This window comes from Myzus persicae, unplaced genomic scaffold, assembly GCF_001856785.1.
Source record: "Myzus persicae strain clone G006 unplaced genomic scaffold, MPER_G0061.0, whole genome shotgun sequence".
Taxonomy (NCBI): Eukaryota; Metazoa; Arthropoda; class Insecta; order Hemiptera; family Aphididae; genus Myzus; species Myzus persicae.
This window is the reverse complement of record NW_019103784.1, coordinates 840,175-912,263: the sequence shown is the minus strand read 5'-3', so window position 1 is coordinate 912,263 and position 72,089 is coordinate 840,175. Positions and strand designations below refer to the sequence as shown.

General features: G+C 28.6%; 4 protein-coding genes and 1 pseudogene across 6 annotated transcripts; 3 read left to right on the top strand and 2 right to left on the bottom strand.

Annotated features, from left to right (window-relative positions):
- Positions 1–17,772: 17,772 nt before the first annotated feature.
- Positions 17,773–28,264, top strand: LOC111035276. Its single transcript, XM_022316821.1, has 3 exons — positions 17,773–18,830; positions 24,583–24,940; positions 27,650–28,264. Exons 1-3 carry the CDS (start codon positions 18,644–18,646, stop codon positions 28,083–28,085), a joined length of 981 nt encoding a protein of 326 aa, XP_022172513.1. The 5' UTR covers positions 17,773–18,643; the 3' UTR covers positions 28,086–28,264.
- On the top strand, positions 27,979–61,465 carry LOC111035275 (adenylosuccinate lyase). Of its 3 annotated transcripts, none has more exons than XM_022316819.1 (12): positions 27,979–28,092; positions 38,685–38,928; positions 38,999–39,093; positions 39,164–39,251; positions 57,121–57,324; positions 58,270–58,394; positions 58,519–58,676; positions 58,979–59,130; positions 59,246–59,463; positions 59,535–59,715; positions 60,994–61,170; positions 61,236–61,465. In XM_022316819.1, the coding sequence occupies exons 2-12, from the start codon at positions 38,758–38,760 to the stop codon at positions 61,323–61,325; spliced, it is 1,659 nt and encodes a 552-aa protein (XP_022172511.1). In that variant the 5' UTR covers positions 27,979–28,092; positions 38,685–38,757; the 3' UTR covers positions 61,326–61,465. The 3 variants fall into 3 exon arrangements, with proteins under 3 accessions (XP_022172511.1, XP_022172510.1, XP_022172512.1); XM_022316818.1 differs by lacking the exon at positions 27,979–28,092 and adding an exon at positions 33,420–33,630; XM_022316820.1 differs by lacking the exons at positions 27,979–28,092; positions 38,685–38,928; positions 38,999–39,093; positions 39,164–39,251 and adding an exon at positions 41,937–42,250.
- LOC111035279 lies at positions 44,887–49,284 on the bottom strand (annotated as a pseudogene).
- LOC111035278 (protein snakeskin) lies at positions 52,123–54,359 on the bottom strand. Its single transcript, XM_022316822.1, has 3 exons — positions 54,076–54,359; positions 53,352–53,558; positions 52,123–52,897 (listed from the first exon to the last, which is right to left on the bottom strand). The coding sequence occupies exons 1-3, from the start codon at positions 54,124–54,126 to the stop codon at positions 52,673–52,675; spliced, it is 483 nt and encodes a 160-aa protein (XP_022172514.1). The 5' UTR covers positions 54,127–54,359; the 3' UTR covers positions 52,123–52,672.
- Positions 61,466–63,585: 2,120 nt separating the features above from the next.
- LOC111035290 (DNA polymerase epsilon subunit 2) lies at positions 63,586–71,684 on the top strand. The gene is made up of 10 exons (XM_022316843.1): positions 63,586–63,845; positions 65,284–65,437; positions 65,531–65,700; positions 65,780–66,032; positions 66,219–66,346; positions 66,823–66,964; positions 68,038–68,291; positions 68,405–68,627; positions 68,737–68,961; positions 71,427–71,684. The coding sequence occupies exons 1-10, from the start codon at positions 63,775–63,777 to the stop codon at positions 71,586–71,588; spliced, it is 1,782 nt and encodes a 593-aa protein (XP_022172535.1). The 5' UTR covers positions 63,586–63,774; the 3' UTR covers positions 71,589–71,684.
- Positions 71,685–72,089: the final 405 nt, after the last annotated feature.

The window sequence follows — 72,089 nt, the reverse complement described above, 5'->3', positions numbered from 1 at the left end:
AAGGGTGTTTTCTGGGAGTTGATTTGAATCTATTTTAGTTATTGAGGGAGGTCAAAATATTTGGGGAAAACTAAAAACAATTTACCGTAAACAACACCAATTTTTAACAAAATTGAATTAATTTTTTAATAACACGAGCGTTTGAAGTACACGTTTTGAAAAAATTGGATGTTTAAACAAATATTAACGAATTAAATATCTTCAAACGATTTTAGTTATCTGATAATTATTCTAAAAATATATACATAAAACATTCTACTATGACTTACATTATATTTTGTATGAATGAAATGTTCGATTTAGACTTATTTGAAGCTTTTTATTAGACGTTTTAATTTTTCAAATGCTTAGTTTATTCTCTACAAATTCTATAAATTTTTTATATTTGACAAAAAACGTTAAGCTTGGTCACAAAGCTTAAAATTTAATGTAATGCTCCTTATAAGTTTTACTTATATTGGTTTAAAAATATCAAAAATACAAATAGTTTTTATAAGCGTCTGAAGTTCAATTATTGACAACATTGGCAAACTGACAAAAATGAGCAAAATATTAAAGTGAAAATTCATTAAATCTTAAATTTTAATAGTTTGAAAATGTAATATAAAGTTTTTCGTTAGTTTGTTTTGCAGCAAACTTCAAAAATCGAAAACATTTTATACACACAATTCATAGATTTACATAGGCATTTCAAGTTCAGAAGTTCACCAAATTAGTTATTATTAATGACGACTTAATAAGCAAACAATTTAACGATTTTAGTTTTTTTGTTGTAACTCAAAAAATATTATTCGTAGACACTTGAAACTTATCACTACCATGTGTATTTATTCATTATTATTTACAAAGCCAAATAATATGTTCATTACATTCAGATAAGTTATAACTTATAAGCTGTGTATATTAACAATTACCTAGGTAGTAATATTATAATTACCATACCAAATACCTTAAAAATAAATTATTAATAGTAATACAAACACATAATAAAATATTTTCAGTAATAGAAACAACACAACGTTTCTGCTCGGTGCGGGTATTGTTAGGTGTTTGATTCGTGTACTTACGTAGGTTAGGTTAAGTTTTTACCTATATGGTAAAAATAATCATTCAAATGGGGTCAATATTTATGCAAAAGAATCATGTATTGTATTAACTCCAAAAGCCAAAGAAGAGTAATGCCATTAAAATTTTAATGTGAACAATTTGATAATATTAAAACAACTATAGTGGAGTATGGCAAGTGAAAATCGATGTTGAAATGTGTTCGGTATTGACAATATTCATACCTAATGAATAAAACTCATAATTTCTATGCGTGTGGGTAATACGATTTTTCATTAAATTTAACACACCCATTTTAGTGACCTATACTCAATGATGAGGAACACTCGACACCTACTTTACAGGCTACAGCCTACCCTGCTTTTATTTTAAAGTTTAATCTCACAGATTTATAATTCAAGTGACCTATAGTTCATATTATGTAAATGTATACACTGTGATAGCCCGATTGGTCCTCATCGTTACGTTCGTGTAGAACAAATTATAATTATGTGGATCAATTAACAATAATTATGTTATTATTAAGTAGGGGCCAAATCTAGTTAGGCACCCTCACAGTATTTTTTTTTTTCAGAAACCAATATGAAACAGAAATAATTAGGTTTTTCGTTGAGAACTAAACTGGTTATGAATAGGTAATAAATAAGTCTAAAAACGTAGGTTTTAATTCCTCAAGGATCTCATTTATTAGTGCCAATGTTTTAGGTACTTTATTATTTTTTAAAACAAATATTGCTTTTCAAAATTGCTTTAAATTTATGTTTGCAGATGATATCAAAATATTTTTTACCTTAATTACTGTCGACTCGATGATAATTTGCTACAATCTAATTTAATTACATAGGAGTCCATAGATGTATTTATATTTCAGAGCGGGGTTAGCATATGGGTGGAACTTCTGTGTCCTGAAGGCTGTGTATCATGTTCCTTTATAATGAAACGTGTTTATTTTTCTTTGTTGAATTTTTTTTTTTTTTGTTATTCTGAAGACATAAATAGTATGTAGATTATCTACAATTAATTTTTATTGTCAAAAATTTACATTCATAAATATGAATGGTAGAAATGAATTAATATTTTTTTTACGGATTGGAATTTAGATTTTTTTCAGACAAGAAAAATATATAATAAGCGGATAAGGTTCGACGCTTCAATAAAATACAACTATAAAAAGGGTTGACCATAGATTGGTTTTAATTTAAAAACAAAAACATTTACCATAAAACTGTATTGATTATCATGTAACTTTATGGTACGTACTAAAAGTGTGGAAAATGATTCTCAACAGATATACTTAAAATACATATTATCCAAGATTTATTAAAAGGATTCAAAAACTATTTAAAGCAATTATTAGGTTCTACGCTATGCTATAAATAGATAATAATCATTTTTAAAATATTTTTTTTTTTTTTGAATATGTAATATGTGTATTATGTTTAACCAATGTTCAATGCCAATAGGAATTTTGAGTAATCAGCTAAAGTTTCTTTTGAACATAATATGTATTTGCTTTCCTAATTACCAATAAAATCAAAATTATTATTTTCAACTATATACGATTTCACAAAAAGCGAGCAAAAAGAATCATAATAACAATAATGCAATTGTCATAAATTTATGATTACTGACTAACCGATATCCGTTGAAAACAATTTGTCAAAAACTTCTAATTCTAACCACACTACGAATACCATAAATACCATAATTGTTTGATGACACAAATAGTGTGCATCCGATTTTACCACATAGGTACAATTGTGGTGCATAGGAAGTATTCACATCACAATCGATTTTGATAAATGTGGAAAATAGATACTTAATTTACAATTATAATACAATTTCTATAGGTACCTATTTGCTAATTGTAAAACATTATTTTGTAATGGTGTATGTGTTTTTTACGTTAATTTATAAAATTAAATTATCCTTTTAACTAAAAATGCATCTACAAACGTCCATAAATTGAAACCATTTATTTAAGTGGGTATAATAAATACGTAGGTGCCTATACTGCCTACTTATGCAGTCTAATAGAAATAATACTTCAAAAATTGAAAAGTATAGACATTAGAGGCATAGGTATATATTGTTCGTTCACAATAATTCTGCTTACATAACAAATACTAAAACAATATTTCTCAATTTTTACTGACATGAAATAATATTTAAACTATTTTATTCAAAACATAATTACAACAGATACGAATTAAACAACTTTATTATTTACTTTTGATCAGTTCTTAGTTATTCTAAAATAATTTCAGACATAGGTAATACGTTTTATTTTTTTTGTTCAGCCTTCAGCACTGACTTTTCAATATAGTATAATAAATATATATAGAAAATATTATATAGGTATAGATAGAATATTTTATATATTTATCTAGGCATTTTGGTACATCGCGCCTATGTGGATATGAATAATAATTAGGTAATGGTTGTTTGTTTATACTAAATAAACTATAATGGAATTCTTTACCTACTATTCAAATATTCGTATAGGTATGTAATGTGTATTTTGAATTACTTAATATAGATGTTACTAGGTGTTACATCATACATTGTGTTGACTTAAAAGTATGGTATTTGAGAAATAATTAGAAATTAGAATAAAATTAACCTTGTGGATATTCAAACTTGAAGTAGGGTTTGGACGTATTTTTCCGTTCTTATTTGCTCTTTAAGATTCCAAAATATTATTCGGCCTAAACTCCTAGTCGGTTTATTATTTCTTCATGTGTTATGTTTCATAATAATGGTTTGGCCTATTTTTCCAGTACTTATTTTAATATGTTATCATAATTTATTTAATATCCACTAGCTATACACTATAAATTTTAATAGTTAAACAGTATTCCAACAAAATAATCTATTATATAACGTAATATTATAGCTCAGACATTACTGACAAAGTGACTTGACTGGAAGGCTTTTTTAATCCGCATTTTTTAAAGCCATAATCTCGTTCATCTTTTTACTCATTGTTCTACATCGTAACAGATGGCTGATTATATTATAATTCTGTCATTGCTTATTATAGGCGTAAATCGCATGGCCATCAAATAATTATTTTAATTTTCTTGTGATGTTCAATATATTAACTAACATTATCATATTTTTCGATAGGTAGGTATATTGGTTTTTTTTTGTATTTAAAAAAGAACCTCAGAAACTTGGGCCATTGGGTTTATAAATAGTTTAAATTGATTAAATATATTGTCTTCTTATTCTAAATATTAGGTAAATTTAATCTTGGTTTGAAGTTTGGTAGCTCTGATGAATTGGCTGATGTTGGCTATGGACTGAGGATAATTTATTGTGGAGTATTTCGGCTAATGATCCAGGCAGGTTGTAACTTGTTCTGATGGTGTGATATTATGTTCGGCATTCAGTGAGAAGGTGATTGATAGTGACTTGGACACCACAGGTTATGAATATTAGGGGTTCCTCTCTTTGGCCATTAAGGATCTGTGGGAGATGTTATTGTTCAGACTAAAGATAAGTAAATTTCTATTTCAAATGGATGTATATGACTTCTTATTGGACTTTTTATAATTTTATCATTATAATTATTATAATGTTATGGTAATATCAGGCCTACGACACCGTGCGGCTTGGTCAAAAGTTTGTGGCATTGAACACTTTTGGCCGTTGCAGTAAACTTTTCCGTAACTCAGGTTAAGTGGTAAGGTTAGCAATCGTATAACCCCAGGTTGGTGCACAGATCGTTTCCACCATTGAGAATATAAGTAATTATAAGATATATTACATCATATTATTATCATCAACGGATTCCACGAGTATCGCAGGTTAAGACTTCAGATCGCAGCCCATACAGGTCAACAAAAACCCGATCAGCTGATCAAGTGTCATTTCTATATTGTTCTGTGGTTATATTGTATATTATTTGTACCGAACGAAGTAGTTGATAAATGATTTTGACAATTTTTAATTCGTGTTATAGTTATTTATTGAATAACTAGATTTAAAATAAATATTAATGGCAGTGGCTTAGCCATGATGATTGAAAATGAAGAATCACCAGTCGTCTCTAAAATACATTCTCATATTATGTAAGTACGGGGTGGGAAGTGATTACTTCCCCTTATATTCCTTATAAAGTCCTTTAAAATAAGGAAGTAACCACTCTCCACGCTGTATATTCGTAAATTAAAATATTTATAATTTTAAGAACTAAGCATTAATTACATATTCATTTATTTTAAAATGTCTGTAAATGCCCAGAAACTTTTTGTTTGTACTGTTGAATACACTTTATGTGCTCTGCTTTAATTTTTAGTAACTGAATGCACGTTAAAATAATACACATTTAATTATCATAAAAATATTAAATGAGTTGAGTCAATATATTCATAGGATTATAGTTGTATATGTTACAAGTTGTTTATTCAGCTATCAAAAAAAAAAAAAAAAACGTTATAAATTCTACTCGTAACATGTTTATTATAAAATAGATTTATTTATGTTTACATTTTTCAGACTTGTTATGTGGAAACTCAAGGTTTATAACCTCTAAGAACATATATAAAAATATAGTCTTAGGAAATTATTTTTTAATATTAGTCACGGTCTGTCGGACAATTAATTGTATTAAATAACACCAAAGTAGTATAATTTGTATTACATTATCCTATTTGCTCTTTCTTTTTATCGACATATTAGAATATATTACATTATTATAAACTTAAAATTTTTTCAATTTGTTTAAGATTAAACAACTAATGCAATTGTATCTACTAATAGTGCTTCCTACCTATTTACTATAGTTGTCTTTAAAAATGAACTGGTAACCCTGGACATTTTAACTAAATAATAATTAATTATAAGCCCTTTATAAGTATTTTATCTCTTTTTGCTACCTTCTTTAAAAACCTTTTAAATGTTCAGCTTTTTTTATTAAAGTTGATAAAAATACATTTTCTTGGTCAAAAACCTTGGAATGTAATAAGTATACTTTTTACGAGGTGCCTCCTATGTGTTCTTGTTTCAATTTGAAAATATCGAAAATTCTTAAGAGTATTTTTTTAATAGGCGTTTGAAATTCAATTTTTTACGACATTTTTTATTTAAATGAAAAATACCGATTTTTACTCTAACGGTTTTAGTTACTTTTGTTACTTGATATTAAAAAAATAAATCGAGACACTTTTACGATTACGTATGTTTAGTTATTTTTTACCCGAACATTTAGACTTATTTAAATATAGTTGTATACACATTAGTCCATAACACACCGTTCTACGGTACGTAGTCATTGATTTATAACCACAGGATCGGATCAAATAGTTTGAATTGCTTTAATTTTTAACACCTGGGGAATAGGGAAACTAATAAAATACTCTCATTCTCTTTAAAATAACTAAATGTAACTTAAATATACTACCTTAATATTACCTAAATGCCTTTAAAAAATAGATTTCTTGTATTACAGTTGCATTTCATATTTTCATACCCATTTTGTAGTTTTTTGTGATAAACATAAATGATACTTAAATTAATTTAGTAAATATGATTTTTAAACACTTTATATTTGTGAATAAGATCGGTTGCCGTGTACTTATTTTATTCCTTAACTAAATATTCACCTACAAAAGACACAAATCAAATTAACCATAGCGAAATATAAGTATTTTAAAAAACCAATGTTTTTTTTTACATTTCACCAAATTATATTATATTAGGTACCTATATTCAATATTTATAATTTAAAAATATATTTCTTTAAATCATCAGCATAACTATTATATTTATTTTCATTGTCAACATCACCGAACAGTCTAGAATTTAAATGGATGTTGCATAGAGCATGGCATTTACTAGAGAGCCCTAATATTATGGTATCTAGCATTTAATTTAGATGAGACATATATACTAAAATACTAGATAGCAAGATAGCCTCGAAATTGGAATTTAAATAGTGCATGCTTTACGTTAATACTTTTTTATTTTTATCACAAGTATTTTTAATTAAATTATGATCCTAATATGTCGTGTCAGTTTGATTTTCGTATTGTGTAAATTGTTGTATTGGAGCCGTTCGCTGGTGATATATTATATTATGTACAACGTTATTAATTTTTATAATTATCTATGGAGATGGAGTATAGTTAAAAAGATTATTTAAAAACAAAAGAACCACAGAGAAATGAGTTAGGTAAACCAAGCACTATACTAGAATTATTCTATAATTATTCTTCTGCTATTTTAGCAATGAATTTTGAAATATAAGATGACGGCCCCGAAAAGGAGTGTAAATAATATTTAAAAGAAACAAAATTTCCACATGATATTTTAACGTTTCTACCTATAATATAATACTAAATAATATACATAAATACATATTATAATATTACATAATATATTATATTTGTAAATTGGAAAAAAAGCATATTTAATTTACGAATAATTATATAATGTATTGACATCAGACTCCAGACAGGTTTACCTTAAAATATTAAATTTGCACAAATATTATACAAACATTTCAGATAAAGTACTACACACACAATTAATAAATGATGCATACATAGTTATTTTAATAGCGACAGTTGCGATTACCGTAATATTTCTGGCCTTAATATTTAGGTCCATCTATAGTTGTACACAACAAGGACTGCATAATTTGTTATCCATGACTCATCAAGTGTTCAAATTCGTTTAAAAAATAAGACTGTATTCGTTTTTAGGATCGATACCAGCTTATAGTACCTATCTGTGTCTCTTTTATTAATTTGGCTATTGCCACACAGGCCATTGGGTGCTATCAGCCGTTGAAAGGAGTAACGGTAGGGTTGATACGGTTATTGGAAACTCGCGTGTGTGTGTGGCAAGCTTTTTGCCACTAAGAACCCAGGTGGTCACCCATCCGGGAACTAGTGACAGTGGACGGTTGCGTACTCTCAATCACGTTGAGTGCAACTTTACCAAGCCAAGCCACGATACCTGTTTAGAATAAGTACCGATCTGTGTTCTTTCAATTGTCTGTATTGTCAGTATAATATGAAAAGCGTATATGGGATTCACACCTTATAATATGAATTGACATGTTATTTTTTGAATGATTGATTAATAATTAACTATTAGCTTACAAAGAGTTAATTTAATGAAATCAAACATTTCGATTTTGATTTTACTCTCTGCAATTTATTTGCCTATAGTGTCGAATTATTTCACACAGGTATCTACTAATAATGCATTCTCACTATCTATACCTACTATTATTGACTTATGTTTATGCAGAAAGTACAACTAATTAATTCAATTTTACTTCATTTATTATTTATTTGTGTAACCGTATTTATAATTATGTTACTTATTGTTGTTATACTAATCGTATTAATTTGTATTAAATAAAAAAGAAAACATTTTAAGTGCTAAAATATATTTATAAAATTAATTTCAGATTAAATTTATATCATTATGTAATAATATTATATAACCATTAACCAATGCATTTTTTCTTTGTTTTTCTCTTTTATTTGACTCTATGTTATGTAATACACAATGCAAGTACCTACCTAATTGTAAACAAGTAACCTTGAAAATTATTCCTGACTTAAAAATAAAAAATAATAATAATAATAAACACATAATTGAAAATGGTAAGTATCGTGAAAAAATATATAATTCTTACTTAAAATGTTAGTATACGCTATTATTACTATAATATAAGTTCCTACATATTTTGACATTTAGGTTAGTAGTAAAATATCAATAAAGAGTAATAAGGACAAAACTGCATTAGCATTCATGGACACATGAGCCAATAATTATTTAATGATATGTCGCTGACCATCTAATTTAAAATAACATTTACTTGATTTTCTAACGATCACTTATTATTGTGAAAAACGACCAGTTAAAGTATCGAATTATTATATGATATAAAATTATAACTTATAAGTTATTTTTCGGTTCATTGTAACCTATAATATTTATGAATATTAAATATCATATTAAAGAAAATAATTACCAAAATATATTAAAATATGTACGAAGGGTGGTAAAATAAATCTGACACAATAAACATAATACATGTATAATATACCTATTGGCGTGTATGTGACAATATATTATGTGTAATGAATCTTGCACTCGTTTAAATTGTCCAACATTAAAATTGAAGTTATGAAATTTACCAGATACCTTCATATACTGAGAAAAAAACAAAAATAATATATAACCAACATTTTAAAAATGTTCATTTTTCTCTACAAACGTTTATTTTTTAATGATAATATTCAGTACTAAAGTCAATAAATCGAAAGTTTAATAAAAGAAAATCGATTCATGAACTAAATGATAATCAAACAAAGACAATGCAAGGTCGAAATGTGTTTTTTTTTTGCCAGGTGCTAAATTATGAAATTTTTTTAAATATTAAAACTATGTCATAAAAGCGTTATAAAGTGTACTCATACAAAACAAAAAATGCCAATCTATTTCAACTTACAAAAATAAAATTTAATTCATAAAATGCTAACCAGCAAAATTACCTTATATTACAGTTAGAAATATTGAATTAAGAGTATTAGGGCGAAATAGTTAGGCAACATAATTTACATTGTTGAAATAAAATATGAAAAATATAGATACTCAAAAGACTCAGCACCAAATTAATCGATTTTTTTGAAAATTAACTTTCATACTAAATGTTTTTAATATATGTAATTGATATATTTTGCTGATGGTAATTCAAGCTCACAATCAACCATTTATAGTCTCATCACCTTTTAAAAATTTGCCAATAATTATAAGGTTCTAAATCAACACAATTTACAAATTGGTTATTTAATAGTGATCTAAATAGAACATTTTGGTTCTTAAGTTTAGAGTTAGGTGTGCATAGTTATGTATACCTACATATTTTGCGTAGGTTTATGTATATTTAGTTTTTTTCACATTAGAGTCCCAAGTGTTTACATTTCTCCAGCTCCACTAAACTTAGATGAAAAACAAAGTCAAAAGGTATTTATTTTAGCACTAAACTTTGTATAGACACCAGCTATTATATTAATTGTACCAATGTAGATTTAATATTTATTAGTTAATCAATTGCTTTAAAATGTTCCGTGACATGTTGATACCATAAACTTTCTTACTAATAAACTGAAGTTTTAACAATATTTTGAGTATTTTTCAATGGTGTATTTTTAGAAAAGAAAAAAAATTATTTATTTAAAATAAAGGTATCAATCTTTCACTTTTTCTATTAATATAATTTATAAAAAAAACAGATGAATAGTGTTGCGTTTGGCTAACATAAAGAATAATATTATAATACTTCACATTCGATTTGTTAAGGTTCAACGTGGAATTATAAACATATACCTAATTATAATGGTTAGAAATTTCCAAAATGGCACTCCATCAATTTTTTGTTGAACATGAAAAGAAACATTGATAAACATGAATGTACAATGTATCAGGTATAACTGTTATACAAAAATAAGTAAATTATATATTATTTTAATTAGTATCAAAATCGATACCTGTAAAATGACATGATTAGGAAGGAGTCTATATCTCAAATTCCAATCACTGTAATAAAAGGCTAACGAGTAATGAAAGTATCATGTTTGTATCGTCATCATAATTATAATAAATATAGAGCAAGAAGAAACACATTTTTTTTCTGTTAGTCAAGGATTATTAAAAAAAAAGAAAAGCTCAAAGTCAGATCCTCTGTCTGTTGGAATATTTTTATATTACAGACAATCAATAATATGTCTCGCTATCTTTCAAATCCTCAACTTTTTTAGTAGAAAATATGAGCATAAGTTAATTTGCTACTTTTGTAGGTATAAATTTGGTTAAGAAATAGAATAAATATATAAGAACCGATTTCATAAACAAATATTAAGTGTTCTAAGAACTGTCAGAAAACTGTTTTAGTCATATTTATACTCAAACCATTAAAGGATAATTTATATTTATCACAAAAGACTACCATTAATTAGTAAGATACTAAAAGTCAATAGATTAAGTCAAATTTATCACTGGTTCCTTCGCATAATAATAATAACTATAGAACTATTCAGTGGTTGAGATTCGGCCATAATTTTATTTCATTTTTTTAAATTCATTTAAACAATTAAAATTAGCATAAGGCATTTTTATTTTTATTTTTTGATAGTATTAAAATTGAATTGATTCAAAGTTCATAATTATAAATTATTTTAATTATTATTCAGCAACTTTGACAATATTTTCAACAATTTTTTTTTTGTTAACTAACTGCACTATCTTTTAGATTTTTCAAATTAGCAAATCGGTGGAGTACCTATGCGCTTTTGGCCATAACTGATGTGCTTTTTTTCTGTGAAAGAATTGGGGAGAGACTATGACAGATATGACAAATAAATTATATATTAATTAAATCTAAACTAAATACTTAATTTTAACTATTTCTAATTATTGCTCAATATTCCAAGTACATTTCTGATCATTTATAATTTTACAGCGGAATTTAAAGATTCACAACTTCTGTGAAGGTATACAATGGTATTGTTGAATATTCTGTCATCGTCATAACTCATAATTTTAACGTACTTAATTAACTCACGTAGAACTGTAGAAGATATTACACGTCCTCATTAAATTGTCTACGACGTCTATATCTTTGGTGATACAAATATTCAGTTGTATAAGATTTCCTTATTTTTATGGAATTCAAAAACGAATATTCGTAGACAATTGAAATTTACACCAAATGATTATTTTATAATTTTTTATACCTACTTGATAACATTTTCAGAATATATTGACTTGTTTATAGCTGTTTACGAACATTTTTTTTTAAAATAACAATTTCTATTTTTTTCAATGTTAAATGTATAGTAATACATTTAACACTTAATACTTATATAGTTTTAAATATTTTAATATAATATTATTGCGTCCATATTTCCACTACAGATATCATCTTAATCATCGACACCATTGACAGCGTGTGCGGAATTGATCGTCAAACTCTTATGGATCTGTACAGTACCTATACTCAATGTGTTGTTCATACAACAACAACAAAAACAATAGTTATTTTTATTATTATTTTAAATTCTGAGCCTAGCGATTAATGTATAGATTTTACAATGATGTGTACGTGTTTTTTTATTGGTTTTTTCTGCCTGTCATTATCACGTTTTGATTGAAAAAAAATACATTACAAATAGATAAATGTAAAAAAAACAGTAAATAATAGTTTTAACAAAAAAAAGCATCAGACAAGACGTGGCGATGTGAGGGGTACGTGATGGCCAGTGGGTGGTGCAGATGATCTCGGTAAGCAAATGGCCGCTGGTCACCCCTACAGAGTTCTTACGGCCGGTCCTGCGGGCCCCGGGTCCAGCCTATACCGACCAAATCCTTAAGACACTTCCTGACTTCCTTTCCCCTGGCCGGTGTGACGTCCAATGCATTGTCACATTGCATTATCTCTTCTGCTGTCTGCTCCACCGATGCGAACACATCTTCTCTTATCAACCCAACCGTCCGTCCCATTATTACTAGAATCGCGGTCGAGTATACGGCACCATCATGTTATATTAATTAGCTGGTAATATCTGGATTTTGGATCCGTTCATTTTCAAAACATAATTATTATTATTATTGATACACCAGCTACCATATACTACTTACGCAGAGGTATAATTATGGCGTGACGAGAAGCACACACCCATACATAGCCATTATAATACAACCATTATTTAACCATTATACATAGCCATATGGATGCAACCGGCATAACAGCACCAACACCGTGACTTAACTTGATGGTATATAATATAATATACTCGTACTTACTATTTATATGCATAGGTACAACAAGCTATTACACACTCAAAACGTACCGATCGAATGGAATCTATACGAAACGGTAACCTATCGTGCAGACAGGACCGACCAAACAATATAGCAATATAGACATAAAATCGGCCAGGTAGAGTTCAGACTAGACAATAAAAGCTGTAGACCAGAGATGGCGAACTTATGACACGGGCGTCACAGAGTGACACGCGCACACTATTTTAGTGACACACACGAATGTGTAAAAGTTTGATAATATTAAAGTTTTTGGAAAAAAAATTGATGGGTTATCGAACTAGTTGACACGCAGGAGAAAACAAAATCCAACCAAAATTTTTATTTGACATGTTGGTAATAAAAAAGGTTTGCCTTCTCTGATGTAGGCCGTCCGTCCAAGTATCCAACTAACAGCGTTCCTGCTCGATAGAGAATTTTGGCAGTTACTGCAGTAACGAATGCATGGTCTGTTTTGCACTAACTGTTATCGTGGTTATTGTAGATACCATCGATCACCGACGGAAATGTGAAAGCGACAAGATAGACCTGCTTGGACCCGAACCGTATTTAAAATTTAAAATTAATTCATCGTAAATATGTTGGAAGTATCTCGGCTTATTATTCAATGTAAAGTATAGAAAGAGCATTTAACGCTAGCAGTTGCTTTCACTTGGGTATAAATTGGTGTTTGAGAGATTTCTATGTTTTTATAAATATAAAATATTATGTAAGCATAATATAGTTGTCATATTATATTCTTGCTTTATTTATCCAAGACGTGTTGTTGATTTTAATTATTGTTAAAGTATATAACCATGGATTATAAATCAATGCTATAATGTATAGCACTATAGCCTATAGTAGCTTATAGCTATAGGTATGGAATGAATAATTGTGTTTGTAAAGAAAAATATCTACAAAAATATCTTTAAATCAACAATAAATCAACATAGAAACAAAATGAACGTTAAATAACCGAATTTTCATTATTTTGGTAAGCATGCCAACGAATTTACCTCAAGTACGGATGAACGGTCCGAAGGGAAGAACGGGTATACCTATAAAAACTATTAAGGACGTAGGTATTCGACAACATTTTGCTTCGATCGTCTTTCATATCCTTGAATACAGTCCAATCGTACGTCTCGGGTTTAACAGATCCAGTGGCGGTTTTTAGGGGGGGCGAAGGGAGCGCTCACCCCCCCCCCCTCGGATATTTTTTGCATGTTCTTTTTTTAATTAAAATTACACTAAATGCTTAAATTGCTTTAATTATGGTGAGGAGAGGCCCAAAAATTGAAAATAGCCCCCCCTTGATGTTTTATCAAAACCGTGACTGAACAGATCTTGCACACAACGTCATATTTAATTAATTTATGATAATATATATTTACTGATTGCTGAGAATACGATGTGTTCGTGGGGGAATACGTTTTCCTAAAACACTCTGCACTACTATATAGGGCTTAAATCCACACAACGTTTAGACGTAATATTACCCTACATATTTGCTTGTTTGAAAGCATTAACATAATTCTGAGCCTTTTAACCATTAGCGTTGCCTATAAGACACCACGGATTAATAGTAATCCAAAAATATGTTTGTACTCGGGAGTTGAAATAGTAGGTGATATTTTCTATTTGCTTATACGTCGTCAATTAATTTTTTTGCCCCACAATGTATTCCTATATTTCAATACGTCTTGTTATGCAATTCAATGTCTTTAATTCAATTTGTGATATTTTCTATTTATTTTTTTTTAATTGATTCATAATTTTTTGCAGCAAAACATTGACGTATTTTTTTATGTATGTATTTCAATGTGTTTTTTTCAATTTGATTATTTTTTCAACACTATGTTCGTACACACTTCAATTTTTCATCACTAGGTATCTTTTTTTAATTAATTTATTATTTTTCTTACAATGATGTTTATTTATAAATTGTAGTAGTTTTGCGCCCAAACTTGTCTATCATTTTACGCCCTAACATGTTTTCATAAAATGCGCCCAAACGTGTTTACAATTTGTATGTACATTTTTGATACCATGCCCCAAACTTGTTACACCCGTCCGTATACAAAAATCAAAACGGTAATAACATAATGTTACCTGATGTTTTATTCGAACACATTTTTTATTTTATGCTTATGTTTTTGTAGAGAATTATTATTAAATATTTCACATTCTAATAAATCGAATAATATTAAAAGCTGTTTAGCAGTTTATTTATTTCCAATAAGAACGTTTTATATTTATAATGTAAAATTACATTATACAAATGTTAATATTTGCTTGGTGATTTTATCAAATGCTCAATACCAAGCAGCGCAAGGTGGATATATATATATTATATATTCGCCTTGCTATTGTGACGATATTTTTAAACATCACCACAGAACACTCCTTAAAGACTTAAACGATAAACTCAATATATGTTTGAAAATATGGTCATTCAAAAATGTAAGGCTAGGTATTTCACAACATTTTAATACATTCATTGTTAGATAAAAAAAAGGGGTAAGAAAAGTAAGTATAACTGTATAGTTGTATGTATTGAGTGTAATTTCGTCATTCATGAGTAAGCCACTGTAATGTATATGTGTTAAATATTTGAATCCAGTGATATCATTGCATACGAAAAATGATTATGAGTGGAGACGGTTTGTCAGCCTTTTATCGTGTACTGCTATTAATTATTATAAAAATTTAATTAACTATTTGTTGAACGGTTAAAAACACCACTTTCTGTACATTTAAATATTAGATGGTTAGGTATCTCTAAGGCTGTAACCAATAAAATGTAAGTTTAATTTACTTAGCACGAAATTTAAAGCTTAACACAAATTAGTTTAGATGTAGATACATGAATACACAGTAAGAAATATATTTTAGTATTTTATATTTTCATGATGATTCATATGAAGTCAAAGTGTAGCATTGATGAGTTAACTCATATCTCATTTTGCAATAAACGTACCTATTACAAAAAAAAAAAATATCTGATTTGATTGATTATAGTTTACCTATACAATTATCTACACAAGAAACTTTAAAACAAATTGATGCAAAAAAGATGTATATAGTATATCGTATATGTATTAGAGGTCAACGGTCATGCGTAAAATTACATAATATATTTAGTCACTTAAAAAATTGACCAGATTTATTTCATGTCAAAAGTATGTATAATGTATATAAACACACGTATATATATAATAGGTACCTACAACATGTAATGTTATAAATGTATAATACCATTAGGATTTAGAATAATATTTGACCGAAAAGTTTTAATTGGACATAAAAGTTATAAATGTACCTATTGCATATAAGTATATTTGATGAGTTTTGTCACGTTTTTAATTTTGGGTGACATCAGCAATGGTAAATCTGTTACCAGTGCTTATCAGTTTTACAACTGGTGATCGTGTCATTTGTTATGAAAACTAATTGTATAAAATATGACGTAAGTAAATTTATTTGTACACAATATAAAAATTATAATTTAGGTAGATTAAGATTAGGTCATTTCATTTTAGTTTATTTACTTACACAGTTACACATCATAACATACTAAAAAGCATACATATAAAGTTGAATAAAATCATCTTATACAAAATACCAATTAAATATATTCCTAATTTAAATATAAATAAATATAATACTTATACTATATTATACATTCTATACATTTTAATACTTATCTGATAAAATAGGCAAATTCCTTGAGCAAATAACTCGAATTCTTTGACCTACTTATTACGTATGATTTATTTTAAAAATTATACTGAATGAATAAATGACATAATTTTGTATAGTATATATATATAATACATTTATAAAATAAAACAATTTAATCGAATACAAAATAAAAATGTGAAAAATATGTTCGATAAAAGTAGGTACTATAATAGTAAAAATGTATTAATATAAATTAAATATTAATGCATTATTTATTTATTTTGATTATAAATGCAGTACCTATTGTTTAGTCCAATTTTATTAATAACTACTATTATACTTTTTTATAATTCTAAAACAAAATACTAAATTAAAACATATTTTTGATCTATAATACGTAATTTACACATTATTAAAAAACTGAATCAATTTTTATAAAACTAAACATCAGAATCAACAGTCGTTAAAATTGTAATACCTACATAACAATTCATATTAATCTTATAAAATAGATTTAGCAATAGTGACACGTCATTATATTTCATTATACACTTAGTACTACTAAATTATACTTCAAAATGTTCAAATTCAGAAAAATGTACATTGATATAATGATATATTATAACTTATAAGTTATTATTTATGTATATTCTGATTATTATTTGAAATGAATAAAGTACCTACTAAGATTTTTAAATCATAAAAAAATCACATTAACAGTTCTTATTACCTACGCAATGGCATTCCATTAACTTTTAGTCTGAAACAAAATTTCGTATAAAACTCAAATACAATATTAAAGAGTTTTAAACTCTTTAATAATCAAAATTTAATTTAATAACTATTTGCAAACATTTTAATGTTATTGATATCTTAAAATTTCAAATTGTTTGCATGTAACTATAGAACTCTTACAAACCTTATAGATGTACCTCGTAATATTTGAAAAACAAAATAAAGTTTCGACGAATCGCTGATAAAAAATTAAATCCCCAGGAAAAAATGATTTAATGTTATACAATTGATATCAACTAAACAACAAATCACTATTGTATCCAGATGCTCACAAAAAGTAAAGCAAAAAATGAAGATTTAAATTTTTATTAAATGCACCTAAAAATAATATTAAAAAAAAATATCACCACAGTATAACTTCTTATTACAATATTATTTACTATAAGCCTATGCCCTATCGATTATGGATACTTTATAAATATTAAACAATAATACTAAGTACTCACTTACTAGTATTAGTATAGTATAATAATACTTGTCTACTCATACTAAACATAACATAATGGTATCTAATTTTATTTTCTAGTCTTATTGAGTTTTCAGCGATTTCGGTGAAACGTACATTAACATCGCATTGTCGTGTCTGATTCGTGAGGTCATTGTGTGATGTATACAAATAATACTTTACTGATACATAGGTATGAATATTATATCAAAAATTGGTATGTATATATAAAGAAGAAAATAATATGTGAAATGTGAAAACGATTACAGTAATATCATCACACTGACACTGTGGTGTGTGACTATACTGCACTTCAGAAAATTCAAAATAGTGGGTGAGGGCCGAAGGGGTTAGGTTGTCGGTAGGGATTTGTGATTCCGATAGAATGAAATATAGGTAGGTACGGTTGGCCAATTTTGTACACGATGGTCACTGGTGAGTAACCGTCTCGAAAACCCGGGAGAGCTTCAAGGCTCCCATAATGCTGTATACTTTGTATGTAACCTAAACAACTATAATATGAGAATTCTGGAAGGGAGATTTGTACATAAAAGCATGATATAGTATCAACATAAAATAATTCACGTATATATTATAACGTGATATTTCGCTGTTTGTCTGATCATTTCGAGTCAGCACGCTGTCGGTGCGATACTGCGATTCGTGCAGTTTTTTTTTCATAACTGTATTTATGAGTTGGAATATTGTATTTTATTTAATGCGTTTATTCTATACTGCTAAACTTAACTAGTAGTTCAGTTAATGTAACAAGTGATCATCACAGTTAACAATCGAATATATTAAGGATATATAACTAACACTATCATGTTCGTTCCTTTACTTTTATTCGTGTCGTTGACGGATGTTTTCGGTTATTATTTAGCTGATTTGACTATACCTCGAAACCCGCACGAACAGTCGGAACACATTTACGAAAAATGTTTGTCAATGAACAAAATTGTCTATGAAGACCGTTGTTGGGACTTGTTGACTAAAGGACCGTGCGATGAGGGTTAGTGACAAGACACGTTTTTTTTATTATGTTAAAATCTACTTACCTTACCTGTTTCCTATTTATAATGAATAATAATATTTTTTAAAGTATAGAATAAAAATATCGATTAAATAGAAAAACGGAAACGAGTTGCGACATGAAGCAACACCTAGATATGTATATACCTAGATCTATGAAATATTTTCTCATACTATTTAAATTAAATCTTTAAAAAGCAAACAATAAAAGACCAATAGGTCACATCGAGTATACACTAGTACAGTGAAAATAAAATAATACTATTAAGTAATACTTCTATCCAAAAAATGAAATAAGTGAAATGTTTAGTTTCTTTAGGAGACCTTAATATGAAAAAAATTTAAATTAAAAAATTAAAAAATTAAACATTTATGTACTTACTTATACTATGACAACAAGATGGTAATCACCGTTAGATTTTTACGTTCTCCTTAACCCCCTCCGATCAAAACTGTTGACGCTTCATAAAAAAAATATTATTTACTTTATCTGATTACGCATCAAGATTTAAATATATAAATATAAACAATATAGGTTTATGTCGATGAATAGTTTATGGTTGAAATGATACATTGTAGGATATTAACTTTTTTGTATAAGTTATGAAAAATAAAACACATATTGGTCTTTTGGCTATTATTATTGAATCCTTCTTTAATTCTTACTTGTATAAAAAATTATAAGGTCGAATGTTATTTAATATAGATATAATCAAATGAATATATACTTACAATATTATTTTTAAGTTAAATATTATATTTGTATAGAATATACATACAAATTGTATGAATAAGAAAGAGTAATTTTTTTTATTTATAAAAGTGTTTAATTTAAATTAATGTAAGACAGTATAACACAACTATTTTAACCACTGAAATTTGGTGTCATACATAGTCATGATTATATATCAGTAAGCAAAAACATAGGCTGAAATCCATCCAATTTAAAGTATTCAAAATCTAAAGTACCTACTAACTCTTATTAATTCGTAAATAATAATTGTGATTAATTTACATTTACATAAAAAAAACAAAGATTTTATTTTGCGAAAAAAGATAAGCACATGAATTAACAATTATACAATTAAAATTGTTGAGACCTTGAAGATTTCCTTAGTCCCAGACAATTAAAATACTTTAACGACGCAAAAACATAAAACATATAAATATAAATGTAAGACAGTTATTATTACTAGCTTTTATAAAGGTTAAGTAAATAGATAGTTCTACTACTATAGTTCTTAAAACTAAATAAAAATATTCATAAATATAATTCAACATCTAATAAAATATTAAACCATGTTAAATTAAACCTTATAATTAGGTACATAATTCATAAATTCATAATCATAATACATTTTACAAAAATTAAAACAAATAATTTACCTAAAATTTGTATTATACAACGCATTTATTAAATTTAGATTAAGAATAATATAAGTAATTCAATAAATATTATATATTGATACATACCAACCACATATTCTGGTAATATTATTTGAAAATGCATTTTAAATGATAGATTCAACAATTTAAATCAGTTTTTATAGCTTTGAAATTATAAAATTAATCGTATGCCTTAAAAATAATCACCAATCTGTTGAGATTAATTTATTGTACTACTAAGTCGAAAATTGCATGCCTATACTGTCCTCCTAAAGGTGCGCATATGCCTTAACCATTCACTATATATACTAAAAGAACTAAAATACGTGCGCATGCCCTGGGGTACGTAATCGTTGTAATCTCAATTTTAACATAGTTCAAGGGTATTGTTTTTGCCAGTAAAAGACTACAAAGCGAATTACATGTAGTATAAATGAAGATAAATAATCAAGAACCTAAGAGCTTGCGTGTAGATAAATTATTTATACTTGTATTTTGTACCTTGATTCTTGAACAATTTCCGCCAATAAATAATTATACAAGCTACAAAAGCACCCAAAGAGAATATATCTACAATAGATTTTTATTTTCTAATTATAATTTATAGCTTACATTATTAAAACAACTGAGTAATTAATTATATAGACCGTAATGTAATCAGAAAATATTAAATAATGTTCAGTGTTTCTGTTTCTAACTCAGCAAATACAATGTATGCAAACCATGCATAATAAATCTCCCATAGGTGGGGACTAGGGAGACTTAATTTGATTTAAATAATTAGTTGGATTTTTCACAATATCTACCCAATAAAATCTCACAAATGTCAATAAACGTCAACGTTGACATTTTAAAACAGATCAAAATACGGGAGTCATTTATTGTAGCCAATCAATTAAAGTATATATCTTTATTGTTATTGCCTATAAATTTTTATTATGATTTAATATAATTCATCAAGACTTATAAAGAAGAAGAATAAGAATAAATCAATACTATAAATTTACAAAACTACAAAAGTATAATGTTTTGACCGAACTCTAAATTCATACGGTATATTATATAAGTACTTAAAACCTGATAGAAAACGCAGAACTACAATTTAAGAACCTACCTGTAACCTGTAACATGACTAAACTCAATAGAAGTATTACTCCTTAGGGTTTAGGACTTGGATCATATTAATTTAATCTCGGTGAAATAAAACTATCGGATACAATATTGGTAACGCATATTCAAACAATTTAATCTACATGGGTTTAGTGTCGATCAAAATATCATATTTTTATATTATTATTTTTTATATTATTACTATTTTTTTTTTAAGTGCCACATACAAAACTTAACAAAATAACCGTTATTACCTATTTATTACTTATGAATCACTGAAAACTATTTTAAATTTAAATTTCCTAAAAAATGATATTTACGGAAAATACGCATTATTTTATGATTATAACTTATAAGTTATAACAAAGAAAGTGAACTTCAAAAGTTCACAACCATATTTTTTTAGTTAAAATATTTTGATTGTTAAAACATTTAATATTTAATGACGACCAGTATTTTTAGTTTAGAAATTGTTTTTGTTCAATTATTCTTGTAAAATCATTCTTATTCTAAGAAGCGTATTTAACTATTCTAAATTATAATATTTGAAGTTTTTTATAATGAAATAATTCACTGCATTCTAATTGATGAAAACAATACATTAATCAATTTCAAAAGAAAATATATTTCTTAGCTTCTTAAAATACTTATTTAAGTATTCATTTTGAATACTTATAGTTATAGCTTATTGGTGTATAATATGCAGATAAATCCTTATCGGACATTCGTTTGCTATGTTTACATATTTTTATCTTTAATATGTGCAGCCGAGTAAGTTAGTATCAATGAACGTTTGACATAATATATGTCAATACGATCACGTAATAAATGGTTAAGATTCAATTATACTCTTACATTATATATTATGTCGTATATAAGTGAACTATTTTGTGTTACCTATCTCGTTAAATCAATATTCCCAGCCCAAAATCTTTTTATTACATAATTTTACTAATATTTTATACCTGCGTGGTTTTATAACTATACATAGCAGTTACTATTTTAAAATAATATAAACCAGGTTGTGCGACTTTTACCTACCTATATAATTCCAATAATAATCATAAGTTCACTTTGAGATAAAATATCGTACATAAGAAAAATAATAAAATAATAATAATATTATAACTTTAATTAGATACAACTATACAAGCATTGCATATTGCAATAAAGGCGCAGTATAAATTAAAAATCTATTCCAAGCAAATAGCAACTATTACAAGGACAAATTTTAAGAATAAATAACATTATTTGATTCTAGTAAATGTATGAGCTTCAGAAACTATATATTATACACACATATATTGTTATGATATACGTACATACATATTTTAAACACTATTTACTCATAAACAAATTAATGTAAAATATACGATTATGATGTAGGTACACAGGCAGAGTCACACGGTACGCAGGCGATGATTAAATAATACGGTTGATATAGGAAAGAGGAGGTAAATATTAAAAAAATCACAAGCACCTTTAGGCGGTAACGTTTCATGTAGAAGTAAAAATGGAACGCGTTATGAAACTTTCCTAGCAGGATACGTAGGTACAAAGCTATATTTCAAATAATATATTATGCACACTTAACCTAACCACATAGCATAAGAGGACAAACAGTAACGAGGTAAACACGATGAATCGGGAGGAGAAGGGTTTGAGATGTTTTATTGTTTATATAGCTACATATTAGCTAGAGTTAGGAGCGTTGAACGTGAAGGCATTGGATGTATCGCCAATTGGGTGTTGACTGAAGTACTATAATAATATTGTACATGAATATATTATTGTGCATTCAAATTGTATACATTATAACAAGTTTTTAGTAGTTTTGAAAAAAAACCTAAATTTCGAGTCATCGTGACTACGGCCTCCTAGGTAAATATACCTAAGATTTTATTTAATTTGAAACGAAAATAATGTGGAATGAGGTCATAAGGAGAAATGCCAGTGATAGTTAGGTTATGGACCCATAAATACCTGTAGGTACGTTATTAAAATAGTTTTCAACCACCCAAGTCTACTCTTATTTCTGAAGCTTGTTGAAACACGTAATATTAGGTGTGTAGTTTTCTGAAACAGTTTAGAGAGGTGAAAGTTAATGGATACCTACATAGATGAACAAGATAAATCGACAAACATTTTGATGGCAATCTTTTTTATTTAAAAAAATCTGATGATTGCGTCTTATTATTATTATGTATTATTAATTCAGGGCTATGAACATTATGCTCTAAAGAATAATGAAATATGTGAATACGTATGCAATAAAAAAGCTCAAATATGCAATCATTTTTTTTATAACATATGTATTTATATAGGAATAAGCTTAATTCTTCAAAAAAATAAAAATTGAAAATTGAAAATTATTTGTGTATAATTTTTCTTATGTAATATAGTTATGTTTTATGTTTTCAAGTTTAAACGTTGTGTTCTGTTGTGGCTTGGATAGTTTTTAAAGGAAGAAAATGATTTTGCAACGTAAACCGACGTAATTAGAGCTTACTTGCAGAAAATAAGGTCATTTTTTGTCAAATGTGCGGGAAATCATCCATGTTAGAGAAAGACCCACTAAGATGAGATGTGTTTGAATATTTTTAGACCGATATTTTTTGATAAAATGCTTTCAGTTTCTAGTTAACTTTTTTCTCTGGATCACCTTGAACGGATTTTAATTGTGTTTTGAAATAAACCACGATCTCTACTCAATGATTCGACTGAAAGCATGTCTTAATAATCGGCATAGTATAGTTCCAATTTCCAAACATAAACAAAGTGACGATATTCTGTGGCTTTTTACTTTTAATTATTTAAATTATAATTTTCAATTGTTGATGAATCAATATGATTAAAATCTTTAAATATGCAAAATCATAAGAAATTGACTGTATGTATCAAGAAATTAATTTGCATCGAAGTAAATGTTGAATATACAAATACGCAAAGTTCGAGCCCAATTATTATTATTATTTTATTTTTTAATTAGCTTTTACTTATAATTATAGCTCAACAGTTACATCTATTGATTATTATGTTATAAAGTAACTAGGTAATAATAATATAAGCCACCGAGCTTACAGAAAAGTGATTTTGAACGGAGTTTGTTTGTCAACTCGGTTTACTTATAAAAAATGGTCAATAATATATATTTTTATATATACTGGACTTAATAACACTATATATCATTATATTATTCATGCGTTATAAATTTATAATAAATGGTGTGTGTATAGGACAGTGGTTGGTATTGGACAAAGTGTCAGACGAAGACCAACTGCAAGGGTCACTCCCGTTGAGGGCCAAGTGCAAGAGACGCCGATGCAGCGAGTCGGATGTGTACTGGCCACGCGACGGGTTTTGCCACGACGAGGAAACGGCTAGGCGTGACCGACTGTGCGCCAGCTCGGACACCGTGTTGGCCACCGATGAGTACGGTGACGGATACTGCAAGTGTCAAGACCGTGGCAAAGTCCCTTACGTGCAGGTTGTTTCCGCTGACGACGACAGTGACCAAGACTCGCAGCCATGTTATCCGGTGTACTCTAAGGGTGCGTGTCCCAGGAATCACGTGATAACGCCCCACAGGACCAGGTGAATATAATAATCAATGACTATTGGTATTGTGTATAGGTGTTATAGAAGCCATTTTTTTCCTGCTCTCGTTCCGCTTTTGCTATTTTTTAATATTATCGTATATAATAATTACTTGCAAAAGCATACAATAATATTATATATTGTGTGTGTTGCTCATAATTGCCGTGAGATCTGGGAGACAGTACAGCAATCGGTTGTGGTACATAATCTTTACCCGTCTAGGCCGTTGCGTTGCCTGAGGTACACTGCGTGGAATCGATTTACATTTGTACCCCATCATCGTGGTAATGGACGTCTTCCTCTAAAAATAATTTTTGTATATTTTTCATTGACTAATGTACTTTTTTATACATAGGTTTATGTATACCAAAAAGTCTAGAAACCCTAAATAAAAAAATAGTATAGAAATAAATTCAAATGTATTATTCAAGCATTAAAATATTTTTAGAAAACTAGGTATTTCAAAAAATCGGATTTTAATGTTAACAAAATATGAATGCAAAAAAACGGGAAATTTGGGTCAAATGAGAATACCCGGCAGAAATTGTAATTTTTTATAATAATCAATCTAATGCCTATACATTCGCATGGTTATGACGCTAAAATTGATTGACCCAATAGCCACTTGTTAGACTAATGACCTTTGGTAAATACACACACGATACAGTCCTAGCTTATCTAGCCTTATATATTGTACATTATAATTTATAATACAACACTATTATATTATATTATACAGTGTTATGATATAGATATAATATGTACACCCCCTCCCCCATATATCCAACATATGATTTATATAATATTATATAAGTAATTTATTTCAGAAAATGTTACAAAGAGGATAATTATTACATAATTTGGTTTATTGTATTCCAATATTAGCTACCTCTACGAAAATTATTTTAGCACGAATTATATTATTATTTCCAAATTGAAGGAAATAGTAAACACACATCGAAACAATATTTTTAATTAATTTCAAAATATAACTAGATGTTTACATAATATAATTGTGTTAATAAAGTGTTAATAAAATTGTATAATAGTGTTTTCTGTAAATTTGCCAAATATTAAATTATCATAAGCATCATAAAACTTATTTTTATACTGCACCTATAATAATCAGAAAGTCAGAAATACAATTTTTATTATTTTAAGTATTATATAAATTGTGTTAAATAAAGATATTTTGCGAGCAATCCATAAATTATGTGCTGAAATCAATTAAAATAAATGTTTAGGCAAATTATATACACAACATAGCTACATGCGCGGTATTGTTATCTAAAGTTTAAAGTTTGAACATAACTTAATGAATGCATATTTTACTCTTAGGTGTAGCTTGGTATAGTTCTTACTTCGTTACTTAGTAGGTACTTCCACTTCATTACAAAATCAAGGTTTGAAAAATAAGAAAATGTTTTAGGTTTAGGTAAGTACCTATTAAACATACCTAGATATCCTAAATATTGTATTTTACAATAAAATAAATTGTAAGCTTTATAGATACAAAAACAAAGTTCTAAATAGGTAATGCAAGAAGCAACGAAGTATCATTAAATATATAAAATATTTATTACGCAGGTATATCAACATAATATCATACTATCAAATAAATATATAATGATGTATACGATTTCAAATTATAATATAATTATATCTAAATATATTCCAATATAATAATCCAAACATAAAATTTGTAGCATACAAGACAAAAATGTGTCAGATCGTAATTCGTAAATTATAACCATGCATCTACGTAATCTAATTTAATAAGCGTTAAAACTAAAAGATAATGTTTGTCAATATTTTATACTCTTGACGAGGCAGCATCCACGATAGATTAGCCTCTTTTGATATAAGTTTTCACTAACAGGGTTTGAGCACGTAGTTTTACCATTCCTACCCTTCATTCGACAATAACGTTCAAACTTTTGCTACGTGCATACTCGAGTTATGTCACAACATTCAACCTCAATAATCCAAAGAATTCATGTAGTTATTCCGAATACTCTGATGTCACAAACTTATCCTACATCTCCATATTTTCTTAGCTACTATATACGTAGGTAGGTAAATACGAGAATATATTCTATTAAAATATGGTCTCAAAATAGTTGTGTTTTGGTGTCATGGTGAACTCCACAAGTACTTCCGTTATACCACCAACTTTGAAAAATATATAGAATGATAAACTCAATGTACACTATTAGAGAATAAATCGCTAACCAAATTAATATAGTCGAATTGATATGAGAATACTATATTTATTAACAATAATTAAGTATATATTTAGAGCCAGGAATATTTTTATTTTATTTTTAAAAGGGCTGAGTATCAGTTTTCAAGAAAATTCCATAGTGCTAAATTTACTTAATTGCCAAAGCCATTTGATCCTCTTCACAAAAATGAATTTTATTTTATTCACCGGTTAACCAATACGTATAAGTACTTGTCATTTTAAAATTAATAATTAAAAAATCAATACAATCATATAGTAGCTAGGAATGAGGGTTGATGAAGAAAATCTTGGCTGCATCTCTGGGTTCAATACGCTTGATTTTAAAAATAATAAACCCATAATTTACTAACAGCCGAGGCTGATTTTCAAAGTCATAACATCATTCAATTAATTTGAAAAATATTTTAATTAACACCATAATATAAATGTATTTTTTTTATAAAAAAATCCTTTTCATATAGATACGGAATCTGCACGGTGGACGAGTGCGCCGAGGAACGGCGCCTGACCGATTCGTCGTCACCGTTGCCGCAGTGGTCTCGTTCGCAACAACAGCGACAGCAGCCATTGTCACTCGCCCGGTGGACCGACGGACAGTGTTACGAGCTGGGCACGCGGGGCCCATGCACCGGACACGAGCAGTTCGTAGTACTCCGTGCCACGATGCGACCGGATTGTGTCAAGCTGTCTATCGAGCTAACAGTATTACCCAAGACCACAGACCGTCCGGGGTGCAAGACCGACCACTGGGGAAATTGCGAAGCAGGGGTAGAAGTGTCGACAACGCCTAACGAATTAAAAGACGCATTGCTCAAGAATGCCAAAAAGTACAGTCAAAGGGCCCAAATAAGGCGAGCTAGCCTGCTCGAGGGTCGTCGTCATCTGTTGCAGTGGTAGCCATTGAGTAGGTACCTATCTAGTATCTATATATACTGTTTAACCAAGCATGGCGTGAGTATTTAAGATATTCAGAAGTGGTAGGAGGGAGTTGGAAATTAAGCGTGTATAAATGGTCGTTGGACAAAAAAGTGTTTCTACTAGTTATATTACACGCAAAAAAAAGAATTTTAAATGTATTTATATACGTATGGTAATATTGTATACACTTTTTTTATACAGAACACAAATTAAGTAAATACCAAATTTTATAAAATCAACTCTACATGGTCTCCTATTTATAAACATTATAATACAATATGTTATGATAGAGTCAGTCTTAAGCGGCAGTGGGACCTCTGCCCCGAGTCTTAGCATTTTAATCAAGAGCATGTGTATGAGATTTTGTTATTCAAGTTATAAAAAATTATATTTTGAAACCTCACCAAAAATAATTGCCCCAGGCCTCGCTCCACCTTATGGCCGGGTTTGTGTCATAGTATAATCCTAACCTATTTCTCATAAAAATAATGGTATAGGTATCGTTCATAGTTTTATAAATAAGTTTTACACTATTGTCGACGTTCATCGTACGCCTATGTCTATGTCCAACGACAGTGATGGTGGCCAGGTGACGTTGCTTTCAGTTAAAAAACGGTTGGAACTCAGGAGTACCAATAATATTAAAATGAACCTATTCTACAAAATATGTTATAATAATATTATATATTTATGTAGTTCAATGATTTTAGACTTGAATGTTGTCACTAATATTATGATTAAAAATAAAAATATTTCAAATTCCACTTTTTTCTTCACCCTGTATAAATATGTATACCACTCAGGCTGTCCGCTCTAGTTGGGTATCTATAAACCTACTCGATAGACTATAATTAGTTGATATCAAACGCGATACCATCCAACACCTTAAAATTGTGAGTTACCTATTATTATCTCTTGAGCCTTTATTTATAATGTAGGTCGTCCTATCATAAAATATTATTGACTAAGAAAGCTGTAAAACTATAATAAAATATATACGTTGTAAACGGGAGACTTTTTAATGTTATGTATAATACCTAGCTATACCCCTTTCATCACTCATGCTTGGTTTATATTTTTTAGTCTATACACAGTGGAGCAGTGTGATTTTATTAATAGGTGAACACCGGGGCTATCTTGAAAGATGTGGAAGGCGTTAATAGCTCCCGGAGGGGTGACCACTCGGATGTTTAGCAACAAAATCCTTGCCACACACACAATAGGTGTTTAAAACCAACAATTTTCCCTTAAAACAGCTAATAGTCATAGTTGTTGGGCTTTAGATCAATAAAAAAAAAATGTTTCAACTCCAACTTTCATATGGAATTCATAACAATGTTATGGTTTTTAAACAAATACATATTTTTATATTTGTAATAGTTTATGTACCTCATTGATGTACATACATTCATATAATTCATCTCATGTAGGTATAATTTATTTATTTTTATTTATTAGCCTTATTCTGATTAAAAATAAACAAAAATGAAATTTAGCTTTTTTAAATATTATTCAAATTCTTAATTTTATGTATTTTACTACCTTACCTAATTACGAAATTTTTTTTTTGAAAATCTATATAGTTGGAATAACTAAAAAAACATTTACCCACGTAAGCATAGAAAAATAAAATGTTATTGCTATTTTATTGCGCTATAGACTTAAGTAATACTTAGTAAACTGTATATTATTCCATTAAGCCATGATAATAAATATATTACAAAAAAGATACGACTATATATCATAATTGTTTTTATTTACCTCTCTGTAGAGCCCACCTGCGTATAAGCATGTTAAATATTATAATAACTAATAACCTTTTGAGCGCTAGTCGATCACCGATTTTTTTCCATAAATTACATCTTACGGGAATTATCAATAAATAATAAAATCATTAAGACGTCATAGTCGTTTATTTTTGACATTACCTAATGACATAGTTTAGACTTTGCTTGACATACATTTCGGTTGCATCGTTGCAAGTACTACTTTATACTTACAATATGTAAGCAGTATATGTGACACAAGTAAAATAGGCATAAAGTGGCTATAATATTACATTTTATTATTTAATTTGATAATTGTATGTAATTATAAGTATATTAGATAAAATCAATTATATTTAAATATGTTAAATTAATGAAAATGCATAAGTTTAATTATTTCTAGGTTTAAATTAATATATAGGTAATATATAAACATAATATGATGATTGATGAGTCCTTACTACGATTATGCACTACTGCGTCGAATGTTCAATATTCTATACAAGCAATAGACAATCATCCTATAACTGCTCCTCTTAAGAATACTTTAGATGCTCCTGAATTTTGACACATAAATAATTTCTTAAGAAGTATGACTTTAAAATTAATTACATTTTTGAGTAATTCTTAAAATAAATTATTTCAACTAGGTACCTACTTTGGTATATTTTTATTCCATGCTAGAGACATATTGAATTGATTCTTGTACAGTCGATAGAATAAACTAAACAGTTAAATATATATCATTTTAATCAATATTGGTTATTTATCGGAATTTGCTAAAAACCAAACTTAATAAAAAAATATAATAACAGAAATAACCACAACAATTGCCAACAGCCCAGATTATTAGAAGATTTCGTATTGATTATAGAGACTATGTTGTTTGACCTTTTGCCAGAATTTGTCTGTCCTTTCTACATAAACGTGACAATACATTTTAGAGTCTAGTCGTCTTTATTACATTAAACAGTTCAAGGGTTTTTAAGTGAATTTTAAGGGACATCCATAAGTCACGCCAACAAATCTTAAATCAACAATCACATTATTAATACAAATAAGTAACCATAGGTATACCCTAATTAATATTTAAATGGTTAACAAAACAATTGTATAGTTCTATCAATTTACAGTTAGAAATACATTTTTAAATTATATTTTATGAAAATAAATAATAATCTACCAATACATAAATACATTATAATGAACTAAGTTAGTGAATCAGTTGTAATTTATACATTTATAAGTTACAGTCAATTTTTAAACAGGGTGCATAGTTTTATATAACCCAAATAAGAAACAGAGCATAGGTTTATATTGTACAAAAAATTTGTTGTACAAAAAATGTATGTATAGTTATTAGTTATTAGTTCATTACCATAGAAAATACTCAAATAGATCTAAATTTAAAATTTATTTTTTTATTTTGTTAAATTTCTGGATACCTTGTGTGCCTTAATTAAAGGTGTTCACAAGTATAAACTATAATAATTATATTATTGAACTTGTAATAACATGTAATATGTTGACACATTTTAAAAATATAATAAATGAAAAAAAAATTATATTCTATTGACTATTGTTATACAATATGCATAACAGCATAACATACTATAAATAGTTTATAATTACAAAAGTTACAAAATTATTTAAATACCTGATAAAAATAAAAATATTATATTTTTCATGTATAATAATATATTATACAACATGACGTTATCTACCTTCCTAAATTAAACTTTTTACTTCGTGAACTAAATTGTATACCAATGATTAATTCTGTCGGTTATTGATTTAGCATTACGTATTCAATATTTCAACAACATAAATTAAGGCTCTCTAGTATAGACTAATACTCAATTTTGTTTATATTTACCTGAGTATTTTACATGATATGCCTTTGTGAATAAATAAAACTATTCAGAAATTACTTGAATATTTATGTACCTATAATTTTAACTCATAAAATAACTATTACTTAATACAAAAATGTTGTATTATTGTTTGTAGAAGTTTATTTGTATAATAACACCTTTAAATGTATTAATTTATTACCTAATGTAAAATGTTTAACATACTTCAGATTAACAAAATGGTACCTAGTCAATAGTAAAATTAATACTATTATAGTATTATACTTACTCTATATAAATTTATATAAATACTAGCTGATCCCGTGCACTTCTTTGCCCGTTAAAAATGCCAACTCTATATGAGACTCGATGGTGATAATGAGAGCAGTATATTATTATGCCTACATTCTGAGGATTGCGGGCCCAGCTTGATGAGTACTTTATATAAATAATATGTTTAATTTTTATTTTGATTGCGGACACGCCGATGAGCGGCTATAAGTGCAACTCAGCCACCTTGGTATAGGCAATATGCGAAAATTCAATACCTGATCTGCCCGATTAGCCACTGCAGGCAACCAATAGACAAAAAAAATACCAATTTCTGCTAAATTTATTTATATTTTTCCTATAACCAATAACAACCGTATAAAAACAAATATTTCTTTCGTGAATCTTAAAATCCCTGTTTAAGCAACTCCCCGGGTCGGACCTACCGGGTTCAATTGTGAATGTGAATCTAAACCATCCAAAGCGTCACCCAAACGCATACAAAAAAAATGTATTCAAATCGGTCCAGCCGTTTAGGAGGAGTTCAGTGACATAGACACACGCACAGTAGAATTATATATATATAAACATATAGGTCCTAATATAATAAAACAACTTATAATAAATCCAAATAAAACAAGATGAGAACATTCAAGCATATTTTTTTCTTCAAAAATGTCTAAATTTAAGCTTTTTTTAATTTTGAGATAAGTAATGTAAAGTATCTTCTAACTGCCCCATCCACTCTCGAAAAAAAAATCTGGTAAATGACTCCGTCTGCAGTCATATGTGTGTTTTGATTTGGTCATTTGGATTATACCAAAACTGAAAATATGCATATTTTACCGTGTTCATAAATTATAAAAATAATAATGTTATAAATTATTATACATTATATTATATACCTAGATAGTCTAAACAACAACAGTAATAATGATAATATACATAATAATACAATATATTTATACATTTTACACATAATATTATTGTAATAGTACGATATTGTTGATTACGTAGTATTATTATTATTATTATAGCAGTAGTATAATATAGTACGGCAGTAAACACGATGGACAGCTGAAGATTCCGCTACGATAACGTCAATAATAATAAATAATAATAAATGTAAAAATAAAAACGTATCACTGTCCGGACAATTTTGCGTCGTGATAGAACCGTCTGGTCCCCCCGCACCGCCCCGGGCGACGATACAGACAGACGTTGCAGACATCACGACGACGATCGCGACTGTCAAGGTCGACCCCTTCCCGTGTCTGCGCTCGTCCGATGATCGTCCAAGGGATTCGCATTTGCCGATGTCTTCATTTGGTTGCAAGTTCTCCGCTTACGCACAACCCGACACCCGTTTTTTTTTTTTTGGGGCTCTGAACGTAGACAATAACTGCTCATTCTCTTTCGACCATCCCATCAGACTTTAAATTTCAATAAAAATCGTAACATTGTTATGGCCGACTTGCTGGTGGACATGGACTACGCTATAATGACCATCAACTCACAGATAGTGTACAAGCCGACCAACCAACGTGATGACCCAGAACCCGACAACGATCGCGAAGTGTACGTGGGAAACCTGCCGCAGCACTACACCATTGAGAAGTTCGTCAACTTTGCCAAGTAAGCACCGGACTAGAGGGATGTTGTAGTATAGAGAAGGTTAATGGCGTAAATCATACTTGTATTTGAAGTAGTTGAGTTTGCGAGTAGTTGAAATCATCGCTGTTCAACACGCCTGGGCCTCGTAATAGTTTCGATTCAGGGACCTCCACTCCCCCGCGGGACCGAAAAACACGATTTGCATTTCATTCTTCAGCGATTGATCAGTATTTAATAAAGTGTAATGATTTTTCTTTGCAAAAATAAAAAAATAACAATTTGCAGGAATAATAAATTGCAGTCTGTTAGACCTCGTATATTTTACGATACGAATTTAATAGTCCTACACCAGTCCCGTTCTCGTATGATTTAATTCCAAGGAGATAGCACCGTTGAGCATATGATGACCTCATACATCAGCTGATGTACAGCACCATTTAATATCGCTTTTGTGTTTATATTAGGCGTTTGGGCAATGAGATTATCGATGAAATTATTGATGAATTCTCCTATTTTTTCTCACTTAGCAAATTTTAATGATGCAGAACCGCGCAGCAATATTCTTTTAATAGACAATTAAAGTAATAATACAACTATTAAAGTAATATAGGTATCTTCATTGTTACCTAATATGACCAAATGACAAATTTCATTTTTTTTTCATCCGAAAATTGTATTTAATTGTGTATTGTAATGCCATTTACGATCATTTATCTTAACTTTTGCAGAGACTTAAAGATGAATATAATACCAATGCTTTCCAGTATCCACTTAAAAATATATTTTATATAGTTTAACCCAGGCAACTATATTTTACCAATATGTATGTAGTATAATGGTGTATTGGTGTATGATGTAGAACTATTTATTATTTATTACAACAATACGCGTCGTTACCTAATGGTATTTGATAAATAAAAATAAATTTAAAACAAAAATGAAAAATTAGGTGACATTTTTATGAAAATGTAAAACTTATTAAGTGCCTGCGCAGTTGTATCAACGAAAAATCCAACTTTATGTTATAACTTATAATGAATTCCGTTAGTACTTAAATATTTTTCTGGTTCACTAATTAACTAACTATCAATGAATATATTTTTTATCATTTACTGCCAATCTATAATTTATAAATAATACTTTAATTTTTTTAAATTTTGTATGTTTACATTATTAATACAGGGTTATTCACCGAGCATGATGCTCACCCCTTATTTCTTCTATAATGCAGTTATTCAAAATCTGATTTTTAGAATAATTGTAATATGTACTTAAATACCATATTTTCAAATTTTTAATTTGTTTAGTATACCACCTACTTAAATTGTATTTTGTGGAAATGCAAACTTCTATTTTTCAAATGAGAATCTCTTTTAAACTTTAAATTATTTAGCAAATAGTTTTTCTGAACATTTTGAGGTATCATAATTTTTACTCGTAGTGTTTAAGTTATTTAGCTTTGGGTAGTAGGGATAATAGATTCATGATAATAGGTTTGTAAAATATTGGGGTTATAGTGATTTAAAAATTGTAGGGATTTATATTAATCTACAGTCATTAATAATTTATAAAAGTGATCCAAGTATAGTAAATACTAAATACTATAATATCCAACATAACATTTATTTTATATTTTTGTAAAACTATTTTTAAGAACTATTTACTTAGAATAAACATTTTAATAACTGAGAAACTAATCGTTAATATTTTAAACTATGAAGGTACATCAACCTTTTCAAAACAATTTTCTCCTTCATAATTTACATTAAAAAGGAGAGGAGGAATACTCATTTGAAAACAGAAGTTTATATCACCACATCCCACAGGACACTTCTTAAGTAGTATAAAAAATAATAATATTACTAAAGAAAAATAGGAAGAAAAGTGAATACCACTTAGTACCTATAGGTATCGTCAGTTACTGTAGTGGATGTGTTAAATTTTAATTCAAATTGGTATATAAAATCATTGTATACGAAAAACGGTTTGTCAGCCTTTATTACTAAGTATAATATGCTATGATATAACTGCTTTTAACGTCATTTATTTTACTATTAGTAATGCATTAGATTAAATTATTTTTTTTTTGAAAACCATGAGTTTGAAAATGTCATTGTGTATTCGTGTTTATACCTATGCTTTAAAATTAGTACTAAAATAGACCCGGGAGACTAGAGAGTTCACAAATACTTTTCAGGTAGTTCTGAAGTAGACCCGGGAGAGTTTGCAGGTCTTTAAAATCGAATTAACATTCGCTCACAAGATCGTAATAACTATCGTATAACCTCACATCGTCTTACCTTGATTAGTGAAACGGAAGTCGCGTTTCGTCGAACCGACAATGGTGGGCTACCGTTCAATGTTCGTTCCGCTGGAATTGTGTTGTTCTGCGATATAATTTTATCTATTAATAAGCGCCCGAGGTACACTACAACGCAAAAAGTATTAACGGCGGTGTGATCGAGTATCAAACGGCACGACGGACTCGAAGAAAGAGGCCAGAGACGGTTGCGTTTTCCTTATACCCGAATGCGACGACGAAGAATACCGCGGTTTCCGACCTCTTGAAAATATACCAGGTCCGCTGTCCGCGATATGTACCGTGGTCGTCAAATTTATATCGCGGTCACTGCCGTAGATATATCACTTTTTACTTTTTTAGTATTTAAGGTTTATGGTATTTGGTATTACTTTTATTCCGTGATATTATACCTACGTAGGGTGCTTTCCGTTCTACGCGTTCACCACGCCTTCCAATTTCCTAGTCTCCTCGATGAAAACCATTTTTCTATCGCAGTTCGAGGGTCCTTTTTTTAGTTAGTTATATTTTATGTTTTTTTTATTTTGTTTTTTTTATTTTGTTTTTCTTTTCTTTTTTTCTTTCAATTTTTTTTTTTTATTTTTTTTTTATTTTTTTTTTTTGTTTTTTTTTTATTTTTAGTCTATTTTTCTATTTTTTTTTTATTTTGTTTTTATTTATTTTTTTTTTTTTTATTTTTTTTTTTTATTTATTTTTTTTTATTTCTTTATGTCTATATATCTATTGATAATCTAAATATCTAGGTACTTTGTTCTTCTTTTTTTTTAGTTAGATAAATATAATATCTATAAAGACGTATCTATGTTAACTTTTAAGACTATAGTAATATGCCTGGTTGATAATTTAAATCCTAAGCCCAACAGTTATCTAAGTCTGACAGTGTCCACAAAAACACAGGTAATATTATAGTAACGATTAACTTGTTCAATGTAAATAGTTCATATGAATTTATTATAGTGTACTTACCTATTATAAGTGTTATTGGTAAGTAAAATTGACAGTATAATCTCAATTATCGAATATCCAATTCCTAATTTATTTGTTATTTAAAACTTAATAAGTAATAAGCCTATCAATGGTTTCTTAGATTTTAGGATTTCAAAACCTATATTCATGTATATGCCTATTATGGGCCTATAAGAGTAACCAGGATGGAGGGACTTGTGGGGGCTAAGCTCCCTTTCATAATTCCTATACTCCCACACCAACAGTAAAGCTACATAATACATTTTAATTTAAAATATCGTTTTATTCTTTTATTTAAACTATAGATTATCATTTGTATAATGTGATGACTGGTGAGTTTGTGACCTGTGTAATTGTCGATAAAGTAAACACAAAAATAGTCTTCACCCAGAAGAATAGACTCACGATTTTAGTTTTGTAACATTAATGAATAAACGGTAAGTAGGTAACGATGACTAGACAACGATCGCTGCGCCAGTCGGCATTAGACTCTTTTGCTAAAAACAGAATCGAATTTTATATTATTTTATTATATTATCATTTATCATCGTCCTTTGATCTTCCTAAGTACAACGGTTGTGTCTGATAGTTCGTATTCTGGTCAACGTCAGTATATTATTAAAATAATATATTAGTTAAATTTTGTTTTCTTATATTTTCAGGCTTTAATAAATATAAAATAAATGAAACCGAATAAAAATCAGAAATGTTCGTTAGATAGGTAATCAATTGATTATCATTTTACAGTCATCGGGTTAATTAAAAAAGGCTATACTGATCAAAAATCTGTTTTTTCAAAATTTATACAAAACGCTACATTTATGACTTATCACTTACTGCTACAACAAGTTCCGCATCTAGTGAAAAAACAGTAAACAGTTTCAGCAATGCGTTAAACTTATTTAGGGTCGACTTATGATACTGATCAATCCTCTAAGTTATCTATCATGGCTATTGAAAATTTGAAAGAGATTTATTAAATGTTCTAAATAAAAATAATTTTTTAAAAAAATGCAAATTCTGAATAGATGCTTAAACTGTAATTACTAGTGCATTATTATTACCTATGTTACCCATATCAATTATTTAACTTCCTTTCACTTATATTACAAGAAAATTAAAAACTTGAATTTGTTGCTAAAATAATATATTTTAATAATTTAATGTTTACATTATTCACAATTAATGTAACATGTCAGTTGGGTGGGTATTTTTACTAATTATAAAGATGCTTGGGTTGAAGCCCCCCCTAACCTTCAGGTCTAGATACGCCTATGCCTATACTATGTACAAATGTGCAATATAGAATACAATATAGCCACTTAGGAAGATTCAAATGATTAAAAAGTGTATTTGTACCTAGGCCTATATTGTGGTCTGGGAGTACCTATAGGTTATAAAAAAAAGTCAAATCCCTTATAAGTAAATAGGTATCTAACATTTTAACAATGTATTAAATCAGTTTGTACTGTGTTGTATCCAGGGTCAAACACCCCTCCCCCCTTTTCAAATTGCTATTTTCCCACTAATATATGTACTGTGTACCTATATTAAGTACCTATCTATAAACAAAACCTCGGACACTTAACATAGGTATTATATGAGTAGGTAGTAGGTACCTACCTAACTTAAAATCATTATATAGTATAAGTAGTAACTAATATTTGAAAGTGTCCCCTGGCATAAATTATTTATATTGAGCTGCTATAACAATAATGTTAGTCAACACAATGTTAATTAAAAACTTATTTAAACTTTAAAATATTTATCAACTTCTTTTATATTTCAGAAAGTGTGGTTCAATTTACAGTGTACGACTACTGAAAGGCAGTGGAGGCTTAAATAAAGGTTTTGGTTATATAATGTATAGAAGTTTAGCTGCAGTTGAAATTGCTATCGACACGTACAACGGAACATTTTTGACAGAAAGTGATACTAATAAGCCGCTGATTGTACAAAAGAGCCTACGTAATACAATTATGATGATTTATGGACTATCAAGAGGAAATAACAATAAATACTACATCAGAACTGTAGGAGTTTTATATCGTTATATGGATATACCTACTATTTTCAAACTAATATTTTAAATTTATATTTCAGGAAATTAATTATTTTGTGATCAATCATCCATCACTGTTGCTAAAGTTTGAATGTGAAGATGATACGAAGTTGTTCATATCTTTTAAATCATTAAAGTAAAGTATGGTAAATACATTTTAGAGAATTTAAATGTAATTAACATGTGTTTTTTTTAATTACATTTAGAGCAGCACAAATTTTTAAAAAAAAACTCAAAGATACGTTTAATTTGTATGGAGCTAAAATGTACTATTTTAACGATACAGAAAATTGGGTAAGTAATCAATTAATAATCAATCAAGAATTAATAGTTATATATTAGTTTAATACATGCTTGAATTAACATAAATAGAAAGTTGCTTGAATAAATAGATATTTATTTTACTACACCTACCTACTTTATTCGCAAATATATACACTGATATAAAATAAAAAAGTTATTACAACTATTGATATATAATTGAAAGAACTAACTATTAGTTAGTTACCTTATTAGAACTACTACTATAATCACTAACCAGAGTAGTATGTAACCAATTTTAAATCATTTTTATTTGTATATAAATAACATTATACAACCATTTGAAGTATTTGAACAATATATATTAGGTACCTATATAATTTATTTGTCTACCTAGGTATGCTTATGTTTAAATAGGTTACCTATATTAGTATATCAAAAATATTTTTAAAGTGTACTCAGTAAATCATTGAATAATTTTTATGCCCTACGGTTTATGTACATTTTAAATAAAATTTAAAAATGAAAGATTTAGAAATTGAATTAAATGTTTTCAATTATCAACTTAATTGACATACTTAAATAAAAACATTTCAATTTGACTTAAAAATTCCTTGAATTAAAATTTATTGCATTTTCATTTACTAAAATTGCTAACTATATAACAACTAACTTAAAATTTCTGATTTTATTGCTTGGGATAAGTTTTTAAATGTGGGTATATTTTAATTGAGTTATCAACAAACATTTAAAATTATTGTTATTTACTAGTTTATTACATAAGAGCTATTATCAATCATCATAATTCATTTAAACAAAATAATTTTGCTGTTAGTGGGTTTTCTTTTTCTTTTATATAAGTACTTAAGATGATGTCAGAGCAATATTTGTTTTCTTTCTAACACTCAAGATAAAACGCTTTACCTAAAATCGTTTTTTACGATTTTTGAGCAATCTTAGAGTAAAATCACCTGTTACAAAAATTGTGGAGGATAATATTTTTGAGGGTATGACATATTGGTTTTATATTTTATTATTATTTGACTTACAAAAATAAAATAAAAAATTGTAAATTTAAATGATCTTCAAATTGTTTTTAGACTATATAAATACAAATCGATAAGTCAGTCCCTTAAAAATATTATTCCTTATCAATTTTGTGATGGATGATTTTACTCTAAAGTTATTTTATACCTAACATAAAAAAATATGATTCTGCTTAGATACGTTTTGTCTATGTGTGCTTAGCCAGAGAGAGAAAACAAACAGTGCTCTGACATCCTTAAACATTTTTCTTATACATAAGAGTTTAATCAAAATCAGACCTGAAGGATGTGGACCTGAATACCCTATCTTATTTTTCAAGTAAGAGTTGGGAGCACTATTTTTTCTCCTTTTAAGTTTTGTGCTGTGACTGCCGACTATAATGTAAATAAGTAAAACATTTTAATTACACCAAAATATAGGTATAATTAAATTAATAGGTAGGTTTAGTAGGCTACCTGACCTATGTATAGAACTATGAATAGAATTTATACCTATTACCTAAGGTTGGGTTTTTTAAAATTCTATTACATTTGTAAATTTATACAGGATTTATCACTTTCTGTTTTTAAGTTCCTCATCTAGTGAAAGAATAGTAAACAGTTTCAGCAATGCTTCTTAAACTTATTTAGGGTCAACCTATGATATTAATCAATCCTCTAAGTTATCTATTAAAGCTATTGAAAATTTTAAAAAGATACCTAAAATGTCAAATAAATTTTTGCCAGTAGCAGCATCCTAAACTTGAAATTATAATTGTTTAGTGTAACTGTGAAATATTGTTTAACATTACAGTTTTTGCGGGATATACACATCTATGTATGGTTCAATGAACAATTTTTAGTTTAAAATTAAAATAAATTCCACTTATCTTCAAAATTTGATTTAAAAATTTTCTTTTCATCTACTCAGATGTCAATACTTTAGTTTAAATTTATTCAGTTTCTATAGTGAATACATTTTGTGTCAGATGTAAGACAGTCTTTAGAAATGGTTTTAGGATTTAGATGATAGAAACTCCACCAATCCTCTTGAATTTATGTATCTTGTAAAGGAGATTTTTTTTTTTAATACTGAACTTAGTTTATATTCTTATTTAATTTTTCATTATTGGTAGAAGAGTTTAGTTATCCTACGATAAAAAAAAATAGTGTATAATAGTATGTTCATAATGACAATTACTATAAAAAAGAAATAGGTTTGTAAACACAATTTTATCATTAAATCGACAAACATGACGTGTACTTTTGTTGTGTATAAGACTGTATTTTTTTTAATAAGTTCAACAGTATAAAAATTGAGTTTATATCTATTATTTAATTGCATTGCTCGGCGTTATCATAAAACATTAAATAGGTAATTGTCTCTAACTTATGCAATCACTATGATTAATTACTATTAGAATAATTCAATCATAATTCATAATCAGAAGTTTTCAAGTTAAATAATTGTACTTGATTTTAATTTAGAGTTTCTAATAGAAACTGGAAAAGTGGAAATTCTTTATTTAATACACTCAGCACTCAATAATACTATTTACAAATTAGGAAGTGCTTCAGTACTTGAACTTGATGTATCTGTCCTTTGATACAATGATTTCTTAAATAAGATTTTTAATATTTTTAAAGGCTAATAAAAAATTATGATAAGAAATAGTTATTGAAAATAGATAACTCTTATCAGCATTCATTAAGTAAGCACGTTTTAGACAATTCGACAATTTGCATTTTCTTGTTTTCTTTTTACGTATCATTTTTCAATATTGTTTCAATTTTTGAATAACCCTCATTGTGCTATTACATCGATTTAAGCTTATAAGTTGAATTTAGATTATTCTAACTTGAACCATGTCTAACTCTGTATATGATACCTACGTGTCTCCTCTTTCGACAAGATATGCATCAACTGAAATGAAATTCAATTTTAGTGACAGAAAAAAATTTACTACATGGAGAAATCTTTGGACTTTACTAGCCCAAGCTGAACAGGTAAATTTAATATTTTATCTACAGTATCAGAACATTCTGGCTACAAACAATATGTTCAAAATTATGAATTATAATATCATTGGTAAATAGGTACTTATACCTATTTGTAGGTATTCTTCTTTTTTTTAGGTATACAATTTAATTAAATTTGCCACTTAGGAATTTCTATTTGCCTTTATGATATCTACATGATTTATTGTGTAGGTTTTACAGGTATTTGTTATATTAAAATGTAAATCTTACCTCATAAGTAGGTATGCACCTACCATAAGACAGACAATATAGTGGTAATTTTTGCTATTAGCATAATATGTAGAGAACCATAATTGAGAATTAAAATATTTTCCTATTTTAGATTCTGAGTGTAGTAATGAATGTATTGATTTTGCAATGTGTATGTTTTTTTTTGTATCTACTTTGACTGCTTTGACTGTTAAGTTAGGTTAGGTAAATTTGACCTGTATAAGCAAAATGTTTTATTGTTCAACTATGTAGTTATTTATGTGGGTAGAAATTAATATTTTTACATGATAATTTTACTAGTGTAGCTGTAGCATGGTAGAAAACGAAAGAGTATGACGCATATATTATTGTTAACCTAGATGTACCTACTTGGTATTAAAAAATTTCTCGTTTTTAAATTTTCAATTGAAGGAAAGGTGGGAAGATTTAAAGAAGAATATTTCAATAAACCCACAAGGTAATCGAGTGCGATTTGTTCCCATTATTCCTAACAACAGTAATCAGCGTATTAATGTATTGCCACCAACTTCTTCCAAAAGCATGTTGTTCAAACCTTTTAAACCAGATCACATAAACCATTGTCCCAGAAAAGAAAATGTTAACTTGACACAACATACAAATAATGAAAAGGAATATAACAATTTTGCACCAGTTACACATATGGAAACTCCTGTTCATCCATCTAGATTTAATGTGAATGATCAAAAGTTTGTTGGTCTACAATTTTCACAGAAGCAATAAGTAAAAAAGCTTAATAAACCAAATTCTGTTGTAGAAAATTGTAATATGAATGAATTAGAAAATAGCTTACCCAGATTACCATTACGTACTGTTTGGACTAATGACAACAGTTTAAAAGATTTTGGATGTACTTTACCAACAAAAATCCATAGATTTAAAAAACCTTTTTCATCAAATGTAAATTATTTATCTACTTCTAAACAGAGTACAAACTATATGATGAATTCTAAATTCCAAAAACAATCACAAGTAATACCAAACACAATGAGCAAGATTAACAGTTCAAGGTACTTCAAATCATCATATTCCCTTTCAGAATCTTTAGGCCAAAAGTTACATCCCATATCCGAAAACATGAACTCGTCATTTTTTACTATGGATAATGAATAAACGTCTCCTGTCACTGGTCAAAACATCAATACATTAGAACAGTACTCTTCAGGTTGTATTAATCAACCTTTTAACATGGATGATATATGGAAAGATTATCAGTGTCAACCACCAAGAATGTGATAGATATAGGTACTTAAATTACATTAAAAATGTCCCACATTCTTGTTGACAATCCGTTATCCTTTTCTGAAATTGGTTTTAAATAATGTCAATATCATAATACATACCTACAACTCTAAGATATGATTAAAAAACATAATGATGTTATAAGCTAAAATGTGTTACATAAATATTCCATTAGTATTTAGATAATAAAATATAATTTGTCTGTGATATCTTGAGGCACATATTAATGACATTTTGAAAAATAATTTATTTTATATACCATAGATTGATTTTAGAAAATTGAAATACAGTGCAAAAATATAAAATAATATAATTTTTAACAATCATTGAATACATTTTACAGAAATTCTTAACATATAAAATATTTGTAAAAACCATTAATCTATAGAACATTCCAACAAATGATTCCACTTTACTAAGGGAACTTACCTTTTAACTTAAATGTTCCTCTAGGTTTTACATAAAACATTCATTTTTATCTTTATTTAAATAATTAAAAGGATTAATATATTCAAAAATCAGTCCTTAATTTATAATTACAATTATCAAAGTCACAATTAAGACATTATAAATTTATGTATAGTTTTATATTTATTTAGGTATAATATAATATAAGTGCGTTATTTGACCAGATAATATTTGTGTATAATGAAAATGTTTTTTTTTTAAACTTGGATAATTATAAATATTTTGTGATGTTATGTTTAATAAAAATATTTATTAAAATATGCTTGATATATAATTAATAATTTATTTTAATAATTATAAAATATATTATGATTATTTAGTAAGTAGAAATATGTTTATGGAATTTGAATTAAAAATGCATACTGACGTATTATTTTATTCAAATAAAAATAATTTTGATAAAGTGTGTGTGACTGTGTAAGTATTTATATTTTATATAATTTTAAATTTATGTTTATTGAAGAAACAAATACCAAACTACCTATGCAATAATATTAATTGTATAAATACTAATTAAATAGTTAATAAAAAAAATGTTTCACTTATAAATATAGTTAACATGACATACCTAGCAAAATGTGTAAATAATATAGAAATGTTCAAATGTACGCAACTTGGATAATGGGGTTATTACAAGGGTCAGGAAGTTGATTGTATGATTTTAGTTTATACAAATGATTGAATATATAGCTGGATTAACTTTATACAAATTTGAATCATGCCCTGAGTGTACTAATATAATATAGGTACCTACAATTTAATCTTGTAGTTCTTAGGAAAATATTGCTTACATTTTTTGTACTTTATAGATTAAAGTTCTAAGGTTCCAATTTGAGTTTTAAAAGCTCGTGATTGATGTGATACATAATTTAATTTTTCACAAAGCAAGTTGTACCTTTAATTATTGCCAGATTTATAGATTATCTAGAGTTTAGACGAATGTATTTATGAATACATTATGAAATGAAGTAACAATAAATTAAAACCTTGTATATGTACCTAATACCTAAGACCTATAATACCTAGCTATATATATTTGATAATAGAGGTTGGTATACAGATTGGTTTAAAATTTAAAAACAATTTTGTCACATGATTTCAAAAATGTGTTTTTTAGCAGTATCAGTGCATCAACTACTGAACCCTAGACATACTATCGCATAATAACATAATGAATATATTATAGATAGGTATTAGATTGTATTAAAGTGCAGGTATTTATAATGCATTACCTATTATCCTCGAACCGTAGGGTTGCTTTACCTCAAGTTACAATATTGGGTTCGTCGTATATTATTATGAATAAAAAATGTGCAATTTACGTAAAAAAAACTGTGTGATATAAAAAGTAACCGTGGATTTTTTGTGGCTTTAAAAAATAAAATAATGATTATGAAATAAAAACATGTTTTATAGAGCCGATTCTAGTTTATGTCCAATGGTAGAGTATACAATGTATAGGTAGACACTCGTAAACTTTTTTGTGTGCGGTTTCATCCGTACCTGAACGTCAACACAAAGTCGGCAAAAAACGTGACGGACGTCAGCGTGGCCGTGACCGCCGAGGATATCATCAGGTCCATCCGGTTCTTGGACGGACGTACCTGGAGGGCGAACTGGAGCGCCCTTCAGTCGGAGAATATGATGCCAGCGGCTATCGCCAGCATTACTCCGTACCAGCACGACACAATTAGACTCTGAAAAATGCAAACAAAAAGCACAACTTACACTTTGTGATGAAATACATGACGATAAGTGTAATATTTTATTATATGTATTCAGGGTATAACAGGAAAACCTCACAAATGGAATAATTTTTATTCTAGTCACATGTATTTTTTTCTATATAATTTATTGACACGTGTGAACACATTTAATATAACATTTTTTTTAAATTATTTTTTTAATACTGAAAATGAAAAAAAATTTTAATCTGATTAAAATTTTTTTTAAAATTTCAAAATATTCATTTTGTAAATCTGATTTTGAGTAAACTTTTTATTGCAAAAAAATTGTAGTTAAGTCAAGTTTTTCATTTTTTATGATATTAAATTATATTTAAAATTATAACGAAACTGTTTTAATTTTTATAATTTATTTAAATGTTTTTAAATTCTATACTATACCTATGGTTATTCTTACCTATATTTAGGAATAAATTGAATTTGTATGTAAAGATAAGTATTTTACATTTCTTAAATCTGCCTTCTTGATTTTTCTCAGAAAAAATGTTTATGGATCCACTATGTTATATATTTTTATATAACACCTATATTTTATTATACCTATATACACGGTGTGTAGGTGAAAATTGAGTATCCCAAAAATATATTTGCTGGTTAGGTTATATATATATATATATAATATATATATATATATGTATTCATACTCCGTACATAATCGTTCACGAATAATCACCGATGAATGGTATAACGATGGACTTACCGGCTTTTTCGGTATTTTTTGTTGTAAGAAATGGCTGACTACTATGAGAAGATCGACCAGGACGGCGCCGGACAGGGCCGAGTACACGAAACCCGCTCTACCAGTGCTGGTGTGCAGCCTTGAAGAGTATGGGCTGATGATCAGACAGATGCTTGTCAAGCCCAGTATCTGAAACAATAAACAAGATCGAAATCGTGAATTATGCGACCAACTGTAATATTAAAAGCTAAAGGTGCCTGTTATATAGCCGATAAATGGATTTTGATCGGAGCGCCGTTATTACTTTCTGCTGCGTCCACATTTCATCACAGCAAATTACTTATTCGAATTCCATAGACCATAGTAGGAAATATAAAAATGGTTCCCCGGGGGATATACGCGTATTACTTATTTCCATAATATACATCTATGGCTCGCTGACTCGCAGCCCGTCTGGTTTTAAAAAGACCGCACGCATACTTACAGTTTTACATAGTGTTCCTATTTTTTTTTGTTGCTTTTATTGTGCTTTCCTCGGAAACTATACCTGTACTATACAAATCGAAAAACGACTTGTCCAAAGTGGATTTTCCTTCAATTTCTCAAAATATAGGTAATTAGGTTTCGCTTGACCTATTTAAATTTTTTTTCGATTTAATCAACTATAGCTGTAGTAGTAAGTGCTAGTAGTAATAACTGCTCATATTGTATCTATCTTCTATAATAGTTTTCGACGTTTTGTTTCCTTTACTCCAAATCGAAATTACATAAGTGTCGGATTTTTTCGGTACACTATCATTATACATTTAATACGAGTATCAACCTATCTGCGTATATTTTTTGCATTAACGTCACTCATTGATCGGTTTGAAACAAACGACTTAAATCTCTCCGTCGAACTATCTAAACTATCTAATATAATATTATATGTATAATTATTTATATGGGAATAGTATACGGATAGTGCTGCCAGGCTGTCGGCTATATATAAACGCGTATACACATTGAAATTATACTCACTATTTCCACGACTTTGATCAGGAATGGCGAGGCGGCCAGCAGGGACTCTTTGAGCGATTTTTCGTTGGCCATGTTCGCTTGCCGACTGCTGTAGACTGCTGACAGTGTCCTGTTGCCGCGACAGACACGCTGCGTACTGCACCTCTGCAGGGGCGCGAAATGACTTAATTGGAACTAATGGAACGCGACCGCCACTACTGCGCTGATCCGAATTTACTTATATAAAAAAAACACCACTCCCTACCACCGGACGTGCCCGATTTCTTCGCGTTTAACTCTTGCTTGAATCGTTTTGTTTTTTTTACGTCGTATTCTACATGCATTTTAGTATATTTATCGGCGGCGCAGGTCGCGAAATAGGAAGCGTATATACTTATATAGGTACCCCCAGTCCCCACTGTATATATAATGGCTACTATGGCTAAGCCTTTGGGCGTCTATTTCAATAAACAAATAAATAAAGAGATTAAAATATTATATATTAAACTGTAGGCCCGAAGTCGTGTCCCGCTCCCGTTTCGGTCTGTCTCGGGTCCGTCTGGGTGTGAACGTCGCCCGCCAAACGCTTTTCATATACCTATCATCCGTTCGAGTTTTCCCCGAGACGAATCGATCGGACGCGCTCATAGTACATAATTTTGTATATCTAGGTCTGTGTGTACGCGTCGTGAACATATTTCCCGCCGCGAGATGTTTTCCTGCGACAGAGGTTGCGAGAAAACCAGAAAGCAGCAAAAACCCATTAAAATGTTATATTATTATTTTGTTACCAAACAATATTATAGGTGTCTACAACTGCGCCGCCGTCTTCGCGCAACCCGCTAATATATATTATCATTAATCGAAGGCGGCCACCGCAAAATCGTTGTTTTAGTGGAATTGCGAAAAATTCAAAACGATTTGTCTTATGTGCTTCGAAGTTTTTTTTTGCATGTTGCATGATGTGTATATAATACATAGATATACTGTTTAGTGTATGCAGTATTATACGCCTATACCTATGAAAAATATTATATAAATATTGAAATTTTATTTATTTCGCAGGGCCGTATTTAGTGCTCGGAGCACTTAGTAAATGCCACCCTTTTTTAGGGATGTGGCTAGCAAAGTTAAAAACTAATAACAATTATAAATAATGTATATAAGTATAACACCTCGCACTTGTAATATCTTATACACATTTTATATCATAATATACTAATGTAATGCTATCATTTAAACATAGGTATGTTTACTTTCACACCACTTGAAATAACCAATGGCAATGATGAATATACGACTTATTTCTTAAATTTATTCCACCAACAAATGTAAAATACAATACATACCAAAAAAAATATTTACAAACTATTTATAATAGTTAATCATTTGTTGTTAGTAGTTAACTATAAATACACAAAATAGGCCGTTAAAATATACAGCCCTCGGAGTTCCCCACCAGAAAGTGGGGCAATTTCCCACCCTGCTTTGTATAATATACATATGGCCTTGCTATCATATATGTTCTATACTGCAAGCAGAGATCTCTGTTGTTTGTCCGGCAATCAAAAAATTGTTTTTTTAATAATCATTATTAGAGAGTAACCGCTATTAATTATAATCATATAAATTAAAATATAATTTTTTGACTTCTCTAATCATAAATTAAAATCTATTATTAATTTAAACGGTTCAGTAATTTTTAAAGTTTAAGCTGGATGTGGCCCCATGGGTAAATAATACATACTACACGTCTACACCTATATACGCATACAACAAGTATGTCTGGGCTATTACATATTAATATCACTATATCATTATTTATGAATTAAGTTTTATTATATCTACCAATTTTTAAATATAAAATCATTTTAAATTCTAGGTAGGTATAGGTCGTATAGTTGTAGTTGTGTTGTTGTAATATAATATATACACTTATTATTATATTAATATATTATAATAGATACATAATACATATTATGTTATAGTAACTAAACAAAAGAGAACATATATAAAATATCTTATCTGTATAGTATAGGTATCTATAATTAACCTACCTATATATTTTATTGAATTAATATTTAACTTCAATAAAAACTCTTCGTTGTTTTTCATCGGATTTGCATTATCCCCTTCTATGCTGCTAGTGCCTATATGTGTATTCTGATTTTCTAATAGTTTTCACCAATTATATACCTTTTTTTTCATGTTATAAATTATTACTAACGTTTTTTTCACTACCTAGTTCGATTATGGCGTGATAATTAATTCGTCGATTTTTTTTTTCAACCACAACGTTCCGTCGGTTAATCTCTCGTTTATGTAAAGGAATATTATTTTGTTGTGTGTAATTTCACTGTATACAGATATATGTATAGGTATTCTATACATTGGTAGTCATAATATTTTTGTCGAATGCAAAAATGAGGAAATTTAATCTAGAATTCAGAAAATTAATTCTAGATAACTATTTATAAATTATAATATTGTTTAATTTATATAAGTCTTTGTTATCGATTGAATTTCTTGTATGTATCTTGTGTGATGTATAAACAACTCGGTAAAATATAAATTACATTATAGACAATAAACATTAAATAAAATTATATTGTTTATAAAAATATGATGTTTATAGGTATCAATAAGTATCATAATTTATACCTCTGTATACCTACTAATATACCTACCTAATTCTCCAATGCCCTCAGCAGCTTGTGCCTATTTAATTGCTTGTCTAAATACTCTAATGGCTCCATATTTTTAAATGATCATAAAATAAGTTATGTACTATAGAATAAAAAATAATGTTATGTTATCATATTGTCATATTACTTTTTTTAATCTTCAGTAAGGTGTTAAGCAACTCTAATGAATTCATGAATTTAGTGATAATATTTCCTCAATGTTGTAATTGTACTTACCTTGTGCACATTGTGTATCAAATAAAATAATATTGATAATAATGATAATATTAGTATAATATGATTCATTGCTGTGTACTCTTATAGTATGATTACGTCTTATATGCAGTCACACCGGCGACACCGCATGTTTGTATTAACTATGCCGATATATTTACTGTATAATATAATAGTAATTACTCATTAGTCAAAATATCTTTCATGTGCTTCAAAACATCTTTTCAAATAATAATAATATAAGCCTACTTTAATATTCATATGTATGTAATATTCTGTATTTGTGTTACTCATATAGTCATATTCGTTTTTTTTTATTAGCACACCAATATAATATAGTATAAATAACAAAAATAGGCTCGCGTTCATCAGATAATGATATTACATCTATAATATTACCTATATTATATGGGGATGCATCATGCATATAGTAGTATATACATATATTTAGTGACTAAGCTCGTAATTATTTTACAATCGTTTTATTTATTACCTACACTAATAAAAGGACAATTTGTGTATTGTGTTTGTGCTATTGCTTTCATTTAGACGATTCGTTAATTCTGGAAATTTTTACTTTTTTAACTACTACTTATTCATAGTTTTTCTAATTACATATTTATTTTAAGAAATTATAAACTTCATAGATCATGATGCTGGATTCAGCGTCTATTAACTAGGCCTGAGACACGAATAAGTTATAAAGAATCTAACTATAGTGCCTTAATTGTTATTTATTCTTATAACTCCTTACCAAAGAGTTATTAACTATACCCATATTTTTTTAATGCGTACTGACATTATCATCACCATCATTTACGTACGTTTATAAATAACCAATACTTTTTCAATTTACTAATCAAAATAATCGTAATAAGAAGACGATTACGAAATGTTTAATATGTATGCATCTATTTAAATAGAATATTTATAGTTTGTACATTTTGTTTATTTTACACGATTGTTTTATAATATATATGTTATACTAGTGTTGGGGGCAATTTCCTCCGCTATACTTCTTCCGGATCCGTAGTCCTTGATGTTTATATTTATATTGTTTTGTAATAGGACCTATACTCAGTGGAGCGTTAATTTCAAAACGATTTCCAGTTGTTTTAATCTGAAATTTTAATCTACATAATATTTTTTACTTTGTAATTATTGATTTTGTAGGTATCTAATATTTAAACTAGGTATTCATTAATTACTATTTTATACTATTTATGCCGTTGTATATCTTACCTACTTAAGTACTACTATCGCTAGCTGCTCAAAAGAAAAACTGACGAATGTCAATTGAAAACAAATATTGCAACACTACTGATTAAATTATACAAGTTTTTTTTTACCGAAGAACAATACTTCAGTAAAAGTTTAATGGCTTCATACGATGATCGTTTCTTAATATTTTTTTATGCGTTTGCTGTATTGTATTATTTCAAAATCGGTGTTTTCGTGGTTAAATCGATCAGTTGAGTGTGTGTCGTTGAATGTTGATAATATATATTGTAATAGGACCTACATATATATGTATATATATGTATTAAAAAAATATTCAAATTAATTCTGTAATAAAATACAAACGATCGCTGGTGTAATGTATTTGTACTTATACACGGTATTTAAATATAATTATAACATATCTAACTATTAATACAACATATTATTATATAAATATATACTACATATAAGACTTTTTTATATTATTATATTTACAAAACACTATTAAGACTTATACATGGATGGAATGTCGTTAGATTTAAATAGGTATAAGTAATAGGTACATAATGAGTAGAAAAAAAGTTAATTATTAATTATTTGATATTGTTTCACAAAGCACATAGTATATTATTATATTATTTATATGTTTGAACGTTTTTAAAATACTATATATCATACACACTCATGCATGTATAGACTATCCGCTCACGTGCACATTCCACGGTTCATTTATCCTTTCGGATTGTATACATAATATTATATTTATACAGGCAGATTTTTAGTGTATACGTATACATATATGTCGTATAAGAGTAACACCGTCAAACTTATGGATAAATTATCTATATTTTAATTAACTTAAATTGGTCGCAGTCGCTCCTCTTAAGTCTTAATCGAACTCCATTTCTCTGGCGAAATGTATAAACGACAGAACGGTATCAACCAGGTAAACGGCACCGGAAAGAACGCACAGCACGCCCACCGTGATGCCTATGGCACGTTCGGAAGTGACGCTGATGTATTTGTTTTCGTTCTGATAACCAATCCAATAGTGGAGTGCTATGCCGCCGACGGCGATAAACATGAACATTCCAACGAAATTCATTATTATATCCTAGAAAAAGAGTAAAAAAGTATAAGTTTAATATCATAGTATATCATACAAAACGAATGGAATCCTTTTAAAAAGAAAAAAAACACAAAAATAGACATTGTTCTGCGTAGAATTCAATATTATTAAATATATTCTGTCTATAGCCCCTCCTTTTATTTCCTAGGATTTTTTCTTAATCATACATTATGAAAGTATGCCTTAGTAGGTAGGTATGTAATAGCATTTTATAACAATTTGTGATGACTTGATGATTTGAAATTAAAAATAACAACATTTTTTTGTAGAATGTGACGTGCAATATGCCACCCGCTGTGAAGTTTCAAGTCTATTTTTGTAGAAAGGGGGAGGGGGAAATCGATAAATTAGTCACTGACAACCTATATAAGTACAACAAATTTGTCATTTTGTCTACAACTGATGTGTAATATATATAATATATAATATGTGCACTCACCACTAGCGTTTTCTTCTGGTGGTTGGACCCGAACCCGTACGATATCAGGATCACAATGGTGTATATGAAGAAACCGACAAACACACCGGAAGCGACTATTTCCGCATCCGGGTTTTTCTCTTCGTTCAAGTTCCACGTGCCGCCGACTCCCAAAAACCCACCGCGATACCCGGTCCGGTATAGCACCAAAATGATTATGTTCAACACCTATTTATTATAAGTACATATTTAATATATATGGGCTGCGATAGTACTTATATATTATGTATTATAACTTGTCTGCGTATAATTCGTATGTCAGTGGCGATGACGTATGTGTCATAATCTGGCCTATAGTGAAATTGCAATGTTCAATTAAAACATATATATCTCATCATTATAAGCCTTCGGCTCCTTGGAAAATTATGTTCGCCCAAAGGGGATGATCGAGAGGCAGCCACCTCAGTATTTTTTAGTGGCTGGGCAATGGTAAATGAGTAGTAATTCAGTATTCACTGTTACGACATGTATATGGTTAAAAATATGACGGTTAATGCCTTAATAAAGATTTTGTGGGCGGAATGGTAGAATAATATTAACTTTCCTATGAAGAATTTCAAGTTCGCAACGCCACTTCATAATTATATTATACGAACGATAAATACACATTATTACCAACAATTCGTGTATTTTTTGCAGTAAAATTTTGTATTATAAAATTATATTTTATTTCAACCAGACTTACCAATTTCACGACTTTGATGATCACCGTGCCCACGCTTGCTATGTTGACCATTGTGAATTCGCTTCAGTGACTATGTGTATGTATATAAAACAATGTAATCGTCGTCCGGTCTGTATTCGTTGTGTGACAAATCGCGCACTCGTACAAAAAGTATCTATGGGTGTATTGCCACTGATGGCAGTTCGCTGCCACTGCCGTCGATTGCGCGATGCGGCGGGCGAGAGCTTTACGCCTCTCGTTATCTTTATGACGGTGTGTTTGACGACCTACCCATACCTATCGTCGGTGGTTTCGTATGCGAACGCACTACACATCGCATACATATAGGATGGGCCGGGCACTCATATATAGGTACAGTTATATCATAACAATATATTACATTACATTTATGTGTATTATAGACACTCAAAATTCTCACTGGTGCAGCCGTATTATTGTCGGTATTAGCACTCGATTATTGTGTGTGTTAAAACGATGAAATACCAGATTAGATATTTGTGTGTGCAAGAAAAAAGCATAAAAATATTTACGTACCTACCTAATACATACGTATTGTATAATGTGATATATGATATATATATATATACATATATAGTGTATAGGTATATAATATTATATACGTGTATATAGCAACGTGTCGTAACTCGCTGCAGTCAGCAATATAACACCACAATGTTTGCTTTTGTAAATCGCATTTAGTTTATAAAAACGAATGCGTAATGCATGGCTATGTATACATTTCATGGTATACCGAGAGTACTGGAATTTAATCGCTGCCACACCCACGAAAGTTTTGTAACAATCATACATTTAGTCTGGCCTTTTTGTGACAGTTGTCTACTATGATACATATCATTAAAATATAAAATATTGCTACAGAGTAACGTGGACGGGTGATCAACTATAAAAAAAGAACAACAGACAAATAGATAGATTTGATGTACGAATGTCCCCCCAATCGGAAAGAAACTTGTAGCTTTTATCAATACTATACTCAATATTGTCTATATTATTGTCTACGATATTGATATGTTAATAGGCATCGTCAAAATGATCAATAACCATGCGATAAGGTTCAAAATGAGTATAGAGAACACTGTATGCTGCAAATATAATACTGTACCATGCTCTGCTGTAAGGATTTTTGAAAGCAATGGGGAATTGTTATCTTCCTCGCAGCCCCCTGATGTACAGCCCTAATTATACATTACGTTAATATTGCAGGAACCTATATATACGTATTGTATACCTGCCGAATGACGACGGTGTAATATGATATTCAGGTCTCGGGTGGCATAAAATAGTTGGCTGCGTATATAACGCGTGCGAACGACCGCTGCAGTGCGTGCAATACATGTGGTTACAAACGCGTGAGCATCAAAGACGTTTTTGGGAGGAGGGGAGGGGGGGGGAACTAGTGAAATTTCAGATTCGATTATTGAAATACCTATGTCATTATTTATTATATGCTGATGAATAATATGGTAAAATTACTGACCCCCGCCGCCCGATCTCTTAAAAATTCACTTGGCCAATACCCAGTGAAAACAATTTCCTATGTAAGCTGCTGTGATGCGCAAAGGTAATAGCATGTGTGTTAGCCGCACTGCATTGCTGGTATACTGCCCCTAAACCTGCAACCTAATCTTGTGTAACTACACATCGGTTGTGCTTGGGGATGTCTTAGGTAGTCAGATGTATGCTGGATGTTGGTGATGTATGGTAAATGGTAATGGATGATCTTGCATCACTCCTTAAAGTTAAACGTTTGTATACTTACGTAAAAACAAATTTGGAATTTGTACGTACACATACAAATTATGTCTATATATGACAATAATTATAGAGAGGTGTAGTCGTGTTTTATGATTTTCCTTTTAATGTTATCATATTATTTGATGTGTAGTAATTGTGTACATTTTTTCTTTATTTGACATGCTTATTTTTGGTTTTTCCACAATTTGGCTCTTTGTCCTCGTGTGTCGTGGAAAATAAGTCACTATATACACCTTCATTATTTGGTTATTTAATATTATATCTTGTAGAACCTGTTTGGGTACATTATTCATCTTTTTTTAAAGTGACTCTCAACATTGTCCAATAAATAATTATACAATATTCAAAACAACACAGTGTTTTTAAAAAAGGTAAATATTTTTCCTCAATAATCCATCTCAAATAACAGCTCAAATGTATAAAAATAAAAACTGGTTAAATATTATGAATAGAATGTACAAATAAACATTTATATTGGATTAGTGAAGTGAATTGAAGATAAATCCATCAAAATATTTTTGTCATAGTTCCAATTTATTTCTCCATTAATAATAACTTCATTTTAGGTAACTATAGGTATTGGTGGTTGAGCACTATATGAAATTGACTATTATACATTTTTTGTCAGCTTACTGGAATTTCGAGTGTTCTACGGATTTATTTTATTCTATATTAGCTGTATAAAATTGTAAAAAATGAAAATTTGGCAACATTACACTGAGATTAAACTAATAACCTGACGAACGGAATAACGCGTTGTAAAAGTGTTACCTACGTTAAGCACCATATAGGTACACAATCTTGTTCTACCCATAATACCTGTATCCACTATCCATCACATGGCTTACGGAAAATAAATTGAAATATTATATTAATACGTTTTGAGTTATTTTTATAGTTTGACTAAGTATATTATATTATCTATACCAAAAGGAGGTTATTACATTATCGATGCATAATACGTGTATACAGTTTTTTTTTTTTTGAGGAACAATGTCAATCGGTAGGTACTTTGGACCGCCCAAAGAAGAGGCTTTTCTGTAGAGCAGCTTTTGCGTCTTTGTACTCACACAACTATACTTTTATGTATTTCTGTCAACATATAATTACGTGCCACACATAATAATGTGTATGTGAATATGTTATAGGTATATATTATAATATACTTACATATAATATTGTAATTATATAGGTTTTTTTTACACAGGTGTAGGTTTCTACTCGAAATATCGCCTGCATTTATAACAATAACGACTCTTACGATTTCAGGAATTGGGACTGGACATTACCGACCAACAGCTGAAGGAGCTGCGCGACAACGTGGACAATGTGGACTTTGCGGCGGCGGCCGAAGAAGAGAAGCTTACCCGACACGACATCATGGCTCACGTTCACACGTATGCCGCGTGTTGTCCGACCGCCGGACCCATCATTCACCTGGGCGCCACTTCGTGCGACATCGGAGACAACGCCGTAAGTCCGAACGTGGTTGACCGCACTACCCAGCTGGGGTGGGCTTCTAGTCGTGCGTAGGTCATATTATATTGTTTTGTACACCCTAGGCGTAAGTGGTTGAATCCGGTTTTTTGAGAGTGTGAAGCTATAGTACTGTACGATCGCGTGTAAAACTTTGTGCGAGTGAACCACTCAGCGAGTATATGCCATTCTGCTCTGACCCAATTTTATATTGTACCAAACAAGTGCGATCGAATTCGTGATTTATACGTGGCGTAATGATAACAGTATATCGAAATACGGATTTATGAAGTCCCGGTTCCAGTGGACTATGTGTATCCGTGTATAGGTATATCGTTCTGAAGTAGGTTCGTACATTAATATGTATACGTGCTACAAGCACATCAACCAAGTCATTCTTTTTTCAAAACACACTCATTATTTCAAAAATTATTAACGATTTTTAAAATATTTTTTTTTCATAATTTTGAGCCATAATTTATTTTTCAAATAAACATAAGCACCTTTTTCTAATTTTTTTTATAGTACTTCGATGTATACAACTTGAATTGAATAATTAAATTTTAGTTATGTTTACTTACAACAATTTAACAAGTATAATAATTCAGTAACTAAACAAAAAATACTTGACAACAAATCCGAATAACCCCGATGTAGGTATATGATTTCTAGCGGCCGACATGGCCATGTTTACTATTACAATTTACAGCACGAGTTATAACTATCCATGTTAGTAACTTAATATTCAGAGTGGCACCTAGTGAGATTTATAAAATCCTGATTCTACAGATATTCTATGATTGTACGATTATTGTGCAAAATTTAAATTAATTTTGCACCCACTGAACTTATTTTCTGTGATCGTCATCCAGCAGTTACAACGGTATACTTGAAAGATATGATTTATAGAACCTGGAAATAATTATTTTTTATTACTCATAGGACTTGATAGTCATAAGGGACGCTTTCGACATACTGTTACCGAAACTGGCTGGTTGTGTGAAAACATTGGGCGAATTTGCGAATGAACACAGGCATTTGGCCACTTTGGGTTTTACTCACTTCCAGTAAGTATATTACCTATATAAATTATGTATACTTATAACAGTTATAACATATAAACAATCTTGTGCGTTTAAAGTTTAATTATAAAGTAAAATAATTTATAATATTATACACTTTTATTTTCAGACCGGCTCAACTCACCACAGTCGGCAAACGCGCTTGTCTCTGGTTACAAGATTTGATTTTGTGCGAAAAAAACATAAGTCGTGTTCGTGCTGACCTCAAGTTTCGTGGTATCAAAGGAACCACAGGCACCCAAGCGTCATTTTTGCAACTTTTCAACGGTAATTTTTCACTATCCTCTCCTACCTTCCACTTATACATGAGTATCTAATACATTCATCCACTCGTTAATGCTGGGATATGGGATTATTCATATTTAAATTTGACGGATAATATACTAAAATGTGTACACATAATATTTTATGAACGAATATTACAGTAATATTAAACAATTTAAACCCAAAAAACCCAAAAAACCCAAAAAACCCTGTTTATCCTGCACTATATTGTATAAGTAACTGTCAATTGTAATGAATGTATAAATAAATATATGTATATAATATTATGTTTCAATGTTCTACAGGTGACTACAATAAAGTTAGAGAACTGGATAATAGGGTAACAAGGCTTGTCGGATTCCCAGCTTCATACTCCGTCACTGGTCAGACATATCCTCGAATTGTTGATGCAGAAGTTGTTTCGTCCTTAAGCATTCTTGGGGCTGCTGCCCATAAGGTACATTAAAATAATATTATAATGTGATCGTTTAGTATTATAATACAAGTTATAGGTATTTAATTCTCATAAAAATATGTAAAAATATATAATAATTTGAATGTATTGTATACAGTTGTGTACAGATTTGAGGCTATTGGCCGGTATGAATGAAATTGGAGAACCTTTTGAACCCACTCAAATAGGCTCAAGTGCTATGGCTTATAAACAAAATCCAATGAGAAGTGAAAGAGTTTGCTCTATTGCTCGGTACCTAATGAATTTGGTTAACAACCCTTTATCCACTGCCTCTGTACAGTGGTTAGAGCGAACATTGGATGATAGTGCAAATAGGTCTGTGTTAAATTGTTTTTGTACCACAATTATTTTTGAAAAACATTCTAATAATATGTTTGGCATTTTAGGCGATTGTGTTTATCAGAAGCATTTTTGGCTGCAGACAGTATAATGCTGACATTGCAAAATATCCTTGAAGGGTTATCTGTATTTCCTAAAGTGATATCAAGAAATATTGAGAAAGTTTTACCCTTTATGGCGACAGAAAACATAATTATTGCAATGGTCAAAGTTGGAGGAGATAGACAAGTAAATATCAGCCACTACACAAACATTAATATTTTTGGTTTTGACCCAATCATTAACCAATTTTAATTACTACTTAAATTATAGTTATCACATCATAGATATCAATTTCATTTTAAAAATTGGTTTCTATTGCCAATAAATAAAATGTAAAATTGGAAGGATATTTTTTGTTGAATTAATAAAAAATATAAGAGTACAGATAACTATGTCAATCTATTACTATGCACTCTTTGGCATTTTATTGTATTACATACCTACTTGAATACTTTTATACAACCGTACATGAATTATAATGTAAGCTATGTTTTTAAATTTGTATGATATAATTTATATTATTCACTGTGAAGAAATTGTAGTTTATTAGTTTAATTTCTTTTAATGCGTGGGAAGGCTGTTCAACTAATCCACCTCTGTCTCAAACATAAATAACCCACTTAAAAATTTTTTTTTTATAATAAACAAAAATGTGTTATAAATTATAATACTTTAATGTTGGGTACTTTAATAAATAATATGATAGGTCATATACTACATCAAAGTCACAAAAATATGTATACATAATATATAGTATTTAATATTTAAATATTTTTCATAACTATGTTTAGTCAGATTCCTGAAAAGTTAGTGTATTATGTAATATTTAATCTATATTATATGACTAAATAATTGAACTCTTATAAATCCACTACTGTATTCAAATATGCTTTATAATTAGGCATGTAATATTTATATTGACACATGTTTTTAAAATATCTATCCAAGTACTCTGAATCATTAGAGAATACATGTCTATTGTCTGTACACAAAGAGACCAGAACTGTGCGTGAATGAAAACTCATAATTCCTATCAGCTTGCCTACTTACCATCTATTGCTCTAGATTGGTGTCAAGTTATACAGTATCAGTATTGTAGTTATTGCAGTCCATATGATGGAGGTGGCAATTCATTTTAATTATGTATATCAAATAATGATGTAGAGGAGAAAAATTGTTGATGGAATCGACCACATTTTCGTCATTCATGTGTGGTCCTGGTCTCTTAAGTCTTAGTGAACAGACATTAGTTAATTTCAACAATTCTGAAAAAAAATATGATTTGTAGAATTACTTACAACACAAGTAATTAATAATTACTTTTAAAAAATTATATATATTTTAATTGTTTATTGGTATATTTATATTAATAATAGAATTAGACAATAAAAATGTTGATATTACAATCTAAATAAAACTTTTCTATTGTATAAAATTGTATAATTAACCAAAAGCAAATTTCAGGTGTGCCATGAGAAAATAAGAGTTTTATCACTAGAGGCAGCCAGTACAGTCCGCCTAGAAGGTAAAGACAATGATCTTTTGGACAGAATTGTGAAAGATCCATATTTTGCACCAATATTAGATCAGTTACCTCATCTTTTAGATCCATCTACTTTTGTCGGGTCTGCACCTGATCAGGTAAATATTAAATCAACAAATTTGATGTTTATTTGAACTTTAATAACACGATTAATTATTTAAAGGTGGAACATTTTCTAAGAGAAGAAGTACAGCCCGTGGTCAGCAAATACATTTCCAAGATCAAAACTACAGCTACAAAACTGGATATCTAAATCAAAATGCTTTTTATATACCTAATAATAATCTTCATCAAAAATTAGAATTTAAAATGTTTATTCACTTAAAATTAGTGGATTTTCTGATAAATGATAGCCTTTTGTTTTCATAATATAATTGAATATATTTAAGGAAATATTTTTCATTTCTCCCCTCCTTTAAATTGTCATTAAATTGAAGACATTATGTTTAAATTCTCTTGTACATTTAAAGGTCATATGAAAATCGTATCAAGTTTCATTGAGCAAAATCAATTTAAAATTTAATCAAATATTTTTAGAATATATAAATAATATATTATTTCTGTCTAAGGCAGTTGAAAGCAAATCATTTTTAAGGGGTCAGATTTAGGCAATATTATATATCTAAATATTTTGTTTGTGTTAGAATATGTTATATGTAGTGACTGATCATTAGTGTGCTTGAGCTGCCCAAACACTTTATGAAACTAAAGATTCTTAGAAATCTGCAAAAATATACGCGCTGTCACACACCACTATATTTTGCAACCAAAAAATGTTCAACAGGTCCCAAAAAACATATTTTAATTCTTTATTCTCTTTTCTAGTTTATGAAGAATATAGATGTTTGATTGGTTGTATTAATTAAGTAGTATAAAAAAAATTAATTCCTACAAAATAGACAAGAAGCGATCAAATTCAAATATTTTTTCAACACTAATATTGAATTTCTGGAAGTATTTATTTCTTTTTTCTGCTTATTCGTCTAAATGCATAAAAAAACGACCATCTTTTAACAGCCTTAAATATTATAGATGACACATAATAACTTAAAAGTTATATGCCCAGATGCCCTAATCAAACATTAAATTTAGTCTTAAAATGTATGTAAATTTAAGAATTTAAACATAATATGTTTTTACTTTTTCATAGTATTGTTTCATTCATTACTTATTAGAAATTAAAGTTAGTCGTACATCATTAACATTTAATTATAATCACACAATTTGTTTAAAATCGAAGAAATAAGTGATTATTGATTTCTTAATAAAATCCTAATAATGTTTAACTCTAATCAATATTAAAATTTTTAGTGAAGGTTAAACTACCCGATTAATAACTTTCAACCCAAATGAATTTAAGTGACCTCCCATTGTATAAACTATATCTATAGTATAGTCTGATAATTGTTGTCCTCTACACCTGTACCTTATGAAGGCTACTGGATAGTGCTACCTAGGTACTACTGAAATGAAAATTCCTTTAAAACTGTGTACCTAATGATTAAATGATAATTTAAAGTGAAATTACCAACATATGCAATAGGTATTGAATAGTAGGTTAGAAGGATAATATTTAATAAATATTTAAAAAAAACAACTGTTGAATTTGAAGAATTGCGGAAAAGAAATCCGCTCACTAGGAAAAAAATCCCCAGTAGCATTATATTGGGGATTAACTAAGTATAACTAATTTATTTTACAAATTATACATTAGAAATAAAATAAATATTGTATATGTACTATTTAAAAATGGTCTTATACCTTATCTTTATGTTTTAAAATAACAATTTTTTACATTTATTTTTTTCTATAATTATTATTGTAACCTTAGTTATCATGGCTGACAAGAAAATATAACCGCATATGTTAAATTATACTTCCCTCACATATATTATTTATTATTATTTTAAGCTTCGGTATTGTGGCATACATATATTATATAATTTATATATATATATATATAATAGAAGTATTGGTAATATTGTATTTTTGGGGTATAAGACAATTTTTATTTTTAGTCAACCCTCAGTATAATGCTACTGAGGACTTTTTTAATAGTTTTAATAGTCTTATAGCAAGTAATATGTACCAACAAAGCTCCTAATGAACTCTTAATTTACCCATAGACATAATATAGACATCTTTATTATACTTATACACAAATCTACATTCTACCTAAAATCAGAAAAAATCTAACTTGAAACTAGAATGCACCGGTCTATTATCTATGTGCACGGTCCAATCCGACCACGATTTAAGATATATAATATATAATAATATAATAATATAATAATATAATCGTGAATCTGACCGACGGACGACCGTCCGACCGTCGACCGGGCTTAAAACTTAAAAGTTGGGAGTAAGATATTACATTATCATTTATCCTTCTTCTGTTTTTTATGATAATATCCTAACCTAAAACATCAAGACGATGATAACAACGACCATGATTTCCCGCCAAATTATGATAAAACATTTGTATTTTAATTTTTTATCAGTTGTCACTTGACGTTGTCAGTTGTCGAATACGATTAAATTAATATAGAAGCTGTCAGCTTCAAGCTGAGAGCTCCTGAGTCCTGACTCCTGTACAGTGTACGGTTTTAGGGATAGTTTTTTCTAATCTTTTTGACTTGTTATTTGTATTTATTTGTGCTTAAATTAATATTGATTTTCGATTTTCGATTTTCGAGCACAAAATGAGTGAAACTACAAAATTACGCAAGTTCATTGTCAGCACATTCTCACTCAATGGTTTTACGGTTCAAGAGTAAGTACACAATTAGTGTATGTGCATTGGAACGTTCACTTCGATCGCTTATGGCGTTTCTCTTATTGTACATATTTTGTACAATTAAATTATAGACTAGGGATTATAAGTTCATATTTTTAGAGGACCACTAGGAGTTTAGAATGTTTTGGATGCCATCAAAATTGAATGTAACTTCCCTAATGGACACCTCCAAATCTTGGACGTTTTTTGGAAACAAACTACAAACTAAACCATTTAATATTATCAAATACCAGAGACAATTTTAGTGACCGAGAGTATCCGGTATTTAGATGTTTTACTGTATTTGATTATCCAAAGAAAGTAAATCAAAATAAAAAAATCGGTATAAATCTAGTTTAGCACCTACGCAGTTTTCTAAATATGCTAAATGATCATATTTCATATGGTGCAATCAGAATTGAGCGGTCGAATTTACTTTTTGAGTTATAGCACTTGTAAATTTTGTAAATGTTCTATGTTGTGTTAAATGACTCAATATGGCGATAACATATTTAGGCTATGTGAATTGTGACTGATTTTCGTTAAAGATTGTACAAATGTATTTAAATTTTTAAATGGTTTAAGATATAGAGATATTATGTTTTCAACTATAGATAAAATATAATACCTTTTTATTTTTGGTTCATAGCTGTTTCTTACTCAGTTAACGTAACACGTACTAAAAGAAATTCTTAAGTTTTTTCTTCATTTAATAATGTGGTCTGTTGTTAAATTATTTAAATTATTTGAGTGTAATGAAGACGGTCCGTTGTCAATGCCAGTTGTTGAACAACTTCAATTGTGGGGTCTAATTGCCAAAAACAATAGCTTTAAATGTAAAAATTGTCATTTTGCTAAATTGTGCCCGCATGCAGATTATACTGATGGATTTGTTTGGAGGTGCAGAGAAAGGTCTTCTAAAAATAATAAAAAAATGGTTAATTGTGATTTTAAACAGTCAATAAGGAAAGACACGTTCTTCGAAAAATCACACTTGTCGATTTATCGTATCGTTATGTTTTCAGATCTATGAACGGAGAATATGTCTCTTACTTTTATTAAAAATCAAACAGATATAGCTCCACAATCCGCTGTTGATTGGGCATCTTTTCATCGAGAAGTTGTCTTTGATGGAATGATTTTAATCAGCTGTAACTTAAAAACTATTGATTTCCGCCAATTTTTTTTTGCACCATCATTTTTAAAACGTTGATTTACCTAGGGTTTGGAAAAAAAAACTCAAAAATTTGCGTGGGCGCTAAACTAGAATTGTTCCAAAAATTCAATTAAAACCAATGAAAATTTAATTTACCATGAAAATATTAATTTCATGTCGTGGGAGAGTCAGATAAAGTTTTCAATGGGTCACTGTCAATCGATGGACCCACCTAATGTAAACAAACTATTTTTTGTTTAAATGTATTTTTTTTTTCAGGAGAGCATGTGCATATTTAGTACAACAGTTAGAACCATTAGAATCGAGTGAAGATCGTGATCAATGGTTAGACAAAATTGTGGATTATGTACGTGTTTCGAATACGAATGATGGAAACATAGTAACATACGAGTTACTAAGCAAGGCTCTGAAGGTGAGTTTAAGATTATCAATTATAATTTATATTTCCAAATTAAGTATTACCTATCATCTTATTTAACATGTATCTATATCATGGTTTTTATAGTTCTGCTGTAATTTACAAATCCTTAATGATGAAGACATATTACATGTGACTCCTGCTTATAAGTTACCTCGCTATAGGTATTGCCCAACAACAAAAAAGTTTCAAAGAATAAAATCAGAAACATCCATGTTTGGTGATGCCCAATCAAAAATCTCCCAGTATGTTGACAGGTAAGCAGTTATATATTTTTTTATCTATTGATGTATATTTCCTAGTATTTATTTATTTGATTATTTTATATTTTCATAGATATACTGTCATTAGACAACGCATGGCTAGAATAAAGACTACAGCTGATGGCACACTCAATCAACCATTGACAATCGGTGATAAAATACGTGATGTTGATTATCTTTTAAGTTCAGGAGCCTGCAAAAAATTTGATCTCAGTTCCAAAAGTGATTCAATACTCCTGCTGGGTGTTTTAGTACAATTGAAAGAAGGAGGTCGACATTATTTAGAAGACCCCACTGGAGCTATACCCCTTGATATTTCTGCAACAATATCCTTTTAAGCCAAGACAGTAAACAATATCTTAATTTTGTTACATTTTTAGTAATAGTAAAAAAAAATAATTAATATTGTACAATTAAATCATTAATTTTAAATCTAAAAGTTCTATTCCAATATTATTTATTAATAGTTGACAACACAAGTATTTTTAAATAATTTCCTTAACCTTGTATACGATTTCCAAAGAGGCTATTTCACTGAGAATTGTTGTGTATTGGCAGAAGGTCGTTATTGTAGTGATCGCCGAGTATTTTTTGTCACTAATATGGCTTTACCACCAAGTGAACGTGCAGAAATTAGCAAGTGAGAAAAATGTTATATAATATTATATAGGTATAATCTATAATCTAGTTATATTGTCTATAACACTTTAATCTAACTAAAATTGAACTACCAATACTACTAAATATTCAGTATATTATTTATGTTTTATTAATATAATAACTTAAGATACTGTAAAATACGCTGACTCTGGACAGATTTGATTGTTTTTAAAAAATTGACCTCAACATATTGTTTCTAAAATAAAGGAAAGAATAAACCATGTTCTTTAAGTTTATTGAAATAATATGGCATAAAAATAATCATGTAGATCATATTTTAAGTTCACACATTTTTTCAAAGTTGAATTTTGTTCAGAGTGATCTGTGAAATGGGGTGATTGTGGACACATATTAGATGTAATTAAAAACAGATTTTATAATTACAATGGTGTTATAATAGTATTTATAAGCAATGATATTATGTAAGTATGTTATTTTAATTGTTTTTTTTTTCAGAATCTATTTTGGTGAATCAAACAACTTTAGTGACAACAATGATCTCAACTTAAAATCATGTAATCCAAAATTGTTGGAATATGAAAAGCGTAAAAACCGAATGATTGTATTTGTATCCGATGTTTTTTTGGATGATCCAAAGGTTAGTAAGACTTCAACGTTTTGTAATGTACAGTAAGACTGATAAGTATTAAATATTATTCACAATAATATGTAAATACTTTAATGTTGTTATTTATGGAATTACGAACTCTGTTCAGTTATTCTTATTTTAAAATCTGGTGACCCTTCAGGTTAGGTAACTGGATTTACTTATAGTCTCTAGTAGAATTCTTTCTCTAGTTCCTTACATTTTTATATGAAGTTGAAATTTATCCATGCAAATTGTCAAGATATGAATGACATCAAAGGTTTTGTCCTAGTTGCACATTGCTCAATTATTTCAATGAACTAGTTGCACATTGCTCAATTATTTCAATGAACTAGTCGTACCAGTGCTTTCAAATATGAAGTTGGTATTATTTATACAGAGTATATTATTATCATCATTTTAAACAAATTTAAATTGCCCATTGATGTTTAGATTGATGCCACCATGCCATTTCTTGTATAGTATTGTACCGTTATTTTTGATTAATATTTTACTTCAAAGTATCCTGCTTGAACGTGTCTAACATAAATTTCTTAAATTCATAGCATTTATGTACATAAATGCTTTTCCTAAAGTCTTACATGAATATTAGATTCTAGTAGCTTTGAAGTTATGATTCTTTTCATTTGTGAGTCAAAGAAATTATAGTAAATAATTATTCCTATTAAGTTATAACTTATAATACTCAGGTTGTCTGGTGGAATCTAAATTAGAACTTGACATTCCTCAAAGGTCCTGCCATATTTTCTTGCTTCCTTTAAAGCTAGAAATGGACTGATCAATTAAACCTTAATGGCTTAGTATTAAATATTAATTTGTTTCCTATTGTTTTCTGTCATTAAATAATAATATATTGTATTGTTTTTGTGTGCCTCCAATTTACTAAATAAAATTAGTAGAATGTTCTAGTGAAATTCATATTTCGATAGGTTAAATATAATATTTTGTAAAAAAAATTGTATTAAAATATTTTCACCTTATAAAATTCTAAGTTAGAATTTTTATAAAATATGAGAAATATAGTAGTACATTAATTTCAACTTATCAGTATTTTTTTTTTACAGGTTCTGAGAAAATTTCATACACTGTTAAGTTCTTTCAATGATCTTGCTCCAGTGGCCATAGTGATGATGGGTGACTACTTGTCTTGTCGTATCCCCTCACATGCATATGCTCAGGAATTGAAAACTCATTTAACTCAACTGGGACATTTTTTACATGATAATACACCTGGACTTTGCAAACACACTATGTTTGTGTTGTTATCTGGTCCTGGAGATCGTTACAGTGGTGCTGCAGGTGCGAGTATCTTGCCTAGGTACTAAATATTTTCATATTAAAGTTTTAATATATTTTAAATGTTTCAATAAACATATATTATAATGTTTAAATTGTATTTCTTAGCTTTTGAAATTGAACTTTTTTATTTAGACCTTTAATACCTGAGTTCTTAACTGAAGAATTTCGCCGCCTAGTACCACGATGTATATTTACCACAAATCCGTGTCGTATGCAATATTGTACACAACAGATACACATTATACGAGCTGACGGTCTAATGAAAAAAACTGCTAACTATGATATCAGACATGGATCAATGGACCGGAAAAAAACCACTACAGTAACAGAGTCTGATGATGACATCATTAAAAATGTAAGTAACCTTAAATAGTACATTATGTTTGAATTTACTTTTATGCATTTTAATTTGTGGACTTTGCTGTATGTTTTACGATAACTCACGTGTACATTGGTCATTACAGTATATAAAAACTTTGGAAAGCCAGTCACATCTAATTACTGTTCCTTTGGATGTGTGTCCCACATACTGGCCACTTGCATCACATTCCTTGAGTTTGTACCCAATGCCTGATGTTGTGTGCATAGCAGATGCCAACGCCCCAGAGTACAGTACCGTAAATTCAAATGATTCTAATAGTTCTGGCTCAAAAATATCATCATCTTCAGGTTGCATATTTTTCAATCCCGTAAGTATTAATGTAATTTTAACTATAACTTAGATTTTTATAATTTATATTTTTAATAGTTGTTGTACAGGGTGATCCATTTAATGTGAGACACTCATTACATTAGAAAACAGTAACTGTTTTGAAAATATTTTTTTTACATAGTTTTAATTTGTTACAAAACAACATTTTTAGAAAAAAATAAAAAAATTTTTTTATTGTTATCATTTTTCAAAGTTTTTACTCTTGAATGAAAACAATAAACATACATTATTTTAGTTCATATTCCAAAATAAAAAATTATAGTATTTCAATTTATAAAAATCAAATTTTGGACCAGTTGTTTATTAACTAAAATTAATAAGTATTTAAAATTTATATGAGCGGAGTAGTGGACCAAAATTATTCAGGGTACTGTCTCAACCAGCTCATCAAAACTAATTAATAATACTATTTATTTGACCTGATTTTTTTTTCATATTACTAGCTGTATATTTAATGGTTATTACATTTTTGTGCATATTTTGACCAAATAAATGTATTGCTTATTGAAGCAAAAATTTAAAAACCTATAAAATACTATTTTAGTAAAAAATTAAATAATACATCTTGTAGGCACTCTGATAATTCATATTAATAATATTAAATTATAAATTATAGAACTAAAAATGATTTTTTGTTTATTTAGTAGTTACATACATATAATTAAAATTAGTAGTTGTTTAATTTGTTTTAAATTATTTTAAACCATACATTTATAAACTAGTCATAATAATTATCAAATAGAAATTGTGAATTTATTTACAATATTACATTCAATTTAAAGTTATTTTTTTTGCATATTTTCACGATTTTGACTACTTATTATATGGCATATCTTGCTAACTTTTAGAGCATAAAAATTTGAGCTCTACTCATAAAGTGATAAATTATTCCAAAATATCATTTTTATCTTTTAATATAATCCAAAAATATTCTGCTTTGGAATAAGGAATCAAGAACGCATGTTGCCAGAAATTTTTTTAAAACAATTTAAAACAATAACAATACAAATAATGAAAATAATATAATCTTTTAAAAAAATTCTATTTTTAAAAGACTTGAAATTACGGTTAAAAAAATTCTTTGAAATATTGAGTGCCTAAAGTTTAGTGACATTTGATATAGTTTAAATTATCCTTAATTTCTGGTGTTGCAGAGAAATTTTCTTTTCCTTACAAACAAATACTCCAACTTCCTTTGTGTCACTGCTTTATGAACAAATTTTTCCTACAATCATTTTATTTTACAAAAATCATAGATGAATATTGAACTTTTTTATTTGTAAAAACTTAATTATAATATTTAAAAAAAATTTTAATTTTGTATTTTAAATTAAGTATATTTCTTCCTTTTAAGCACGTTGAATCAAATTCATCAATTACTTGGTCGAAATGTATATTTATTTTTTGAAATCGTAAAATAGCTAAACTATTGGCTGTTCTTGCTCCCTAGTCGTTCTTAGGTAAGTTTTTAATCTCTCCATACAGGAAAATAATCTTTCACAACTTGCTGTGCTTCTTGGAATTGTTAAAAATATTTAATGGAAAACCTTCTTGAATATCATTTAGTTTTATACACTTTATTTTTGCTTCCAATTTGTCAAATACTGAAGTATTGTAATATTTTTGTTTAAACATTCTATTAAAAATTCTTAACTGTCTTTAAGTCATTTATGATGTTACCATTATATGTATTTCTAACTATTTGTATTATATCTTCAGATGATTGTATTTATAATATCCATTAGATTTTCTTCAAATCGATTTTTCATTGTCTGTATTATGACATCTAAAACTTTAAAATAGATGGTAATTACAGTAATTGTCCTTAACTTGATTAGTATTGTGTTTCACCATTTGCCAGCTTATGAGAAGTATATATTTTCTTTTTATTTTAGGATATTTTATTTTATATGTACCAAGCATTTGACGATCAGAATTGTGTACATGTTGTTTAATATATAAATGTTGACTTTTAAAAATGAAAATTATAGGTACACTTTCAAGAATTACTGGTGATGCCAAAATATTAACTTGCCAGTCCTAGTGCTAGATTTACATCACCCAATATACGTCTCTGAAAATTGCACTAATACATTTCTTTGTACATAATGTATAATGACAGATTTTATTTCCATTAAGGTAGAAATAATATGTATGCATACAAAATAATGATACAGGAACATTGATGCTATGTATAATATGATATTCTTTATATTATTTATAAACTATAGTTCAAGTAATATTTTCATAAAAGAAATTATTATTAATACTTATATTTAAATGTTGATATAATGTGGTTTAGAAGATTATTTAATGTAAGATATTATTTAAAAATGGTTTTATTAATAGAGAAAAATAAATGTAATTGCATGAACTTTTAAACATTAGTTCTTTATTTTTGAATTATATACAAAAACTGATGTTTTTATGTTTTTTTTTCAGTCATCGTTTTCCAAAAATAAGTATACTTTTTCAGTGTACATAACAGCCCAACGCCAAATTGAAGACAGTAATTTACCAGACGATGAATATGACACAGATACAACATTAATGGAGAGTGAAGATACTGTAGCAACAGTTGGAAATCGCCGCAAAGTGAATTAATGTTTTGTCTAATGTTATAACAGTGATATTTGAGATTATAAATTAATATTAATACTAGAATATGATAATAAATAATTTATATTTTTGTATTGCTTGTGAAGCGAGTAATTTTTAACCATTCATAATTTCTATTTGTTTAAATACATCCCAACATTTCCCATTAATCTGTACAGTAAATAATGTTACCACCTACCACTCAAATAATAGTACTAGTTTCACAAAAATACCTAACTTGTTTAGCAATTTATAACTGATATGGGTACGATTGATTAATAAAGTGAATAGTAGGTATTTATTCATTAATATAATACCTAATGAATAATTATGAATTTACTCCCTAACTGTTAATTATACAGTCAGATACAAAATGCTTGAGCATCTAACCTTAATAATCATAATAACCTTCACAAAAGGTATTTTGAGCTAGAATAACTGCTCTGAAAACCATGTTACCAAACATAATTTATTTTATTTTTGCAACATAATAATTATAAAATAGGA

Bases quoted from the DNA above. Each gene is read 5' to 3' on its own strand.
- LOC111035276 (XM_022316821.1), top strand. From the start codon at position 18,644: ATGTTCGTTCCTTTACTTTTATTCGTGTCGTTGACGGATGTTTTCGGT. The intron at 18,831-24,582 runs GTTAGTGACAAG...GTGTGTGTATAG, and splicing joins TAAAGGACCGTGCGATGAGG to GACAGTGGTTGGTATTGGAC. The intron at 24,941-27,649 runs GTGAATATAATA...CTTTTCATATAG, and splicing joins ATAACGCCCCACAGGACCAG to ATACGGAATCTGCACGGTGG.
- LOC111035275 (XM_022316818.1), top strand. From the start codon at position 33,461: ATGGCCGACTTGCTGGTGGACATGGACTACGCTATAATGACCATCAAC. The intron at 33,631-38,684 runs GTAAGCACCGGA...TTTATATTTCAG, and splicing joins AAGTTCGTCAACTTTGCCAA to AAAGTGTGGTTCAATTTACA. The intron at 39,094-39,163 runs GTAAAGTATGGT...AATTACATTTAG, and splicing joins ATATCTTTTAAATCATTAAA to AGCAGCACAAATTTTTAAAA.
- LOC111035278 (XM_022316822.1), bottom strand. From the start codon at position 54,126: ATGGTCAACATAGCAAGCGTGGGCACGGTGATCATCAAAGTCGTGAAA. The intron at 53,559-54,075 runs GTAAGTCTGGTT...TATAATAAATAG, and splicing joins TCATCAAAGTCGTGAAATTG to GTGTTGAACATAATCATTTT. The intron at 52,898-53,351 runs GTGAGTGCACAT...CTCTTTTTCTAG, and splicing joins ACCAGAAGAAAACGCTAGTG to GATATAATAATGAATTTCGT.
- LOC111035290 (XM_022316843.1), top strand. From the start codon at position 63,775: ATGAGTGAAACTACAAAATTACGCAAGTTCATTGTCAGCACATTCTCA. The intron at 68,628-68,736 runs GTAAGTAACCTT...TGGTCATTACAG, and splicing joins ATGATGACATCATTAAAAAT to TATATAAAAACTTTGGAAAG. The intron at 68,962-71,426 runs GTAAGTATTAAT...TTTTTTTTTCAG, and splicing joins GTTGCATATTTTTCAATCCC to TCATCGTTTTCCAAAAATAA.